Source organism: Eurytemora carolleeae, unplaced genomic scaffold, assembly GCF_000591075.1.
Source record: "Eurytemora carolleeae unplaced genomic scaffold, Eaff_2.0 scaffold69, whole genome shotgun sequence".
Taxonomy (NCBI): Eukaryota; Metazoa; Arthropoda; class Copepoda; order Calanoida; family Temoridae; genus Eurytemora; species Eurytemora carolleeae.
Genome location: NW_019396021.1, coordinates 1 through 66,634, shown reverse-complemented (window position 1 = coordinate 66,634; position 66,634 = coordinate 1). Strand labels below are relative to the sequence as shown.

General features: G+C 32.3%; 2 protein-coding genes across 2 annotated transcripts; both read left to right on the top strand.

Moving 5' to 3' along the window:
* Nucleotides 1-1,444: 1,444 nt before the first annotated feature.
* On the top strand, nucleotides 1,445-21,711 carry LOC111697067 (uncharacterized protein PB18E9.04c). The gene is made up of 21 exons (XM_023466975.1): nucleotides 1,445-1,470; nucleotides 5,595-5,631; nucleotides 8,726-8,860; nucleotides 9,537-9,680; nucleotides 10,153-10,287; nucleotides 10,531-10,665; nucleotides 12,090-12,224; nucleotides 13,156-13,290; nucleotides 13,591-13,725; nucleotides 13,912-14,046; nucleotides 14,436-14,588; nucleotides 15,018-15,178; nucleotides 15,800-15,905; nucleotides 16,038-16,098; nucleotides 16,346-16,387; nucleotides 17,632-17,704; nucleotides 18,428-18,484; nucleotides 19,187-19,252; nucleotides 19,469-19,552; nucleotides 20,089-20,182; nucleotides 20,406-21,711. The coding sequence occupies exons 2-21, from the start codon at nucleotides 5,601-5,603 to the stop codon at nucleotides 20,495-20,497; spliced, it is 2,109 nt and encodes a 702-aa protein (XP_023322743.1). The 5' UTR covers nucleotides 1,445-1,470; nucleotides 5,595-5,600; the 3' UTR covers nucleotides 20,498-21,711.
* A 17,595-nt stretch (nucleotides 21,712-39,306) lies between these two features.
* On the top strand, nucleotides 39,307-64,649 carry LOC111696871 (uncharacterized). Its single transcript, XM_023466667.1, has 12 exons — nucleotides 39,307-39,362; nucleotides 44,415-44,464; nucleotides 46,409-46,611; nucleotides 51,873-52,021; nucleotides 52,348-52,378; nucleotides 52,711-52,767; nucleotides 53,562-53,651; nucleotides 55,956-56,047; nucleotides 56,396-56,479; nucleotides 63,140-63,176; nucleotides 63,878-63,907; nucleotides 64,512-64,649. The coding sequence occupies exons 3-12, from the start codon at nucleotides 46,576-46,578 to the stop codon at nucleotides 64,551-64,553; spliced, it is 648 nt and encodes a 215-aa protein (XP_023322435.1). The 5' UTR covers nucleotides 39,307-39,362; nucleotides 44,415-44,464; nucleotides 46,409-46,575; the 3' UTR covers nucleotides 64,554-64,649.
* The last annotated feature ends 1,985 nt before the right edge of the window (nucleotides 64,650-66,634 follow it).

The following is a 66,634-nucleotide window of genomic DNA, read 5'->3' as shown; positions in this document are numbered from 1 at the left end:
GGGGGGGGGGGGGGTGAAAATATCCGCAAATCGCAAATGTTTTTGCCCCCCTCCCCCTGAGAACTTAAAGGGAAAATTAGAATACGGCACTTCAATAATTCCTTTTTTGTTTTCCCTAATTCCCTAATTCTGAACAGCAATCTAATTCTTTTTTTATGATCTTCCCTCTCCAGTTTAAGATTTGAAAATTGTGATAGCTCTGAATTCTAGGGGGAGGCACTGCCCCTCCCCCCTGTATACGCCCTTAGACACATGGATGTCCTGGACACAATACACAGAGAACATTATTCTTAAATTGGAAAATACAAAGATAACTTCTATTCTCTGTAACCAAGCGTAAATGTTAAGGGGTTTCAGGGGTTTCAAGGGTTTTAGGGGTTGAGGGTAGGGAGGGGGCATTAATTTAGAAGACAACATTTGTTTAATCACACATAGGACTAGAGAGAATCGATGGTAATGCACAGATATTATTAAGTTATAATATTTCATGATTCGTTTTAATTACACTTTGTATCGTTAGGTCACTAAATTCGAACAATGATAGGTTCTATCATAATTTTATGCTTTGTGGATAACACTGTATTATAAAATTGGAATGTGAAAATCGGGTGGTGATGGAAGGGGGAGGGCCGGGAGGATGGGGTGGGAGGGGATGTAATTCAGGAGTTTCTGGTCCATTCTGGGGCAAATTGTATGGTGGGAATAAAACTGTGAAGAAAAGAAATTATAATGCAACGGCTATGGTTATAGGAAGAACAAATATAGAAAATTAGGGGGTAATATCAAAATTACAATGATAATGTTGATATTTCAAAAGGTTTGGGAATCACAATTGGGTCATGAATTCTTTAGAAAAATATGTATATTGTATACCCATATATTTATACAATAATATATGCCCCACTTCAATAAAGTTGGGGTTTTTATAAGCCAGGAGAGAGGAGGGGGGAGGGGGGGGGGTGCGCAGGGCTTCAATCTGATAGTTATAGGAAATCCATTAGTAAAAGAAATCTGGACTAGACACCCGTCACTCCTCCCCTTCACAATGTGTGGATGTACGCACAGAAGATTCAAAGCAAAGTATAGTTAAGATAATTAGATAAAATCAACGAGGTTGCTCATTTGAAAAGCGAAGTATCGAGGAGTGAATAGGCGGGATAGCGGTATTAATTATTAAACAAAGCATTTTGATACCATCAATCTATTATTTTGCACTGATACATATAATAAAAAAATATAAGAATCCTAATGCTAAGTTATTTTCTAATTCGAAGGTAGGAAACGTGGGACCGGGGGCCGGGTGAAAATTAAGTATTGAGTAAAATGGGACTGTCTACACTGCACCTTTTCTATTTAAAGTGATAACTTGAGTCGTCTTCCTATTCCACAGTATTATAGGTATCACCGTATCCTATAATCTTAATTTATATTGATATATAGTGTGCTGGATCAGTGTGTACTGCACTTCAGGTAAATGGAAATGAATATATTAATATCAATTTATACATCTTGAATGATAAACTGTGATAAGAATTTGTTCTTAAATTGTATGCATCGTGGCATCGATGAAAAAACTCCCCAGTTGGCTTTTTGGAGTATTTACATTTATATACATATATTGCTTGGATGTCTGGGTGTATGTTAGTATCCAATAAACGTCAAAACGGCTGAACCGATCGGGCTCAAATTTTTTGTGGGACCTCGTGTGACCCAAGGGAAGGTTTATAGATGATCAAAATTTTAAATATTTGCCTCCAACAAAATTCGATTTTTAAACCGCGAACTTAACAAAGAGAAAATGTTCACAATTAAAATAGAAGATGGGCACGAAGCGACCTGAAAGCCTAGTATGTGTTGATTTTAGTTAAAGAAATAGGGCTGTGGAAGCTCCAGCATATAGCATGTTAAACATCACATATGCAATAAATATAAGTAACAGTATACTTAGAGATGTCAACGTTTTGATTTTTCTAGATTTTAGCTTTCGTTACGATAGTGTTCATCAAAAGTATAAACGTTTAAAACGCGCGTTACGTTGCACATTATGAAATTTTATGGCATAGAGTAACGTTACGTTATGAATTCTCTGCACTTGAATACCTTATACAACGTTAAGCTTTAGAAAATGTTAGTGAAAAACAGTAAGCTCCGTTACGCTTTTGATTTTCCCGTTTTAAAAAACTTTCCCAACGTTGCGTTAAAGCTGATGTATTATAACTACAATTTTTTAACGTTCCACTTTCATGCAAGGTAAATATTTTCAGAGACCTTACGTTACATTTTCACTTGGTTTAAGATCTAGAAGATAACAAACGTTTTGCTTTCATAAAACGTCAATTGGGGCATAGTTCTGTACGTTACAATGCATTTCAGTGCAAAGAATATTTTTTGATAACGTTACGTTTTATCTTAACTTTTCCAATAAAAACTCTTTTAATTACGTTTAGAAATTTTACTAAAATGCACCTTTTCTTACGTTACGATTTATCTAAACGTTATTGTGAAAACTTTTTTGTTACACTTTTTTACAACAGACAATCAAAACTGTTTATTCGTTTCGTTTTTAAGAATGATTTGAAAAAAAATTCAATACGTTGCGTTGTATTAAAATGTTCAAGCCTTAATGTTTCTTACGTTACACTTTATTAAAATAAAATTGTTTTTAAATGAAAGCATTGCAAGATTTTTTTCGTGATTATTACATTTTTTTACTCACCCTGTATGTTGCTGTTGTATTTTTAACCTTTTTAGAGATTGTGTAGAAGAATATGCATTATGCAATATAAAGATGTTATAAAATTATTATTTTTAACGATTTTTAAAATTTGTGAATGAAAGTTTTACCATTAGACTTTCAACTCAAAGTGTTTCTTAAAGGGACTAGAGACGTAATTTCAAGTGACCTTCCATTTAAAAAAAAATTTTAAAATCGTCTATAGGGTTGCGATTTGACGATTTAATATTAGAGAATTCGCCGTAAGGCCACAAAAAATTTTATTTTTTATTTTTATGTTATACATCATTTTCTTGGAAATTCAGTGCTGAATTCAAATCTAAAAAGAGTTTTAAAACATTGAAAATTGAGTGAGTAAGAGCTAAAAAACTCATCAAAAACATTAAAAAGTTACAAAACCGGAATTTAGTACCGTTATTGGGCCATAACTTCTTCAGATTTTAATATATTTAAAAATGGTTTTCGAATCTGAATTTAGCATGAAATTTTCAAGAAAATAATGTATCATATTTATTTTTGAAAATATTTTTTTTTTGCTTTCGGTTGTTTTTTCTTTTTTTAATTTTTCATTTGGCACCCTTTTGGCGGTTTTTGATTTTTTTTTTATTACAATATTTTTTTTTATTTAAAACGCAGCAACCTCAGGTGGGCGGCTAGCTGATTTCTAAAAAAAGTCACAAATCAATTACCCTCAATGTCCAGCATACATTTACAAGATAGGAAAACACTCCTAATTTTCAAATCATCAATCAGATAAAGGTATACACGTTATCATGGCCCTCTTTAAATGGGACACTTCATAAAATGAGTTAAAATTCGGCAAGGCAAACCACTTTTGTAGGTGGAACAGTAATTCTAAATTATTTTAGATTAGTTTAGGGTTAATTTTTTCTTTTTTTACGCAATGCAGACTGACCCTTTTCTTCTATCTAATAGAATTCATAGTTTGAAATATCTAAGGTCTACAACATTAGGTAGCAAAGATATAGGGATTAGAAATATAAGTTTGTGAACAACTCAATTCCTTTAGACATTCTTATCTAACAGAAGTCATAGCTTGAAATATCAAAAGTCTACAACACCAGCTTGCAAAGATGTAGAGATTAGAAAATTATAATTTGTGGCAAATTTTTAGTTCTTTTTGTGCTTTTTTATGTTACTTACAAAGTAAGTAAAAAAGCGGCATTAGCTTTAGTTTACAAACCACAATGAAAATGTTTTCAGAGTTCATGTTTGGGGTTAAAAAATAAAAAAAAATATAGTAAGACAAGTGCTAAATATTTTTAACACAAACAACGCAAAATAAAATTATTTAACAATTTTTTCTTTAAAAAAATCGATTAAAAAATCAGTTTTTTTCTATTCTAAAGTTTTATAAATATTTATTGATGAATAAAACATAGCACGCATTTTCCATTTACTAAAATATTGTTGCATTTTAGTAAGTATCTACATTTCTAAATTTTTCAACTTAAAACATGAACCATGCCAACTGAATTTATGATTTCAAGTAGTCAAATAAACCTGAACTGAAACCCAGCAATTATGTTTGTTCACAGACCCATTCCACTTAATAAGTTGATTTTTTTTTGCAATTAGGAAATCATTTGCTTTATAACAGAAAATGCATATGTAAAATTTCTTAATGTCGTCTTCCTTTTCTAGAGTTTTAGTGGGTTTCTTCAAACAATGGCAAATCAAAAACCTTTAATGTCCAAGAAACATTTATAAGATTTGAATTTTCACTAATAGCATGTTACAAAAAAACTCGTTTACCTTTTAGAAAGGAACTAAGTTTTTTTTTCAAATTTACTTATCCCTATATCTTTCCAACCCGATGGTTTAAACCTTGTATATTTCAATATTAATGGTCTACGATATCGGGTTGCAAAGATATATTAAATGAAAATTAGAGTTTGTGGCATTAACTCATTTTCTTTAAACTTGAAATGAAAAACCATTAGTCTTTGCTGTCATAATCATCAGTCGAATCTCTAACATTGATATATTAGAGACGTTTTTAAATGTTTTGATTGGCAGAATTATTGTTAAACTTTTGAATTTAAAACTCAGCCCTCATAGTCTAACGTTTATTGAACAATATTTTCATCAGACATATATCTAACGTTAGACTAATCAATTTAGTATTCAGAGAAAAGTTATGAAACGTTTCGATTTACAGAATACCATTTTTTTAATGTTATTCGTTACATTATTGAAATTTTGCTCTGTAAAAAAAAAACTTTCGTTTCCTGATTATAAAAATAATAACATATTTCTGCAACGTTGAATTTTTCATTATATTATAAGGGAAAACGTTTTAAAACGTTTTCATAAACAGTAATGCATTTTTCAGTTACACAACGTTACACTTTTTATAATTTGAACTTTGAAATAGAAATCCTTTCGTTACGATATTCAATCAAATCACAATTAATGTTTCAAACGTTAGACTTTCAAGTTCCCCATGGAAACAAAACATTTCTTAACGTTATGGTCTAAAAAGTTGTAGATATTAGAAAAATAACGTTACATTTCCACAAAACGCTAACGTTAGGGGTATGTTCCTCTAACGTTAACGTTTAACGTTAACATTAGGTATGAGCTTCTCTAACGTTAACGTTTAACGTTCACGTTATATAGAATATATACAAACGTTACACATTATTGTAACGTAACGTACAAAAACGTACATTTTACGTTACGTTACACTATCGTTGATATCTCTACTATGTACAATGAATTTTCCGTATATTGGAGCGCATCGAGAGTTACGGCAACCTTATTGTACAACCTTGACATACACACTGTAAATTGTACACTATATAATTACTCCTCTGAGAAAAACTAAATATTTTAGAGCTGTATGACAAATCCTACTTCTGCAGCATGTACAGGTTAGCGTCATATGTATGTACAAATCTTTTTATTGTGTTAATAACAAGGAGCGAAATTTATTGAAATATTATTCAGACGACTTTACTATTGTTTCAGATCTTTGAAGCAGATTAATGAAGTCATAACCACAAAATAGCCCTAGTCATTAAATTAAATGAAATAAAAACAAAGTTTTTCAAATCTCTGCTGAATTTAAAAGCACAAAAAGGCACATTATGTAAATGGCAGGTTTAGGGTTATTTTGGGATTATTTTTTGTATAATCATACTTTTTGAAATAGGTTATAAATAAATGACACAAACTATTTTAAAGATCATAGACTATCTTGTATTCGTCTCTCAATAGTTGATGAATTTCACTTCTTTTCTGAACATCACTGCAAATAATACAATAATTTTAAAGCTTCTTTAATTTGTACCTTCTTTAATTTGTACCTTCAGGAATATGAAAATTAGCTTTATGTTTTCCACCTAAAAATAAGTTTTTAAAATTTAAAAACTCTGAGAGTTTACATACTTTACACAATGCAAGTAAAGAGTAAATGCCAGTGATGAGTGGTAAGAACAGTTGTATCTAAATTGATCACACCACACGTTAAAAAAAAATTATTTTTTGACATCTTTGAACGTAAAAACAGTTTCATTTGCACGTTTTGAGCACATCCACCAGAGTTCAATGCACTCTAATTGAACGTTTCAAGTACACTTTTTGCATGACGTTATTAGAACAATGATACTTAATGCACGTTATTTATAAACAACCATTATTTCTTGCACTTTTTGCACGTTATTGTTACATCAACCATAGTTGAATGCATTCTTGTTAAACGACCAGATATAGCACGTTAGAAAAAAAAACAATGAAATTATGCTGCACGTTTAATACATCTGGTTGATATTGAAATTATGATCAGATTTGTTCATTTTACAATAATCCACGATTAAACAGTCAGTAATAAATCCAAACAACGCAAAAATAAAAAAGGTCCAAAATTTGTAACAATTTGTTTGTGTATATTTTTATTCAATTAACCTAGACTTGAACACGGTTAAACAGTTTTCAAGTTATACAGATACATTAAACACAGAAGAGAGACTTTATTTCTCGCCTTAAATATTGAATAAAAGTGATTTCTGCTGAACCTGTAAATCTAAGTTAATTTTAAATCACATTTTTTATAAAAAGATATATTATATTTGCATTTATCTAGGATTACAAATCTTGATACATTATTTCTGCATTTATCTAGGATTACGAACCCTAGATACATTATATCTACATTTATCTAGGATTACAAACCTAGATACATTATATCTATATTTATCTAGGATTACAAACCTAGATACATTATATCTGCATTTATCTAGGATTACAAACCTAGATACATTATATCTGCATTTATCTAGGATTACAAACCTAGATATATTATATTTGCATTTATCTAGGATTATAAACCTAGATAAATTATATCTACATTTATCTAGGATTACAAACCTAGATACATTATCTACATTTATCTAGGATTGCAAACCTAGATATATTATATCTACATTTATCTAGGATTACAAACCGAGATAAATTATATCTATATTTATCTAGGATTACTAACCCAAATACATCATATCTACATTTATCTAGGATTACAAACCTAGAAAATTTTATATACATTTATCTAGGATTACAAACCTAGAAACATTATATCTACATTTATCTAGGATAATAAACCTAGATACCTTATATTTACATTTATCTAGGATTACAAACGTAGAAACATTATATTTACATTTGGAATACTTACCCAGATACATTGTATCTATATTTATCAAAGATTACAAAGGATAGACTAAACGTTTCATAATTTGAAAACGGGACCAGGGCTGATAAATGCACAGATTTTTCTTGAAATTGGCCGTATACGAAACAAATTACGATGAGTTTGATGATTTAATGCACAGTTTCCCCCCTGTGGAACCCTCAGATGTAAATTGTTAAACCATTTAAATTTTAGCGGGGCCCAGGGGGGGGGGGGGGGAGGGGGGAGGGAAGGAGGAGGGGCTATTTGCACAGACCACCTTTCAAAATAAGAGAAAAGAGAATCAGGTCACGGAACATATCTGGCAAATCGTGGATGCAATTTTTAGCAAGGATCCTGTATCTATAATTTAGATGAGAAACTCGACAGCATAATTGTGATTTCCACCCCATAAATTATTTCTACTATATTTTATAGAGACTTTATATCTAAGCCCTGATTTCTTCATCATGGATTGTTTGATTTATGTAATAATGAGATAACACTCGACTAACGGGTTGCACTGCTCATTCTGCGGCCGCAGTTTGCTAAAGAATAATCAACGTAATTTGAAAGAAATCATCAACTTTTTGCATTCATTAAATATCCCCAAGGTTTTTATTTTAGAAATTTTATGGGAAAGCCAATAATGCTTTCTTGACTGCGTTGTTCTTTGCATAAAGGGTAAGAAAGCGGCTTAGGATGATACTGTAATGAGGACCTGAAAACACGAGCAAGAGGTTTTATTTGGTTTTCTGTATTATGGATTGTTGTTGGTGTAAGTGGGTGGGGGAGGGGAGGGTGAAGGGGCGGATTATTTACCTATTTTAGTGCAAATGTTTTCATGTATTCTTATCGCATTACAGTCAAGCGATCTTAAAAATTAGAATGTTCATCATCAAATAATTTGACGATTTTATGCATCCAGAATTTTTCATTATTAGATGACAAGTCCTGTCAGGGGATACTCCTCACTCCACCCTGTACTAGATGACAGGTCCTGTCAGGGGATACTCCACCCTGTACTAGATGACAGGTCCTGTCAGGGGATACTCCACCCTGTACTATATGACAGGGGATGATGCAATTCAAAATCTGAGGATTTACATTTCCAAGAACAGATTGACATTTCTTTTTCATCGTTCAGATAATATTTGACTATTTACTATAATGTATTGTGTAACATGAAACCAGCAAAAGATACAGCAAATATTTTATGGCAATCCATGAAAAATATAACTAATATGCAAGGTCTTATATAATATTTATTAATGCCTTTTAGGCTAAATTTTCGTACATAGGAACATACAGTGCTAGTACATCCATTCCATCTGTATTGGCGGCTAAATGTGACAGTACAACATGTACAGCAACAGCTACTGACGTCAATACTCTGAAAAACTGTTTTACCAACCCTTCATCATCAGCATGTACCGGTACAGTATGGAACAATTAGATCCTATATAATTTTTGTTTTAAAATGTGCAGTACGCTGTGAAATTTTGTTTATTTTGACTACATTAAATATATATATATATAATATATATAAAAAATAGTAAGTTGATACCAATAAGCGTAATTTCAAGTGATTCTCCATGCAAAGATGGCAATGACCATATAATTTTAAAATAATTCAATAAAATGCTAAAACCAGTTATAAAAGTAAGAATAATATCAGGAACCTACGGAAGTGCCGTCGTAATTTTGCGAAAATTACGACGTAATTTCGCGAAATTAAAGTTTCGCTAATTGCGCATAATTAATACAAAATTTCGCGAAATTACGCCGTAACTATGCGTAATTATAGTTTCGCGTATTACATGTAATCATTACAAAATTTCGCAAAATCATGTTGTAGAAATTACGCAAAATTATGCCGTAATTACTTGTAATTATTTTGTGTAATTATTACTAAATTTCGCAAAATTATGTTGTAGAAATTACGCGTAATCCTGCGAAGTTACAGGAAATGAAAATTATTACGCGTAATTACATGTAAGAGAATAATCTATTACGTTGGAAACCCTATAATATAAATAAGATGTAACCATACAATTTTAAAATTATTCAATAAAATGCTAAAACCAGTTATAAAAGTAAGAATAATATCAGGAACCTACGGAAGTGCCGCCTCCTTACCTACTGTACTGGCTGGAAAATGTGAAGGTTCTACATGCTCTGCTCTAACTACAATAAATGCGGACATTTTAACCATCAAGAAATGTTTTGATAACCCCTCAGCTTCTGATTGTACAGGCAAGATTTCATTTATTATTTAATTTCTTTTACTTTTTTGTGCATGACAAATTATGATACTGTATCCCAATAAACATTAAACATGAGAGTTGATTGACAATTTCAAAATCGTCTTTGTAAATGATTTTTTATTTTAGCATGTTGATGCTCATTATAATCCGTAATATGTTGATTTTGATTGCACTCTGTTGTTCTTTAGTAAAATGAGAAAAAATGTTGTATGTAAACACTAAACAACATACAATTTTATGTAAACAACGTACAACCTTATGTAAACATTGTTCAATTTTGTAAGTAAACAACGTACAATTTGTAAAAACAACAAAACGGCCATTTTATCGTTTACATAAAATAAATGCTAACAGTCTAACCTTTTGAAATTAGGTATTGCTAAGTCTAGACATAGACTGTCTCGAAGTCGTCACTCTATTTCCACGTTTATTGGAACCACTGTAGATTTGGAAATGTTCAGGGGCTTACAGTAGCACAACATCTTTACCCAGTGTACTGGCAGGGAAGTGTGCGGGTACAACTTGTACAACACTAACTACAGAAATGGCGACAGTTAAAAGTTGTCTCTCTAACCCATCTGCGGCAGCCTGTACAGGTCAAATAAATTCCTCGCCTAAAGCTCATTTAACTCTTATATAACAATTTTCTGAATTATTTTCTTTTTTGTGAAGGACAAGTTAAAAGTCCTTAAGTTTAGAATACCTTTTTGCTATTTTGATGAACTATTAAAAAGAAATAATATTGTATTGAGTTCAAGATGATACAAACGAAGAAATGAAAAACTGGAAAATTAAAAGTTTTGAAAAACTAAAACAAATCAATATTTAGCATTTTTCAGGAACATACGGTGGTACAACAGCTCTGCCTGCCGTCATTGCTGGAAAATGTGATGGTACAACATGTACAACTTTAAATTCAGAAGTTACAATAATAAAGAGTTGTTTAACAGATCCAAAAGCTGCAGCTTGTACAGGTTTAAACAGATTATTCAGGGATTGTAAGTATAGTAATTACGCTTTGGGTGACTAGCATCTATAACAAAACCTCGCTAATAATCTAAGTTCGAGCTGAGTCAGAAATTTAAGAGGAGTCTTCACATTTGTGTAGATTTTAAATTAATAATGAAAAAAAGGAAGAAAGACAAAATTAAATTATTTCAGTCAGCCAACTTGTCTTTTTCTTAATCTTACCCCAATCACAAGGCCGGGTTCAGATATTGGGGACCTGATTTAATGAATAGGGAGGCATAGTTGAACCAGGTATTATTATACTAAGTTGAAACCACATCCTCTTGAGCTTAGCCTTTCACAATTTCACAAATGAGAAGTGTTATTACCACACTTAACCTACATGGTTTAAATTTGTCTCACTATTTATATAAAAATCTGGCCCCTGGTTTTATCACAATAATTTTCTTAAGTTTTGGACTTTGGCCTTCATGTGCAGCGTACACTGTACAATGGCTGATTTTGGTAAAATAACAAATGACGTCTAGAGTCCAAAAACTAGATTTGTATTTAGCAAGTTCGCTACATATGCTTTTCGCTTGCTTACTAAACATAAGAACCTTGATCACATTGCATAAGCTTGAATTTATGAAAAAATTGAACTTAAAGTGTTTTTAAAGTTTTCTCTAAATCAAAATGTCATCTACGCTTTGCTTCAATTGGACAATGTACATACACAGATTTGACTGGAATGTAATTTTCTGTACCCTAAAGCTGTACATGCAGGGTGTCCCCATAAACATGGCCCGGCAATTGAGTGAAGACTTCGAGATTGTCTTTAACTTGTAAGTGTTTTTTATCTATTTTTCTGTACAGTGTACGCGACAACGATTAAACTTTTTGTTGGTTATAATTGTATTCTTATTAATATTATTATTCTAGATTACAATAACCGAAGAAATCTGATTGTCAAATGGATACATTAGGATCAAAAATATCAAAGTTTAAATTCTACGATTAAAATTTTTTGCTGACATTTACAGTAATTAGGAAGATTTTTGGTGACACCAAATAAAAGACATTTTTTCAATTTTTAAAAATTGGCTTTTTAACAATCTGACTGCATGCAGTTTGCTTAAATTGTAAATTTTGAATATTGATACACCCTAATCAATCAATAATCACGATTTATTCAATTCATATTTGTCCAAACATGCTTATTTTGATATGTTATATATAACATGCTGTCAAACATAGCATCAGGTAAATTATTAAAATGCATCAGCTAGCAACTTTTGTTTTATAAAAATTACAAAATTTACTTGTGATGATAAGCTTGCATGTGGTATGTGCATGTTGCATGATTATTTGTGAAAACTGAAATATTAAGATTTATTTTAGTGTAGAAAGTTTAGCAGATAGTAAATAATTAACAAAGACACTTGTTTAGGTACATATAGTGCTAGTACATCCATTCCATCTGTACTGGCGGCTAAATGTGACAGTACAACATGTGTAGCAACAACTACTGACGTCACTACTCTGAAGAACTGTTTCACAAATCCTACAGCCGCAGCTTGTACAGGTATTTTGTTGATGGTAAACCTAATTTCACAAGGTGGAGTACTTTTAAATGGTGCCATCAATAATTACAAATAAAAACTCATTAGGCTCAATCTCTCGAAATACGAACTGTGAGTAAGACAACCTCCTGAAATACAAACTCCTGAAATACAAACTTCTGAAATACAAACTCCTGAAATACAACCCCCTTAAATACAACCTCCTTAAATATAAACTCCTGAAATACAAACTCCTGTAATACAAACTCCTGAAATACAACCTCCTGAAATACAACCTCCTGAAATACAAACTTCTGAAATACAAACTCCTGAAATACAAACTCCTGAAATACAACCTCCTGAAATACAAACTCCTGAAATACTAACTCCTGAAATACAAACTCCTGAAATACTAACTCCTGAAATACAAACTCCTGAAATACAAACTACTGAAATACAAATTCCTGAAATACAAACTTCTGAAATACAAACTCCTGAAATACAAACTCCTGAAATACAAACTTCTGAAATACAAATTGCAGAGAACATTTCTTCCTTGAATACAAACTCCTGAAATACAGACTAGAAAGAAGACTATGTTCAGAAAAACAAACTTTTTTACTACAAAGTCGTAAAATATAGACTACGCGAATAAGACTATCTTCTGAAAGATAGACTTTGGAAAAACAAACTCGTGAAATACAAGCTCCAAAATAGACAAACAATTGAAATACTAACTGTGGAGATTAATCATCTCTTGAAGTCAATCTTAGCTCCGGCCATACTGCAATGTGTCGAGAGATTTGTTTGGGGGGAGGGGGGGGGGGCTGAGGCTAGAATATGCTACCTGTAAATTATCACTGCGAAAACAATGTTCTTGTCAGGAGTTTCTCTTTCAGGAGTTTTTCTTTCGGGAATAATTGTGATGGCGCCTGTTTAATTATAACTATTTAGGTACTTATACTGGTTCTACATCTCTACCCAGTGTACTGGCAGGGAAGTGCGATGGTACAACATGTACAACATTAACTACAGAATTGGCAACTGTAAAAAGTTGTCTCACAAACCCTTCTGATGCTGCTTGCACAGGTAAAGTGTTCTTACATATTAAACATATTAAAGGGACAGTCGTTTTTATTTCAAGTGACCTTTCATTTAACGAGAATTCACACCCTTTAACCTTTTATTTGCAGAATATATCATCGTCTTTTTTACTTGAAAGATGTTAAATTCTTCAACTTTTTCCATTGTTTTTAAATCAAAACTTTGCAAGTTAATTTATAGATAAACCCCATTCGAAAATGATGAATTTTTCATTTAATTTTCGTCTACAGTCCCTTTATGTCAGAAAATGTATTTAAAAAAAAATTTTAAGTTATATATTTCAAGGAACATATGGTGGTGCAACAGCTCTGCCTGCTGTACTGGCCGGAAAGTGTTCTGGTACAACTTGTACAACACTCAATACTGATGTTACTTCAATAAAAAGCTGCTTTACAGATCCTACAGCTGCAGCCTGTACAGGTTCGTACAACCATATACTTCTATGATTTGCTTTTGTGCGTCCCCCAATTGAGCCTCATCAATATTGTGTGATTCCTCAAGTAAATCCTAACGTTGTGTCCTTATAAGCTAATTTTAGGAACGCACACATATATAGTCTTCTATTTCTATTGCTTGAAACATTTGTAAATCATGTGTTTGAATCAGGTACATACAGTGCTAGTACCTCCTTGCCCTCTGTACTGGCTGGAAAATGTAATGGTGCAACATGTACAACCCTTACAGGAGAAATGGCAACAGTTAAAAGGTGTTTAACAAATCCAGCTGATGCATCCTGTACAGGTAAATAACATTAACCCCATAGATACATTTTAGTATTTTACACAATGAGCCCAATTTTATTTTTAAAAGGCAGAAACCAATTAAATTTTATTCCGGGTGTTGTCCCGGTTTGCCTTGAATAGTCTGTAATTGTACTGTACAGCTTTCTCTAGCCTGGTACTTGAAATGAACCAGAGAAAGGCTTCTTTGCTTTTCCTAAACTTGAACATATGGAGCTGAAACTTCTCTACCTGGTCTACTGTCCGGAAAAATCGACGGTACAACTTGTACAACACTTACTAATGACGTAAAACCATTAAAAACTGCTCTACAGATTCAACAGCTGCAGCCTGTACTTGACTGTACAAATATTATAAGTATTCATTGATGTTCATATTGTGTTGATTCAGGTACATACAGTGGTAGTACATCTTTGCCTACTGTACTAGCTGGTAAATGTGACGGTACAACATGTACAACTTTAATAACTGATGTAACTGCACTGAAGGCTTGTATGTCTACTCCAACCAATGCTGCATGTACGGCTACCTATGGTTCTGCAGGTAAATCTTTTTTTTTTAATTTGATAACATAGCAGTTGTTTTTGTACAGTGCCAACCATAAAACTGTGGGATGATTGTATTCTTTGTTCTTTTCTTATACAATTTTGAAGTTTATAATTGTTACAACCGATATATTTCTAAATATGTTCATGGACCGAATTTAATATGAGCTTGAGCTAGGTCCTTAGATTACCTACCACCGTTAAAATCCTGAATCCCAATTCTTATCCTAATGAAACTTTAACTTTGAATCGTTGATTTAGGAATTTAAACCGAGTGTAGGTAGTTCAGCGACCTAGCTCAAATTCATTTAATTCGGCCCCATGGTACATTGTCGTGTCTTATGTTAATCACTGTATTTGAAAGCTAATTCTTATTTTCTCTAAAACATTACTTCCTTACCTGTACTGTACATGTAAAACTGTACAGGTACTATTCCTACTGCACTGGCTGCTAAATGTGAGTCATCAACCTGTACAACACTTACAACCGACCTAACAACAGCCAAAGCATGTCTAACTGACTACACAGCAGCAACATGTACAGGATCATACGGAGCTGCTACAACAATACCAACCAAGCTAAACCAGGTACAGATAGGGGTCTGAGGATACAGGGAGAGCATACAAACATAGAACTTTCAGACAAAGATTAGAGTTTGGAGTTCCTGTCACGGGATGGTTATTGCGGGAACTTTAAAATACGAATACATTATCAAGTTGAAAGAATGTTAATATTATTTAAAATATTTAATGTTTCCAAGTACTGGACTCCTTCTTTTTAAATTTGAAATACAACAATTGTAGTCGAAGATTGGGCATATATATTACGATTGGTTGAGCAATATTTGAATACGGAAATACACAAATTAATTTTTAAACCAACAGGGATAAAGGGTAAAAGCTCTCTCGCTTTTAGAGGATATCAAGGGTTTAGAAGTAAATTGTAGAGAAATAATCAGAAATTTTATGGAAACTCCTACAAAAAAGGATAATGCAATGCCTAAATAAAAAAACAGGCCCATGTCATGTCATTTTTTCCCATTTCCAATGAAGAAAGATTACAGAATCTCGGAATGTTTCCGGAACGATTTTTCTTCCGTAAACCGTTTCCCGGAATTCCAATTCTGGATCATTTCATTTCAAGCATAAATTCTATTCCTAAATAATGGTAGTTCTAGTTAACATGTATATGTGTTGTATTATGTACAGATGGACAAGTGCATGACAAGTATAGATGACGCTACATGTACTGCTGGGTACGGTACAAGGGTCAACTCAGGAGGAACTGGTTTAGTGGCCTGGGCTCAACAATTAAGTAAGTATTTTTATCAAAATGATTAATTTTATCGAAAATTTTAATAATGAAATATTTATAATTAATGTAAATTATATCTTATATTTATATTTTCAAAAATTGCAGATTTTCAGTTAAATGCAATATTTTTAGAGAAACCAAGTGTTGTACAGTGTGGATTTGGAGTTAAAACTGGAGCATTACCGTTTATCAGGTGATAACAAAAACCTGCACTTTTTCTGAAATTTCAAGCTTTCCTTTAAACAGATTCAAGATATTTCCTACAGTTTTAATCAGAAATAACCAAATGACATAATCTTAATTAGATAATTAGATTAGTTTCATTTTTTAATCAAGCTCATTTTAATTTTATGAGAATACAAATAATTTGAAACAAAAGTGTTAACTAAATCAGACCAAAAAACCAAAATTAAGAAAATTTTAAAACTTTTAATTTTCAGGACAACTGATACAGCTGAACCAAACAGTTGCAGTGTCTTCCCGTAAGTTTTTTTCCAAAAAATTTGGGATAACATTGTGCTCATTTTTACCTATAGGAGACCAGGTAATAACTACAAACATAAGAGCGAGCATGAACTCTTTCTCTTCGGCTCACCTCTATTTGCACTGTATTTTCAGTTAAATGCAATATTTTTAGAGAAACCAAGTGTTGTACAGTGTGGATTTGGAGTTAAAACTGGAGCATTGCCGTTTATCAGGTGACAACAAAAACCTGCACTTTTTCTGAAATTTCAAGCTTTCCTTTAAACAGATTCAAGATATTTCCTATCAGAAATAGCCAAATGACATAATCTTAATTAGATAATTAGATTAGTTTCATTTTTTAATCAAGCTCATTTTAATTTTATGAGATTACAAATAATTTGAAACAAAAGTGTTAACTACATCAGACCAAAAAATCAAAATTAAGAAAATTTTAAAACTTTTAATTTTCAGGACAACTGATACAGCTGAACCAAACAGTTGCAGTGTCTTCCCGTAAGTTTTTTTCCCAAAAATTTGGAATAACATCATAATTGAGGTCAGAATTAATAAAAAGTAAGTCGTAGTTAAACTAACTACGACTAGTTGAAGTACTTATATATGTGTGGCCAAGATATAGATAAAGTATTTAGTTATACATAGATTTATCGCTCTTTTTATTAATCATGCATTATTTCAAGCTCGACCTTCAGTCATAAATTAGCATGTTCGATTCACAACAGTACCTTCAAACCTTGGCTGAGTAACAATAAGGAAGATATTGTCTTTTTTATTTCTTGAAAAGTGTTGAATTCTTACAATCGCTTTCATTGGCTTTGCATGCATAATTCGCAAGTCCCTGTTACAGTTGAAAGTAATCAATTTTCATCTAGAAGAAGGACAATGATTAGAAAAAGTAGTAAAACCATTGTGAATCTAACATGCAACTTGAATTGAGCGCGGTTCATTCATATGATTTTGTTTTCAGTCCCTTAGAATACGACTTCGAGGTGTTTTATTTAAATATTTGTATCTACAGGACAGTTTTGTCTTTTCCTAACCCTATCTCTGCTAGAACACCAAGACGATTTTCTTTTGATTCCCATGTTGTGACGATGAGACTTTTTAATTATTTGTGTACAATTATCGAAAAAAATCTCTAACTCTTTATTTAAGTTTTGTTCCATTCCACGTTTCCGTCATCAGGGTAGCAGAGACAAATTTAATGACTCATTTTAAAAATGTTTTAACATTTTATATTTAGGAGTTATTATCGAGTTGTGTTTAAGTCTTGCGTTCAGTCCGAGCCAGATAATACAGATAAATATCATATGCAGGTATACAATATCCTGATAATACAGATAAATATCATATGCAGGTATACAATATCCTGATAATACAGATAAATACCATATACAGGTATACAATATCCTGATAATACAGATAAATATCATATGCAGGTATACAATATCCTGATAATACAGATAAATATCATATGCAGGTATACAATATCCTGATAATACAGATAAATATCATATGCAGGTATACAATTTCCTGATAATACAGATAAATATCATATGCAGGTATACAATATCCTGATAATACAGATAAATATCATATGTAGGTATACAATATCCTGATAATACAGATAAATATCACATGCAGGTATACAATAGCCTGATAATACAGATAAATATCATATGCAGGTATACAATATCCTGATAATACAGATAAATATCATATGTAGGTATACAATATCCTGATTATGCAGATAAATACCATATACAGGTATACAATATCCTGATTATACAGATGAATACCTTATTAGGTACAAATAGAATGTGAAGACGACAATATAATATTACAGTATAATTCCATGTGATAATTTTACAAACAATAGACAACACATGGTGAGACATAGCTGGAGATTACTGACAGCAGGATATTTAAATTCAAATGTGAGCAAATTAGTCGAAGCTAGAATACAAGAATACGACCTTTTAGCATCGTCTTCTATATTGTCAGCCATCAGAGAATCTGATAATATCATTTTATTACAGCCCGATGCCGCGACGGATTCACAGGAAGTGCAAATAAAACAAGATGGATGGTATCAGGTAGATAAATTTATAAATTTAGAAAGCAAAAAAAATTAATCCGAGTTCAAAGGTTTGGTATTTTTTATCGCATGTCTAGTTCCTTTTACCCGGCAGGGTGTAGTTAAGCCACACCTTTCATTTATTCCCTATTTATCTCAGGATGGGTTTTCCTTAAATCATATATTTGAACTTAAATCCTTCAATTTAAAACTTAAGGCTGCTAATCATAAGTTTCAGCGTCAGATATTACCGTTGTAAGTTTGTCGTTGCAGAAAGGAAACACTCGCCACAAACTCTAATTTTCTAAATACCCTGATGGTCTTAATTTGGATACTTCATGGTTTGAAATATCGAAGGTCCAACAATGGTTGCAGAGATGAAAAGATTAGAAAATTATAGCTTTTTTGTAGTGTTCAGTTCCGTTACTACCAAATCCCACTTAGAAATTATAAATTTATCTTTTAATCTTTTTTTTTTTTTTTTCTTTTTTTTAAATGTATCCGTAACTTAAATGCTCTATTCTCAATCTCGTGTCTCAAAAATGAATTTACACGATATTGTTGTAAAATATTTTTATTTTTTGTTACATGTAAACAATTTTGTAAAATTAACATAATCTCAACACGGAGATTATAAATATTTAGATTTTAAAAAAATTATAAATTTATGGAATGGATTTTAATCAATCGTAACTGATTTATTTATTCAATTGATTTTTAGATCGAAATGTCCACATTTATGACGCTGAAAGCAGCTTCTCTTCGGGCCAAACTACAAATTCTGAAGGTAAAACTTTAAACTTATCAAACGAAAAATTAAAAAGTTAACATAGCACCAATACTATAATTTACAGTTTTTCTACTGAAGCACCAATTAAAATGTCAATATGAAGATGACATTTAAGCAACACAATATTTTTAGTAAATGGTTGTAAAATTAATTGTTTAATTAGTCATCACATTGCTCTAATTTATAGAGCACTATATTTAATATATAATTAAGATCTCGAGTAAAAACCCAACAGCTGCATGTTCTGCAGCTGCTACTGCCTGCACGGAGCTACTCACACAAGAAGCTAAAAATGATGTATGTCAAATTCTTGAGTTTGAATTTAAATGAAATGTAGTTTAATTTTCTTTATTTATAGAGTGACTTGTCTAATTCCCTTCGGTATCCTTTCCAGCTTTCTCTTTAGTTGTATATCCTTATTGTTCTAGCTTTAAATGGAATATTTTCAATTATGATATCTCTGCTAAAGTAACTCATCTATTTCTGCCGCACAGCAATTGAAGGAAATTATCAAATCAAAGACCTTTCAAGAAAAAACGACGAAATATTCCACATTATCAATCAGATAAAGGTTTAAAAACTACCCTTTTAAATTGGACATTTCACTCTGTAAATGAGTAACCTATTAAAATCACGTCCTAAAGTTTCTTAACATTGAGAACAAATTATAAAGAAGTTTTCCTGGAAAATCGTGAATTTCGCCCAATTTTCGTTGATTGTATAGACAATAAAGCGAAATTTATGTGCTTTATTTTTGTTATTTATCAGTTTTTAACTTGTGATTATCCTTTTATTGGTCAAAAACTTGTCTGGATAAAAAAAAATATTTTTAGGTGACTGGTACATCTCTCGATGCTCCATTCAATAGTGAAGGAGCATTCCAATTGTGCAGCGGAGATAAAATAATTGCAATATTCAGCAAAAATGGTTTGTATCCAATCTTTTCTAATAATGTAATAGGATAATGATTATATTTTAATGATACCTTCCAGAGGCAGAGCAACACAATTTTCATTCAATTTCTAGAATTTTACATGAAAAAATTGATAATAAAACATTTAAGACTCGGTATCACTTTAGTATTAAAACAACAAAAATAAAAATAAAAAAGTTTTTTTTTCATCGAACTTAATGTTTTATTTTTGTTTAGGAGGAGCAACTGCTCAGACAGAAACTACTATATCAGATACTGCTAAACTAGATCAAACCATTCTGACTGTCACTAAAATCTGGTATTCCTAGGTCCTAGATTTTAGATTCTAGATTTTAGATCCTAGATCTTAGATCCTAGATCTTAGATCCTAGATCTTAGATCCTAGATCTTAGATCCTACATCCTAGATCTGAGATCCTGAACCTTAGATCATAGATATATCCCAAAATTCTTTTATTGTTTAATCTGTTATTTGTAAACTTGAATCTCGATGTCTTGCTAAAGTTAAAGATGGCAGCTAAAACAGGAAAGGACGAACATTTTAAAATTAAATGTCGTTTTCAACGCTAATAGAGCAACCTCCTGGTTATGAAACAATTCTCAATTTATGTAATTTTGATTTCAGAATTTCTTAATTTGATTTAGCCACTTTCATTATTTTCTAAAATCGTTATTTTGAGAGGTATCTTCTGTATATTAAATGATAATAGTCTGACAAAGTGAAAAAAAATACTTCCAATATTTTTTAAAGAATCAGTATTAAAAATTAGGGTTAAAAAATTTATCATTAAATTGTGTACCTTAATTAGTTACAACCCATTCAGAGTTTAATATTTAAGATATCATGTTTTTTTAACGTTTTGCATAAATTTAATATCTTAATTTAATGGTATTAATTTATTCTAACTGCCATATTTGTTTTTACCCGGTGTTGGTGCTTTGTAATATATTTGCTTTTTAATATTTGTATTTTTTTAATTTGGAGGTGTGTACATTGCAGAACTGAAGAACAACAAGTTAGATATCCCCCCTCCTCTCTTTTAACATGGGTTATATATCTCCCCTCCTCTCTTTTAACATGGGTTAGATATCTCCCCTCCTCTCTTTTAACATGGGTTAGATATCTCCCCTCCTCTCTTTTAACATAGGGTTTGGGAAAAGGAAATATAATTTATATTGATCTCTGTACACACCCAATTGTTTATTTACTCTTTTATTTTGAAATTATATTTATAACTTAAAATTGAATAAAAATATCAATTTAATAAACTTAACATTTTTTGTACAACTGCAACTTGGAAACACAACGTTACCCTAAAAAGCTTTGTTTGATAGAGATGCATGAGCTGTCCAGGTTTCTATTTTTTAATTATGAATTTTTTTCCACTGTGGTTTCTCTTTAAAATTATTTTGCAGATGTCAACGTACAGAAACAATAGAGTTTATTGTCAACGAATTTTGTGCAACTTCCTGAATGTAATAAATAAACAATTTATAAACAAATAAATAAACAGCTGAAAAATTGTTGTATCCGCCTTTTCTTTCAATCAGAAATATCGATTTTACAACACTTATTTTTTTAGCATGATTCATATTTCAGAAAAAAATTGAATAAAATCAAATTGCACATAACATATTTTTCTAAATGATTATAAGCCAAGTTAAAACGTATATACAGTGAAACCCTTAATAACGAATACTTTGGAATAATTTATCAAATGTCGTCTTGACAGTTTTTTACTATATTACGTAAATTTCAGTATTTGCGAAAATAAATAAATAGCCATGAATATGCGGGAACAGTTTTAAAGAGTTCCATATAATCATTTAATTAAAAAACTAAATATCTGCACCATTCCATTATCAGAAATTGAAGACATTTGATGAATTCTTTCGATGTATTCGTTATTAAGGGTGTCACTGTTTTAAAGCACAAATTCCGTAAGTGAACAGCTGACTTAAGTAAAATTGAGAGTTAGTCCATTCGACTATTAGTCCAATTGATTTAGCATTAGATAATTGCATCTCATGCTTCAGTGAATTAAATGATACTTGAACAAAGTCAAGATTTAACATTATTGTAATAAAGTACATTTGTACTTGTAAATTTTTGACACTTTGCGTTCAAATGTACAATTTGTAAAATTATTTGCTTCAAAAAATATTTTTCTAAATCATATAACAAAAAGCTAAATTACTTTGAAGAAGTTAATCTTAAATGTCGTCTTTTATCTTTCAACATCATCCTTCAACAGTAGGAATTCGTCTACGACAGAAACGCAATGTGGGAAAACACTATTTAAAGAATTTTGGATATTTATTGAAAGCGTAGCTTTCTTATAATTTTACATTTTACACATTTCTACAGGGTGAACTGTATATAATGCATGGAGGGAAACGTAACACAATATACTTTTAAGAAGACACCCTGTGTAAGTATCTAAAACCATCAACATAATTAAAATTATATATACAGGGTGTCCCAATAAACATGGGAATTCAATGACGAATTCGCTATCGTCATTTTAAATAATTCTATGATTTAGTATAGTGATACCTAGACGAAGGAGGAAGGCCAACCACATCAATCTCTAGTCCGAACCACATTCTCATCATTTTCTCGTCCGAACCACATCGCAATCCTCGTCCTTTCAATATTATTTTTTTTTAAGTGTCCGATCCTTGAAAATAAATCCATTTTTTAAAAATATGGCGACGTTAGGGCATAGATGAATTATTAAATTTTCCCAATTAAATTTTAGATTTGTGTAAAAATGAATATGCTCCATAAACGATGTTCTACAAAAAAGCGTCTGTTTAAGAGCCCTTTCTTTTGCGGAAAATGCCGCAAAACATTCTCAAACTCGATGTAAACAACTTTTTGTAATATTCAAGCTGAATTTGGGTTAGAGATATATGACTTACAATTTTTATATGATTAAATACTGTTTGAATTCATTGGGTTGTGACCAATTAATTGTAGCAAATGATTTGAATAATATAAATTGAACATTATTTTTTCTATAATTTTAAGCATGTGGCAGGAAGTAGTGATCTCTTAGTGGGGACAAGAAATCTACCTTATTTGTAAATAAATCAGAAATCAATGATTATTTTGTATGGGTTGAAATGGAAAGATTAAAGACCATGTTCACGCGAATTCTTTGGTATAAATTTTTATTTGTGAAAGTTATCCATTTTGGTCTAATTTTAGTAATAATAACAAAATATTTCAATTTAATAGATTTAAGGAGAAAGGCGAGAAAAATGTTATCACATGTAATTTTTACTTTGTATATTTTAAGATGGGTTAGGATTTTCTGAGAACCAATCCAAGACCTTCTTCCAAAAAAGGCCAAAATTGACGAGTTGCATCGTTTATATACAGTGTGTCTCACGAAACATGACAGATGAATAGTTTTTTTAATGTCTTCTTCCATATATTATATTGGATATTAAAGACTTTTTGCATATCATTTTGTTAAAACCATCTTTTTCTCAAATAATTTTTCTTTGAAATCAATTTTACAATAATATTTACAATAATTATTATCATTTACAAAATAAACGGCATGAAACGCTTATTTAATTTCTTAAGTTTTTAAAGTTTGAAAAAGATTGATTAAAGATATACCAAGATGAATTGATATTTTTGAGATAGTTGAGATTTGTGAAAAATTTTCTCTTTTACAGTGAGAACCAGAAAACAGTTTTACTAATAACTCATCTAATCACTTCTGTACTGACTTATGTTCAATGGACTATTTAAAGTCATAACTTGAGTCTAAAAATCGTCTTGCTATTACAGAGTTTCATGCTTATCTTTGTAGATATAATTTGAGGGTACATACAGGGTGTTTCATGTTTATCTTTGTAGATATAATTTGAGTGTACATACAGGGTGTTTCATGCTTATCTTTGTAGATATAATTTGAGTGTACATACAGGGTGTTTCCTCTTAAAAGGTGTATTCATGATTGCACAATCACAGGTCGAAATAGGCCAATTCAAGCCTCACGTGCTTTCACTAGCCCTGTAATTAAAAAAACAAGAACAGAATTTTTGTTATACAATACGAAAATTACGGTGACACCGTCGTGTGAGTTTTACAGAAACATTTGCTCAGTTTGACACAAACTGAGCATCAGGAATATAAAAAATATGCAAATATTTTCTGCACAGTTTGGGAAAGCTTTATAGAGAAAGTAATGAAACTTTTATGCTAAAAGTTTGAAATGTCAAAACCTCTATTCATATAGCTAGAGGTGATTTAAAGTTCTTTCAAATAAGGTTAAGTTAAAAAATAATGGAGAAATTGAAATTTAAAAAAATGGGATGGAATAAATTGTAAAAACATGAATATCCAGAAAGGAAAAGACTGAAATGTAAAATGTTTACCTAAAAATGATTTAAATGTAGATTTATAGTTTTTCAGGATAATTTATACTGAAGTTTGAAAAACAACATGAATAGTTTGACAACTAATGTATATATAGTGGGGAGATTATAGATAGATGGATAGTAGATTAAAGGTTGAATAGTAGGTAGACTAAATTATAGATATAGTGGGTAGAGTGTAGATAGATGGATAGTCGACTAAAGGTTGAATAGTAGGTAGACTAAATTATAGATATAGTGGGTAGAGTATAGATAGATGAGGTAGACTAAATTATAGATATAGTAGGGAGAGTATAGATAGATGGATAGTAGATTAAAGGTTGAATAGGAGGTAGACTAAAGGTTGAATAGCAGGTAGACTAAACTATAGATATAGTGGGTAGATTAAATTATAGATATAGTGGGGAGAGTGTAGATAGATGGATAGTAGACTAAAGGTTGAATAGCAGGTAGACTAAACTATAGATATAGTGGGTAGATTAAATTATAGATATAGTAGGTAGAGTGTAGATAGATGGATTGTAGACTAAAGGTTGAATAACAGGTAGATTAAATTATAGATATAGTAGGGAGAGTATAGATAGATGGATAGTAGACTAAAGGTTGAATAGCAGGTAGACTAAACTATAGATATAGTGGGTAGATTAAATTATAGATATAGTGGGGAGAGTGTAGATAGATGGATAGTAGACTAAAGGTTGAATAGCAGGTAGACTAAACTATAGATATAGTGGGTAGATTAAATTATAGATATAGTGGGGAGAGTGTAGATAGATGGATAGTAGACTAAAGGTTGAATAGCAGGTAGACTAAATTATAGATATAGTGGGTAGAGTGTAGATAGATGGATAGTAGATTAAAGGTTGAATAGGAGGTAGACTAAATTATAGATATAGTGGGTAGAGTGTAGATAGATGGATTGTAGATTAAAGGTTGGAAAGCAGGTAGATTAAATTATAGATATAGTAGGGAGAGTATAGATAGATGGATAGTAGATTAGATGCCTGATGCTAAAGACCAAAATTTCATTTTTTAGAGTGTGAGTATCTGGGAAATTTCCCAAATGCCTGGGTATCTGGGAAATTTCACAAATACCGGCAGATATTTGAAGGTGGTATATTTTAAGATTTTGGAAATTTCTCAAATGACTGGAAATTTTTAAGATACCCAACATTTGGGGAATTTCCCAAATGCCTTGGTGTCTGGGAAATTCCCCAAATATCCAGTCATTTGAGAAACTTCCAAAATCTTAAAAATAAACCACCCTCAAATACCTATAGGAATTTGGGGAATTTCCAAAATGCCTGGGTATCTTGGAATTTTCCCAACTGCCTGGGTATCTGGTAAATTTCCAAAATACCTGGGTATATGGGAAATTTCCCAAATGCCTGGGTATCTGGGAAATTTCCCAAATGGCTGGGTATCTGGGAAATTTCCCAAATGCATGGGTTTCTGGGAAATTTCCCAATTGCCTAGGTTTTTGGGAAATTCCCCAAATATCCAGACATTTGAGAAATTTCAAAATCTTTAAAATATACCACCCTCAAATACCTACAGGAATTTGGGGAATTTCCCAAAATGCCTGGGTATCTGGGAAAGTTCTAAAATGGCTAGGTTTTTGGGAAATTCCCCAAATATCCAGATATTTGAGAAATTTCCAAAATCTTAAAAATATACCACTCTCAAATACCTACAGGAATTTGGAGATTCCCAAATACCTGGGTATCTCGGAAATTTCCCAAATGCCTATAAAATGTAAATGCTGTCGTGTCATGCCCTCTCCCCCTTTTTTTCCTATTAAACTTATGGGATATACAATATACATATTTGTGTATTACCCCTTTCTTTTATTTTAATTTGATGCTTTCACAAACACTGAATATTGCCTTCCCCTTTCCCCACTTTCCCCCTGTAAATATTACAGTTGCTATTATTTTAAATACTGTAATTATTTAAACTTCTTTTCAGAAATTTTATCATTTCTTTACATTTGAAACCACTGCAGTTATCTGTCATAATATACTTAACGGGGCCAAGCCATGCATGCCTATAAGGAAATTATGTAAACAGGAAATAACAAGTTTTTTTTTTCGATGGTAACAAGTACACGGATATCTTGAAAATACACCAATAATTGTGAATAAAAAAGGCATTTTTACTGAGACATTTTCTATAAAATCCATTTGGACAACTGAATTATTTTTGTCAAATTTAAGAATTTCCTTTTATTTGTTTATCTGCTATGCTTTTATACTTTGTACATGACATTCATGAATCACAAATTTTAAATATTACATTTTTAAATAAGACAGTTTTAAAAAGTGAAAAATATTTCTGCATGCTATTTCAAGTTCTTTTTTTTTCCCACGTGTAAAGAAAGAAAATGTCCTCTGAAAACAGCATGGACATATAAATATGATGGCAAAATTGGTTTTGAATTGAAATGTTTTACTCCATTTTTCCCTCGAAATCATCTAAATTTTCAAGAGATTGATATTTTATGTTTTTCTTCCTTTCTAGATGTTACCTGAATAGTTTTCTCGTTTCTTAAGTAGAGAATTACTAATTATTTTGGAACACTCAGTATCATTTATGCTTAAGTAAAGCTTATTTAAATCGTTCATGCCATTTTTTTCCTCACTAAACGAGATCATATTTTAGTTTTCCTCGCAAAATTTTGCTATATCATTCCAGGAAAAACTACCCGGCAGACTTTTTAGTTTATTATCGTTTATTTTGACAGGAGTCGCGCTCCTTAAAAAAAATTGTTCTCCTTTTCCTAATCTCGATAAGCAATCACTAAAATTTTGTTTACACCTTACGTTGAAAATTCTTACATGATTGCTGTACTTTTCCACTAAATAAGGCTACTTTTGAATCAGTTACTAAAATTCACAAAGGTTATCTTAGAATATCCAATTTAAATTGATCTAAATCATATAGTAGTGCATTTCCTTCCAGTTGAAATATAGGTTTATATGTTTATCTGATTCCGCAAAACTTTTTGAGAATTGATCAATTAATCGAATTGATTTAGGAGCATTTTCAGATTAAATTTCTTCGCTGAAAAGTTGAAATATTTCTTTTGGTTTCTTTGTACACAATGCAAATTTATTATTTGTTTTTGAAATGTTTTCATCTAGATTAAAATCTTCTAAAATTTAAAACAAGTCAAACTTGTTTTTAATGCAGTTAATGCCAACTAGAATGTCAAGATTGAACTCTTCATGAATTGAAAAAAATGTTTTTTTTACTATTTTCTTCAATACAAATACAAATTTTGTATTGCTCTAAGCAATAAATCCAAACATTCGTAAAATTTCTTGGAAATGAGCAAAAAAATATATTCATCCGTTATTTTTTCAAATACTACTTAGTATTTAGATGACCTCCTTTTGAAAAACACCTAGTGTTTCCGGTGGAAATATTAGACTAATGTTAAAAGTTTTCAGTATATCCAAACCAAATAGTATACCTTGGATAATTGGAGAAATGCTTAGAGGTACTAAATTTATAAAGAGTTTGGTAGCAGCAATTTCAAAATTCTTTCCATTTACCCCCCTCCCTTTTTCTGGAACATTTACTAAATCCTCGTGTTTTTTCCATTCTGACAAGTATTTATTAATGTAAAGGAATCGAGTCTTTGCCACAAACTCTGATTTTTTAATCCCAATATCTTTGCAAACCAACGTTGTAGACCTAAGATATTTCAAACTATACATTTTGTTATATAGAATAATCTAAGTTTGAAATAATAAAGGTTTACGCCATCAGATTGCAAAGATATAGGGATTAGAAAATTTGAGTTTGTGGCAAAGACTCAATTCCTTTCGAAAATGAGAGAAGCTTCGCTTCCAGAATCAAACAGAGCCAAGAACTTCAAATCGCTATTTCTCACCTCAATCATTATTTCATCTAGATAAGCCCTTACATATTCTGCAACTTAAGTTTAAAATTCGATTAGGTTTATCTATATTTGATTTACGATTATTCAAACTAGTTTTTCTTTCATATTCAGATGAATTACTATCATGAGTCAAGGATTTTAGTTTTTTTGGAGAATTTACACATTGTGAACTGGGATGGTACAATTTCAAAGAGTTTTTTTTCATGCAGTTTGAGCAATATGATTTATTTGGTTCTTGTCCAGGGTAGACAGGACAGATTACAGAGATATGATCTAAATTGTTACACAAACTATACATCTAGATGTTTAGTTTTCTATTGAGTGACCTTGCCTTCCGCACTTACTACAATTCATGTAATTCTTACATAATTTTTCCGTGTGACCTATCTTTGAGCATTTTGTGCACGTGTACGTCTAATCTAAAGCAAGAATCAGCATTGTGTTCTGGTTTGTTACATTCTGTACAAACTAGTTTCTCTTTTTCCTGTCTATCAAATCTTACTGGTTCTGTCGTTTCAAACATATTGTTAGATCTCTCTTTTCCCGTCTTTAACAGTTCCTGATCAATATAACTTCTGTTGGCTTTCTTGTTCTTTGCTTTTTCCACTTAAACCTATCAAACGTAGTATTTCTTCTAGATAAGTTTAAGAGAACTGAACTTATTCTTTGTGCGTTTCATAATTTTAGATAAAGATTATAAGATTTGCGTATAGACTCTGAAGGGAGTCTGTACGATGTAAGTTCATAACTGATCTTATATTTGGAGCTAACCTTCCTAACAAGAGGATCTCAAACTCTTTAAAACTAATCTGAAAATCTAGTGATTCTATCAAAGAATTCATACTTTGTAAGAATATGCATATACATTTGTAAAAGTCGGAACAGTGGAAAAAATCCTCTGTAATTTCTGAAACCTATCAGGATCCGTCCTTTTGCTAGTCTTCGAGAGACAGTTTACTGGCGGAGTAATTCCATGATTGACTGTGCAATCAAACAGAACTTGAGTTTGATCAAACTTATCCTTATCTTTCTATTGGCTGTATTTAGCTAACAAAGTTGTTATTGCCTGATCCAATACTTCTCCACTTACTTCTCTCTTGTCCGAATGAGAAGTAACTTCTCCTAAAGTCCTAAAGCTCTAAGTCTAATGCAGCGATCCTCTGCCTCACCAAATGTGTCTGCATTAAATTACTGGCTACTTGTTCTACTTAGTCCACTTTTCCTAGAATCTGTTGAATTTCTTCTTATCTTACCCAACATTATAAATTCGTTAAATATTTACTATTGGATATTATATGTTTGATGAAACAACCAAGAATCCTGTAATATCTCATTAACACAGCACAGCGGGTTTAGTGAAAACCAAATAGACTAAACCCACGCGCTGAGCCAAGGTCGACAACACAGCTCTCACAAACACCACATCAACTTTTTATTTATACTATAGTTATCTATATTTTTAACATTATACATTTTTACCCTGAAACCCAAGCTTTTCTCTGTTCACACAAATAACAGAATCAGTGAATCAAACACACTAATTCTTTCTTCTGTTTGGAAAACCCAGATTTCAATATACAAAACTAAACAGAATCTTCCCCGGGTATGCAAAAAAATTTCTTTGAAAAACGACAACGCTTGCCAACTGAATAGACTTAAATTTTTTTTCAAAAGTCTAGACTACTAATAAATTAACACCATTAAATTGTACCTTTTTTATCTCTAACTCTTTAAAGCTCTCTGAATCTTTTTCTGATATTAAATAAAATAAACCTCAATACCTTATAATCTCTATTTTGAGAGTTGGATTTTAAAGAGTTCAGAACAGACTAATGCATAAACGGGTTGAGAACCCTTTTATACCCAGGCGCGCCTGCCGCGCTTATCACTAAAAAAGGATTCTCAACAAAAAGTACTTTATGTATTATATACATATATATATATATATATATATATATATATATAAAAAGAAACGTTGCACCTGCCTGCAGTTGACTAACAAGCTAATTTGATCAGCGATTTGACTATTCAGACTTTTCATGGGCTATTATTTTTTCAATAATATTATTCTTGATATTATCATTATTACTAATATTAGCTGAAGTGCCGGGCGTTCAAGAAAAATAAAAAATCGAATAAAAAAATCTATGAAATAAAGCTCTTCACTCTATATATATATTTATGTACCGTATCCGTGAGGATGTTCGAATCTGTTTCAGAAAAAAATTTACTCTTGATGTTACTTCTGTGTTTATTGCTACACCCTGTGTTCTATAGAATATTTATAGTAAATGTAAAATAATTGATATAAGGCTGATATAGAAACCCGCAAGAAACCATAAGATTATTCTAGAACCAGTGAATATAAGTGATTACAATGAATTGTGCAAAAAACAGAAGTTCTTGGCGTAAAGAAGCAAAAACAATTAATCAGCCTTAAATGGAGTGTCCGGCTATGTAAGGTGGTTGAACTGAGTATGCAGTGTTGTGGAAAGCTTCTTTAGGATTTATTTGAGACATATTAAACTTTTTAAAGATCTGTAAATCCTGAGTTTAAGATCAAATTCGACGTTCAAAACTGCTACTTTGGGGGTGGATATGTTTTCAAAATTAGTTTTTTTTAATTATTAAATAATGACAACGAAAAATAAAGTAAAAATTATACAGTAATTTAAATAGATAGTTAGGAACATATTTCTCAATAGAAATTTGTCAATAAATCAACGTTCAAATCGATTATTTCGTTTTAATTTTTATATTGAAATTCTAATTTTCTTTAAATTTATTTGCAGATTTCTTCAAATTCTTCAAATGTCGTCTTTTCAATAATAATTCTAGAAAATCTGCGAAAATCTTTGTGAATAAGGAGGAACCAGAATAATGAGATAATAGAAACTAATCATTGAGCAAGATTACTTATTTTCGATGATAAGATTAATTTTTATTTTCTTAATCGGTTCCTAAACATGACGTCTGTAGTTTATTGTAGAACTTTTTTACATTTTATGTCGACGTTAGTTAATAATAAAAAAAAAACTAATTCTGAAAACGTATCCACTCCCAAAGTAGTGGTTTTTAGCATCGAATTTGCGCTCAAACTCAGGATTTACAGATCTTTAAAACGTTTAATATGTCTCAAATGAATCCGAAAGAAGCTTTCAACAACACTGCATACTCAGTTCAACTAACTTACATAGCCGGTCACTCCCTTTAAACCAACAAACGAATTGTCTGGATTTTCTCTTTGGTCATACATTATGCGCTGAGGTCATTGCTTTGATCGATTAAAATAGGTATATTTCTATTTTCTAATCGATATATCCTTGCAACCTGATTTCATTTTAGACCTTTCATAATTCAAAAAATAAATTCGATTAGAACTAAAAGCCAAAGTTTGAAATATCAGACGGTCACATCATTAGTTACCAAAGGTACAATATTAAAAAATCAGTACTTGTGGCAAGTGTTTAGTTCCAATTAAATCATGTAAATACGGCTTTTTGAGGACTTGCATTTAAACCTTCAATCACATACATGCATCTGTACATAGAGTGTCTCACTGAACATGAGTATTCAGAAAGAATGTTGCGACAGTTTGTAGACAGAAGTTAGATGTTGCATTTTCAGACACAACTGGAACTTTTTTTTTTACATTTTTAGACAACTCCCAAAATATTTCTGTTTTTTAGGCAACCCCCAGAAAATTTCTCCTGTTTTTTTCAAAGAATATAATGTCTCTTTTGCATTTTCAGACAATCCCAAAATTGTCTCTTGCATTTGAGAAACCCCCTGGATTTGTGTGATGCATTGTCAGAAACCCCAATTTGTATAGATCTGTCACTATTTTGAGACACGCCACACAATCGGGTATCAGGGGGGGGGCAGCAATATTGAGTTTACACCATAAACCTTTAATTAAGTCAAATAAGGCTTGGGCGCTTAAAAAATTTTTTAGAGCAGTTTCTAAGTCGTTGTAATGTTGAGTTTAAGTTCTAAAATCTAATGGAAAATTTGTTAACTTATATAAAAAATGCTTGTTTTTTTACAATTGTGTCGAAAACTGAAAGATCAGCGACCGTTATTAATTTAGCCCTGTAAAATTTTGCATGGATAAATAGAAAAAAATTAAATAAAACATAACACAGAAAAACAAAAACATATAAAAATAAATGGACATTGGCGCTGAAGTAACAAAAGCAAACAAAGTGATTCCCAGAATACAGGGCGAATACTAAACAAATTTTAAAGATTGATAAATGAATAGTAATGCAATTACAGAAACATTTTAAAACAACGTTTAAACTTTTAATAGCATTTAGGATATATAACTCTTTTAACATTTTTTGGGTTTATAAAAATAGGTATTAGAAAACATTTCAAGTGCCAGTTTTTTAAAGACGTTTTTAGATTTAACTGTTTTTGGTTCAATGAAACAGGAGTTCCATTTAATAGGTAAATAAAAAGAGAGAATCTATTAACATATATACATATACTATCCTGAATTTGTTTTAATTTTGTGTAAAAAAGCTATAAAGTACAGGGTGAGTCAAAAAAAAGTGTGATTAGTTGCGTCTGGCGCATAATTGTATTTTTTTGTGCAATTCTCCTGTATAGCATTTTTTTCAATATTTTTTTGGAATTTTTTTTGTACTCTAATGGCCACAAAAATTAAAACTGCGAAACTTTTTTTACTCTCAAAATTCAAAGTTCAGGAAAGCAAAAATGTGTATGCATATTATTTCTGTCAATTTCTAAAACTTTATAAATATTGAATCACAGGATCATAGAAAATTCGCAATTTTCAGTTTTGATTCATTTTTAAGGAAAAGTTGTTTTTCAATGGCTCCTCAGTTTTCAACTGAGTGGTGTATTTTTTTAACTTTAGAATATACTAAAAAGAAAGTATCTGGAGAATTTAAATAACTTTTCCTAAAGAATTATACCAGAAGTGTAAATTGTGAATTTTTTATTAAAATTTTGTGAATTTTTGTGTTTGTAATTCAATCTTTATAAATATATACACTTTTTTGCTTTTCTAAACTTTTGATTTTGAGACCAAAAATTTTGCGGATATTTTTTGGGCTATTAGAGTAATAAAACATTCCAAAAAAAATTCAAACAATATAAAAAAAAATTACCTTATAGGAGAGTTGCACAAAAAATTACAACTTTGCACCAGCCGCCGCTAATCACCCTGTATAGGTTTTTGCAATCTTTACGTCTCCTATACGAAACCTATGTACACTGGTATGTTTTAAATGTACGCAATATTTCAGGGATTACAAGATCCATTCAAGGATAAATATATGAATATTATAAATAATTATAATTATAATTATATTATATTATAAATAAATGCAAGCTACAATTGTTACAATGTTTGTAAATGAAAAGATTATCCGAACATTGGGTTTGTTTGAAGCAAAAGACAAATGCATTTTAAGAGGAATATTGTGAAAAAAAACAGTCACCCCCCCCTGACCCACTAAAATACCCCACTCTGTGTCATATCAACTTGCATGCGTGTGTACGTCGTTTACCGTTTAATTCTACATCGATGGTATCGACCTAGGTTACACAATACACAAATATGGATTTAAACACTATAGAAACCGAACAAAGCAACAAGGCGTATTTTGCGGGAGAATATTTTTTATATTTTTAGAAATTAAATAATCAGTGTAGAGTAGATATCATTTTCATAAAATCCTTTTATTCAAATGGTAACACCGGATTTTATGAAATCATATTAGCAATATCAGAGAACTTTTTTTTATATTTTTGAGAAATTATTTTTTTTTGTAAAAATAAACTGTAGATATAATTTTTATAAAATATTTTTTTTAATAGTAACACACAATTTTATGTAATCATGTAAGCATTCATTTATGTCTGTACATAACAAAATCTGGGGGGGGACCTTAAACACAATAGAGAGCAGTACAAATGCACATATTAATCTAGTTAGTTGAATAGTCAAGGGTATGTTAAAAATTAAGATAATGATATCGATAATGATAGGCTACAATGTTTTACAAAAAAGTTAATTTCTCAAAAATATAAAAAAATATTCTCCCGCAATATACGCCTTGTTGCTATACCTAGCGGTTTCTATACGTTCGGTTTCTATAATGTTTGACTTACACAAATATTCAGACGTAACGGTTTCAAGACGGAGAAATATAAAAATCCCCCGGGTTTTAAATAAAGATTAGTCGCATCTAGTCCGTTCCGCGCTCCGCTAGAATTAGCGCTCCACGGAGCAAGCAAACTTCTTTACATTAAACATGATTTTACGCTCCATGTTTTTCTATTAATGGTTGACATCATAGAACTGCAAAAATTTAATTAAATAGGAATATTGAAAAAGGGAGGGGGTAACGGATACTATACGTTGGGGCAGGGTTGGGGCTGTAATCCTAGGAAGATAAATGCAAGAAATCTGTAAATTTGAAGATAGAGTATCATCTTATTCTTGTCAAATTGCAGAAACTGTTGTGGTTGATTTTAATATTCAAGGACGCTACATAAAGAAATTGCGTCTTTGGCATAAACTCTGGTTTTCTAATCAAATTCATTTTATCTTTGCAACCCAATACCGTATACATTAGATATCTTAAACTATATGAATTATATATTTGAAGCAACATTACCAACTGAACCTATGATTCCCCGAACAGAGGAATGTTAAGTTAGTTAACGTCCCTTGGGAAAGTTATAAAAAATAACCACCCGCTCTGCAATGTTTAAAAATTCGAGCATTTTCATTTTTTCATTTTTTGGGAAATTAAAAATTTTACTTTACCACAGGTTCCCTGGAACAATTGTTGATGTTGAAAGGTAGATATCTGGGTTGTTGAGGTTGAAAGGTAGATATCTGGGTTGTTGATGTTGAAAGGTAGATATCTGGGTTGTTGAGATTAAGGTAGACATCTGGGTTGTTGAGGTTAAATGGTAGATATCTGGGTTGTTGATGTTGAAAAGTAGATATCTGGGTTGTTGATGTTGAGATGTAGATATCTGGATTGTTGATTTTGAAAGGTAGATATCTGGGTTGTTGATGTTGAGATGTAGATATCTGGATTGTTGATTTTGAAAGGTAGATATCTGGGTTGTTGATGTTGAAAATTAGATATCTGGGTTGTTGATGTTGAAAGGTATATATCTGGGTTGTTGATGTTGAAAAGTAGATATCTGGGTTGTTGATGTTGAAAGGTAGATAACTGGGTTGATGATGTTGAAAAGTAGATATCTGGGTTGTTGATGTTGAAAGCTAGATATCTGGGTTGTTGATGTTGAAAGGTAGATATCTTGGATGTTGATGTTGAAAGGTAGATATCTGGATTGATATTGTTGAAAGAAAGATATCTGGGTTGTTGAGGTTAAATGGTAGATATCTGGGTTGTTGATGTTGAAAGGTAGATATCTGGGTTGATGATGTTGAAAGGTAGATATCTGGATTGTTGAGGTTAAATGGTAGATATCTGGGTTGTTGATGTTGAAAGGTAGATATCTGGGTTGTTAATGTTAAAAGGTAGACATCTGGGTTGTTGAGTTTAAATGGTAGATATCAGGGTTGTTGATGTTGAAAGGTAGATATCTGGGTTGTTGATGTTGAAAGGTAGATATCTGGGTTGTTGATGTTGAAAGGTAGATATATGGGTTGCTAATGTTAAAAGGTAGACATCTGGATTTTTGAGGTTAAATGGTAGATATCTGGGTTGTTGATGTTGAAAGGTAGATATCCGGGTAGTTGATGTTGAAAGGTAGATATCTGGGTTGTTGATGTTGAAAGGTAGAAATGTGGGTTGTTAATGTTGAAAGGTAGATATCTGGGTTCTTGATGTTGAAAAGTAGATATCTGGGTTGTTGATGTTGGAAGGTAGATATCTGGATTGTTTGTGTTGAAAGGTAGCTATCTGGGTTGTTGATGTTGAAAGGTAGATATCTGATTTTCTAATTCCTATAACTTAGCAACCGTTTTCCTAGACCTTTGATTTTTCAATCTATTAATTGATAATTCTGGTAGATCAAAGAGTCTAAGTTTGAAATATCAAAGGATTACTCCATCTGGTTGCAAAGATATAGGGGTTATAAAATGTAAGTTTGTTACAAAAACTCAATTCCTTTGCCCCTTTATTCAACATTTGTAACCCTTTTTTTTAGAATGCCACCAAAGATTTTTAATTTGCACCTGAATTTAATTTTTTATCCCCAAACGTTTTATAAATACAACTAACTTTAAAACTTAAGACCTATCTAAAAAATGCCCCTTATTTTATTTAGCTAATGCTAAAATAATTTAAAAGTTTTGCCCCAAGCAAAAAAAAACCCTTAGTTTAAAAAAATTCCCCTTTATATTCTAAAGATGCCCTTAAACAAATAAATTTGACCCCAAATAAAGATTTAAGATTTCCCAAACACAAAATTGACCAAACAAGCCTCTCAAAAATAAAACTTGCTCTAAAAATGAACATTTCAAATTTCCCCCAATTAAAAAAATTGCAAACCCAAAAAAATTTTGCCCCTAAAATATAGTTGGAATTTTTTACACACAAATTTGCCCCCAACTGAATGTACGCTCCCGAATATGAAAATTTTCCCCCAAAAAATCCTGAGTTTGTAAGGTAGTTTTTTTCATGGTTGCGTATAATACACATTTTTCTTTCCCCCCACCCTAGAATTGTTTAGGGGGGGGGGGGGGTGCCAAAAATGATTGCCCTATGCCTCCAAATGACTTAAAGTGCAGTTTGGAAGCGAGATGATAACACATAAGTTCCCCGCAACTTTTGAATTTTAAGAAATCAACAATCATTTCTAAAACTAACTTCGTGCATTTAAAAGTACCAAGCTTAATAAAAATTTGAGTTTTTGACACTCCTTTAAGCATATTCCGAAATTGTTGCACTGAGTTGAACAAAAATGTCTTACAGGACCAAACCAAAAAAATCGTTAAAAATCCCCATTTTATAAATAGATATGATTATATTTTATTTCAATTAATTCTTTTATTATATATATATGAAGTAGTTATCTCTGATTGTCTGTGTGTATGTCCGATCATAACTCATGAACCTCATGACCGATTTGCCTACAATTTTGATCGTGAAACTCGGGAGAACCACATTATTGTTTTTAGCTTGGTTAAACAATTCTAAAATTAAGTGGGTTAGCTCTGGTAGGAAAAAATCCAGACAATGCTGGGGTTCCAAGCTAGTATACATATCTGCATTTTCAGATTTCAATTAGACTCTTTAAAATGAAATTGAAAGTGAGTTTCAAGATTCCTTTTACTTTTTAAATAGATTTATTGTTACAGATTATGTATAGACAACTTTATATTAAATTTTACCTTACAATCCTGAATAAAAAGCTAAACAATTTGGATATTATCATCAAGCATGGTGTAACTCTATGTAAGTTATATCCTTATATCATAATGTCCTTGCATTCTTATATCTTTGTATCCTTGTATCCTTGTATCCTTGCATTCTTATATCCTTGTATCCTTGTATCGTTGTATCCTTATATCCTTATCCTTATATTCTTATATCCATAAATACTTTTATATCCTTACATCTTTTAATACTTATTTCCTTATAGTATCTTTGTATCCTTGTATCCTTGTATCCTTGTATCCTTGTATCCTTGTATCCTTGTATCCTTGTATCCTTGTATCCTTGTATAGGTATCCTTGTATCCTTGTATCCTTGTATCTTTCTACCTTTGCATCCTTGTATCCTTGTATCCTTGTATCCTTGTATATCTTTGTATCCTAGTGTATCCTTGTATCCTTGTATCCTTGAATCCTTGTATCCTTGTATCCTTGTATCCTTGTATCCTTGTATCCTTGTATCCTTGTCCTCGTACCCTTGTATCTGTGTATCCTTTAAGCCTTGTATCCTTGTATCCTTGTATCCTTGTATCCTTGTATCCTTGTATCCTTGTACCCTTGTATCCTCGTACCCTTGTATCTGTGTATCCTTTAAGCCTTGTATCCTTCTACCCTTGCATCCTTGTATCCTTGTATCCTTGTATCCTTGTATCCTTGTACCCTTGTATCCTTGTATCCTTGTATCCTTGTTTCCTTGTATCCTTGTATCCTTGTATCCTTGCATCCTTGTATCCTTGTATCCTTGTATCCGTCTACCCTTGCATCCTTGTATCCTTGTATATCCTTGTATTCTTGTATATCCTTGTATCCTTGTATCCTTGTATATCCTTGTATTCTTGTACATCCTTGTATCCTTGTTTCCTTGTATCTTTGTATCCTTGTATCCTTGTATCCTTGTATCCTTGTATCCTTGTATAGGTATCCTTGTATCCTTGTATCCTTGTATCCTTCTACCCTAGCATCCTTGTATCCTTGTATATCCTTGTATCCTAGTGTATCCTTGTATCCTAGTTTATCCTTGTATCCTTGTATCCTTGTATTGGTATCCTTGTATCCTTGTATCCTTGCATCCTTGCATCCTTGTATCCTTGTACCCTTGTATTCTTGTATCCTTGTATCCTTGTATCCTTGTATCCTTGTATCCTTGTACCCTTGTATCCTTATGTCCTTGTATACTTGTATAATCCTTGTACCCTTGTACCATTGTATAGGTATATCTTTGTACCCTTGTACCTTTGTATAAGAATATCCTTGTACCCTTGTATAGGTATACCCTTGTACCCTTGTTAGGTATACTTCTGAACCCTTGTTTTTGTGTATCGTTGTTTCCTTGGTTTTTTTGTGAGTAAATCTAAGACTCACACAGAAAAAAATGCGAATTTTAAAGTTTTTACATATTTTATGATATTCTAGAATACTGGTAGTTTGACAGTTTTTCTTCTGGTTCAACTCAGCCTCTGTACAGGACTTAATGTGTAAGTTTTGCATGGTTATTTTCCTGAGAAAACCAGACTTTATTTGATCAGCTGTTTTATCTTTATTTTGGATCCCCATCTATATATAAATTTGGCTTGTCTGGCTGTTTGTCTGTTTGTCACGTGACCACAGGAAAGGTTTATGAATGATAAAAATTTAAAAAAAAATGTGTTTTAAAGGTTTTAATTTTGTAAAAAAAATTAAATTCTTGAAAATCCGCGAATTTTTATTTTAAATCCGCAAAATTTTTTTCTTCTTTGTTTTAAAATGTAAACAAAAAGAACATGTTCACAATTTAAATAGAAGATGGGCGCGAAGCGCCCTTAAAGCCTAGTATAGAATATTTCACAGAAACAAAAGTTTGGAATTGCAGATTGATTTGATATTTTCAAACTTTATCTATTAAAAGAAGAATTTGCATTATACAGTGCATGGAATCCAAACAAACAGACAGACAGACAAACATAGATGTCTACTTTAAATATAGATATATTAGGAAAACAGGAAGGTAACGAAAACAGGAAATTAGAGAAATTATGAAAAATAAAGAAAACAGGAGAATTAAGATTAAAGTACATGAAACAAGTGAGATTTGTAAGATTCTTTTCCCTCTCCTCTGCTCCCAATCTATTCCCTCTCCTCTGCTCCCAATCTATTCTCTCTCCTCTGCTCCCATCTATTATCTCCTCTGCTACCATCCATTCTCTCTCCTCTGCTCCCAATCTATTTCCTCTCCTCTGCTCCCTTCTATTCACTCTTCTCTGCTCCCATCTATTCTCTCTTCTCTGCTCCAATCTATTCTCTATTCTCTGCTCCCATCTATTCCCTCTCCTCTGTTCCCATCTATTCTCTCTTCTCTGCTCCCATCTATACTCTCTCCTCTGCTCCCATCTATTCTCTATTCTCAGCTCCCATCTATTCCCTCTCCTCTGATCCCATTTATTCTCTCTCCTCTACTCCCATCTATTCTCAATTCTCTGCTCCAATCTATTCCCTCTCCTCTGCTTCAATCTATTCTCTCTTCTCTCTTCCCATCTATCGCTCTTCTCTGCTCCGAATCTATTCTCTCTTCTCTGTTCCATCTATACTCTCTCCTCTGCTCCCAATCTATTCTCTCTCCTCTGCTCCCATCTGTTCTGTCTCCTTTGCTCCCAATCTATTCTCTCTTCTCTGCTCCCATCTATTATCTCCTCTGCTACCATCCATTCTCTCCTCTGCTCCCATCTGTCGTTTTTTAAAAAGCGTTGTTTCGTGAACGATCGTTAACGACAACCCTTCGTTAACGATCGTTTTAAAAAACAATTGATTTTTAAAACGATCGTTATTTGTTTTCTAAAAGCTCAAAACGAGGGGGTCATTTTTAAAAACTATCGTTTCTCTCATCTGTCTTGTGTAACTGTTAGACTAGAACAGATTGATTAGAGGTTTAGAGGAAGATGAATCACACAACCTTATAAACCTTAAGCAAGCTCTTTCATTTTATATATATTATTTATCATTTATATTTGTCTAAAGCAAAATTACATTAAACAATATAAAAGTTTACAAACTAATACTCTTTTCTCTGGATATCGCATTGTATATTTGACAGGGTTTGCCAAAAAAAAAACAGCATGCAATATAAGACTTTTAGCATGAGTATAGTTTAGCTATTCAGAGGTGGTTTTCAGAGAAGGGGTTTCTTGGTCCCAGTCTAGTGTTTTTTGCTTTCTAGCAAAATCATGTTTTCTTGCGCCGCGTAAAAAAACATGAAAATCACACTTGAAAAAAAATTCAACAATGCATGTTTTTTCCTTGCGCTTGTTCGTTTTCATTCCAATCTTTCAACTTTGTTAAAAACTTTGATTTCATTTCATGAATATGATTTTATTTAGCAAAATCATGTTTTCTTGCGACGCGCAAAAAACATGAAAATCACACTTGAAAAAAATATAACAATGCATGTTTTTTCCTTGCGCTTGTGCGTTTTCATTCCAATCTTTCAACTTTGTTAAAAACTTTGATTTAATTTCATGAATATGATTTTATTTAGTAAAATCAAGTTTTCTTGCGCCGCGCAAAAAAACATGAAAATCACACTTGAAAAAAAATTTAACAATGCATGTTTTTTCCTTGTGCTTGTGTCTTTTTATTCCAATCTTTCAACTTTGTTAAAAACTTTGATTTCATTTCATGAATATGATTTTATTTAGCAAAATCATGTTTTCTTGCGCCGCGCAAAAAAACATGAAAATCACACTTGGAAAAAAATTCAACAATGCATGTTTTTTCCTTGCACTTGTGTTTTTTCATTGCAATTTTTCAACTTAGTTAAAAACTTTGATTTCATTTGATAAATATGATTTTATTTAGCAAAAACATTTTTTCTTGCGCCGCGCAAAAAACATGAAAATCACACTTGAAAAAAAATTCAACAATGCATGTTTTTTCCTTTCGCCTGTGCGTTTTCATTGCAATCTTTCAATTTTGTTAAAAACTTTTATTTCATTTCATGAATATGATTTTATTTAGCAAAATCATGATTTCTTGCGCCGCGCAAAAAAAACATGAAAATCATATTTGAAAAAAAATTCAACAATGCATGTTTTTTCCCTTTCGCTTGTGTGTTTTCATTCCAAACTTTCAACTTTTTTAAAAACTTTGATTTCATTTCATGAATATGATTTTATTTAGCAAAATCATGTTTTCTTGCGCCGCGCAAAAAAAACATGAAAATCACACTTGAAAAAAAAAATCAACAATGCATGTTTTTTCCTTGCGCTTGTGTGTTTTCATTCCAATCTTTCAACTTTGTTAAAAACTTCGATTTCACTTCATGAATATGATTTTATTTAAGAAAATCATGTTTTCTTGCGCCGCGCAAAAAAAATGAAAATCACACTGTAAGCGTAATAAGTTATATTTATTGTTAAAGGGACTGTAAGCGTAATAAGTTATATTTATTGTTAAAGGGATTGTAAGCGTAATAAGTTATATTTACTGGTAAAGGGACTGGAAGTGAAACAAGTTATAATATTTATTGTTAAAAGGATTGTAAGTGCCCATCCGACCTACGAAAAATGCCCATCCGATCTGCGAAAAATGCCCATACTTCCTACGAAAAGTGCCCATCCGACCTACGAAAAATGCCCATCCGACCTACGAAAAATGCCCATCCGACCTACGAAAAATGCCCATCCGACCTACGAAAAAGGCCCATCAGACCTACTAACGTGTCCAAGCGACAGCTTAAAGTAGGTCGGATGCACCAACATACTGTTTTTAATGTGCACCCATCCGACCTACAGTGCATCGGACCTACCACATCTGTTAAAACCACGTGTTTGTAGGTCTGATGGGAAGTAGAGGGGATGGACGTAGTTCCAAAAATACACCACCAAATTTCGAAGTTCTAACTGAAGACGACGTTTACATGGGTCTTTAGTCTATTTTTTCTAGTCTTTACTTTCCAAAAGAAATCTTTTCGTTTAATTATTTCCAAACCAAATAAAACCTTATGGCCCAACCTGTCGTCATTGCCTTAGTCTGTTCCACTTTAGTATTTATTCATTTTGATTGTAAGGCAGAGTTAACTGTTTCATCACCCAGTATTCTTATTCTAGTGTATGCTTGCGTCATAGTTGTTTTGTGCAGGGTGGATATTGAAGTGATGTCTAGGCCAGGTTTCAAGTGTAGAGCAGCATTTGTTGCGCAGGGTGGTAATCCAGTCATTTTTTTCCACAAATTTATCAGTGAATGTGTCTAGTTTCTTCAGATGACTCTGTGATATTGTATGAACAGTGAGCAGAAATCGAATAGAAGGAATGAAATAATGTTTGTAGATCCAGACTTTATATTCATCCCGAATAAGAAGTGCATTAATGTTTATTAGGTTTTTTTTTCAAATTCACTCTTGATGTAATCGAAAGCATCACTAAGGTTACCAGTAGGAAATAGAAGTTTGCCAAGGAATTTCTGCTCTTCTTGAAATACTGGGTGTCCCACGAAACATGACAGTATGCAAGACGAGTTGATTTTTTATATAATTTGCTGCGTTTATTTGTCAACCTAATTTTAGAAGTAAATTTCTAGAGATAATAATCACAAAATTCCCCAAGTCCTGCCATTTCCAAAATGTGGTCTGCCTTTTTTGTGCTGATATAAAGCTGAATTTCGGCAGGAACATTAAACCTTTTGAGGGTATGTATGATGAGAGGGTGCGGCACTGAACCAAATGCATCTTCTAAATCGAAAAATGTTACATGGACAAATTATTAATAAGAAAAAATGTGGATTTCCCCTTTTTTGCTCCTCTCACCCCTTAGATCCATCTCACCGCTACCGGCCGCCAGTAAATATGATTTCGGAGTTTTCTTCATAATTTGTAAATTCGTTAAAACTCAAATTAATTTGCGAAAATGAATTTGAAATTTGTCTAAAATTTCTAGAAATAAATTTATAAAAGCAACAGATCCGAACACTTTGCATTTTTATTATTCTAAACTGTAGGATCGAACAAGGCTTGCAGATAAATCATCAACAAAAACATATAATTATTACTTTGAAATGATCCCCTAAAAGTTTGTAAAACAAGTGACTTCAATAAAACATAACACACCATCGTATCTAATTTCAAAAAGTTGTCTTTTTATTAGTAGAGAGTGCTGTTGTCAAGTTGTAGGCATTAGTGAGAACATTTGTGTTTTGAATCTCTGTATTAACATTGAAAATCGGGCAAATTTTAACATTCTAATTACGACATTTTACATTATTAAGAGAAAATAATCAGTCAAATGGGTTGTATGAAGCAAAACTATAGTACAGTCGTCGTTATATATATATCAATACGATGAAGACAACTTTCGATTTCAAATTTTGATTTTTACCAAGCTTTTAAACAGTATGGATTCACACATACATGGAAACAAAGAGAGCTTATCAAATAAAAGCTTCTGTAAACTTGGAATTTGAAAAAAGCTTGTTATAAATCAAAACTTAAACAGAAAAGTCGTCTTCATAGTATTGATATAATCGCCTATATACCAATGTATTTTATATTTTCTTCATTTTAGTATTCCCGAGGATGGATATGAAGAACTTCGGAATCTGCTAAATCGTTTAGGTATTTTTTCTTAATTAAAGTTCATATTTTCCATACTGGAAAAATCCAAGATGACTAGAGGCTTATATTGTGTGTATATGTTATGGGAAAGGATATGATGGGAGGGGGATATGGCCGGAGGCAATCTATACATATATATATATATGTATATATATATATATATATATGCAAACTATACGTATATATCTACATAAATATAGTAGTTTCAAGGCTAATCTGAGTAATCGATTTTTGTTTTGTTTGATTTATTACATTCCAAACCAGAGAAGTGCAATGGCTCTAATAAAATATTCCCCTTTGTTTCGTCAATTATCTCTTCAACAACTTTCATATTTTGGTTAATTTACAATACATATTTATACCCTTGTAACAAAGTTTTAAAATGAAGAAGAAAATTGTTTACAATCATAATATACATGGATGAAAAATTAAATGTTCAATAGTTGATATTAGGGTTTTCAAGCTCTGTGTACTTGTAGCATCTAAAGATTAGATTTATTAAAGAAACGGTTAAGAATGGTTCCGGTCTTGATTTCAATAAGTTTAAATTGTTTGCTTCAGGAAAGGTTAATTCCGTAAGGTCTTTCCGGATTCAAATGAATCCGGAAGAAATAAAAAAAGTTTTAACAACTAATAAGCTTCCCAGAACATGATTTAACCTCTTTGTAACTTTAAAAATAAAGAAAAGTTTTTTGTTTGAGCAATCTTTTTTCTTTTTTCTGAAAAATCGAAATCTCATGGTAATTCGTAATATCTAATGTAATAAAGAGAGCAAAAAAAGCAGACCACATTTGGAAATACACGGGGAAGGATTTTTTTTATCATTATTAATGTTCCAAGAAACAAACTAGTAAAACTATGATCTCATGTGAAAGCCGCCATTTCCCCTTTTCATTATGTTTATTTGGATCCCCCATTCTTCTTTTAAAACCACTATTTCTTCCGTCACTAAAGTTAGTTTAGGGTGCCCCTTGTATCCAAACTGCAGTTTAGGGTGCACCTTGTATCCAAACAGTTTAGGGTGCACCTTTTATCCAAACAGTTTAGGGTGCACCTTGTATCCAAACAGTTTAGGGTGCACCTTGTATCCAAACAGTTTAGGGTGCACCTTGTATCCAAACAGTTCAGGGTGCACCTTGTATCATAACAGTTTAGGGTGCACCTTGTATCCAAACAGTTTTGGGTGCACCTTGTATCCAAACAGTTTAGGGTGCACCTTGTATCCAAACAGCTTAGGGTGCACCTTGTATCCAAACAGTTTAGGGTGCACCTTGTATCCAAACAGTTTAGGGTGCACCTCGTATCCAAACAGCTTAGGGTGCACCTTGAATCCAAACAGTTTAGGGTGCACCTTGTATCCAAACAGTTTAGGGTGCACCTTGTATCCAAACAGTTTAGGGTGCACCTTGTATCCAAACAGCTTAGGGTGCACCTTGTTTCCAAACAGTTTAGGGTGCACCTTGTATCCAAACAGTTTAGGGACACCTTGTTTATATATGGTTGATAAGATTAGTACCAAACGTATTATAAAAAGATGGTGATGAACAAAATGGTGTGCAAGTTGTAGAATCGAACGATTTTTTTTGCGAGGCCTGAGATTCAAACTTAAGTACTTTTTTTTATAAAAAATGGAAGAACATTTTTTCTTTAGATTGTGTCTCGATCTGCTGTTTCAACAAAAGTGTGCATTGTACAATGCAGGGAACCAGAATAAATGGAATTTGTGTCGTTTTTCTACCATTAAATATCAATAAGTTTTTAAATTTGCTCAGAACATTTTTAAAGAAAAATATCTGTTGCAACAACTACAAATTTCTTAGCGACATTTTGAGTAAATTAAACATCAAATACGACATTTATTCCTCATATTTCTGATTCCTTCTCTACATGTAAACACTTTTTTGGTATTCATGATTCATAAAGTTTATTCGATCTAAATATTAGAATCAAGAACCAGAACTCTGGAGGCTAGAGTAGAGTATCTAGAACAGGAGTTGAACTCAATCGATCAAATAACAAGGGAACAGAATTCCAGCGTTAAGATCACTAGGACGGATTCCCAGGTCGTTGAAATCTCTAGGCTTGAGAGGTTGGAGCAGAGGTTTGAGATTATGGAGGAGATCTTGGCTCAACCTGATGGGAAAGAGGTTAGATCAATTAAGGACATATACAGAAATATTTTTTATATCAGACGCCTTCCCCCCCCCCATAGAAGGTTCTATGTTTTGGAGGGGGTGGGAAAAATTTGAACTGTAAATTCAAAACATTTGACTTCTTGGATATCAGACATCTTCAGACATCTATATACATATACATTTTTTGCTTGTCTTGGTGTTTGTTTGTTTGTATCCAATAAACGTCAAAACGGCTGAACCGATCAGGCCCAACATTTTTGGGGACCTCGCATGACCCCAGGAAAGATTTAAGGATGTTCAAAATTTTAAAAATTTGCCTCTAACAAAATTAGATATCTGAAAATTTTGAAAATCCAGGTTTTTTTATTTATTCGCGAATTTTTTTTTCTTTACAATGTATACAAGGAGAACATGTTTACAATTAAAATATAAGATGAGCGCGAAGCACTCTAAAATCCTAGCAAATATAAACTACTTTAAAGGTACTTCATTCCAATTACCTTGCAAGTATTACTCAATCAGAAATTAACGAATTTGGCAGAATCTTGACTGCTCATAACTGGTATGAAATATTGAGCACTGATGATATAGATGAGAAAACTCGGAACTTTCACAATACTATCAGATCTAAATATGAAGAATTTTTTCCTGAAAAAAGTATCACTGTTAGTCCTCTAGATAAACCATGGATGACACCAGAGCTAAAAAGAATTAACAGAAAAATGAAGCAAGAATTTTGGAGCAATCGCAAAAGTCCTCTTTGGAAAACCCTACAGAAAAAATTTCTAACTGTAAAGAAAGCAAATTGTAAAAGATTTTACACCAGAATTTTTGATGAAGCCTTAAACTCCAGCCCCTCCCGTTGGTACAGTCTGGTTAAAAAGATAGACTCGCAAGATGTCAAATCTGAGTCTATCAATGTAGAATGTCTTAATGATATTCTTGACGAAGATGCAGCAGACTGTGTTGCTGAACACTTTGCCAGGATATCTCAAGAATATGAACCATTAAATAGAAATATTCTCCCATCCTTCCTTCCTTCTCTCCCCCCGCCAACTCTACATGAGCATGAAATATACAACGAACTGAGAATGATGAAAAGAACCAAATCCGTCCTTCCTATTGATCTTCCATATAAACTTAGAACCAAATTCGCAGCTGAGCTTGCCTAACCCTTGACTAACATTTTTAATACTTGTTTGCAGCAAGGAACATATCCAAAAATGTGGAAATTTGAATGGATAACACTGGTGCCTAAGTTGAAAAACCCAATTACAATAAAAGACCTTCGTAAGATTTCATGCACAAGTGATTTTAGTAAACTTTTTGAAAGGTTTCTGAGAAATTGGATTTTAGAAGATATAGAACCCAACCTTGATCCTGCACAGTATGGAAATCAAAAAGGAACAGGAGCTGATCATATGTTAATATCCTTAGTAGATAAAATCCTATCTCATCTAGACAACAACCTAGGATCCCCTGGAGTACTAGCAACTATGTTGGATTGGTCAGCTGCTTTTGATCGACAATGTCCCACTCTAGGGATCATAAAATTTATGAATCTAGGAGTTCATCCTGCTCTTCTCAGTGTAATATCAAGTTACTTGTCTAATAGATCAATGTCAGTAAAATTTAATGGAAGTACCTCTAAAACATACCAAATGCCGGGAGGTGGTCCACAGGGTACACTTCTTGGAGTACTGGAGTACCTAGTTCAATGCAATGATAATGCAGATTGTGTTAATACTGACTGCAGATTTAAATATGTTGACGATCTAACTATGCTTGAACTTCTCTATTTATCCAACCTTTCAACTGGAATATCCTCATATAACCATAAGCTGCATGTTGCATCAGATATTGGTATTGATAATATTTTTATCCCTCTGACCAACCTTCACACTCAGATATGCATTAACACAATATCAGACTGGACTAAACAGAATAAAATGATGCTTAATTGTGAGAAATCCAACTATATGCTATTCACCAGATATAAATCCAAGTTTAGTACCAGACTGAAACTAAATAGCTCTAACCTCCAAAGAGTCGAATCAATGAAGTTACTTGGAGTCTGGATAACTGAAAACCTAGATTGGGAGACTAATACAAGAGAAATATGCAAAAAGAGTTATGCCCGATTATCCCTACTCTGTAAACTCAAGTTTATTGGTATGAACCTGAAAGACCTGGTTAGAGTTTACATTGCGTATTTACGTAGTATTCTTGAGTACTGTTGTGTAGTATGGAGTTCCTCTTTAACCATAGCACAGGGTGAGGCCCTAGAAAGGGTTCAGAAGGTGTCCCTAAAAGTTATTCTAGGAGCAGTATATGTTAATTATCAATATGCTCTATCAGTTCTGGAACTAGAAACCTTAAGGATTAGGAGAGAGAAACTTTGTTTATCCTTTGCTAAAAAATGTCTAAAATCTCAAAGGCATTCTGCCCTATTCCCGGTAGAACCAGTCACTCACAACCACCAGCTACGGAACGTTGAACTATTTACTGTCAACTATGCTAGAATGGAGAAATACAGAAAATCTGCTATTCCCTATATGCAGAGAAAATTAAACTTCCTATGATATAACCTTATCTTAATCTGTGATAAAACCCATGATATATTCAATTATATTCTTATGAGAATGTTAATCATATTATAATATGTATTATGATCTTGATTTATCTCTAATAAATCTTACTTACTTACTTACTTACTTACTTACTTTATCTCTCCTTCAAAAAAAACTTTGTAAACTTAAAAGGGAGAATTAGGATACGGCACTGCAATAATTTATATTTTTTTGTGTGGTGGCGGGGGGGGGAGGACTCCCCTTAAAGCCTCCAATTCTGAACAGCAAGCTAATTCTTTTTATGATCTTCCCTCTTCAGTTTAAGATTTGAAAAATGAGCCATGAGCCACCACTATTTCCTCTTCGGGGCCACATATTAGCTTTTTTCTCTTCCGACATCCATAAGCCACCACTATTTCCCTTTCCGACCACCACATTTGACTCTTGCAGGCAAAACTAAATGGTACATTTATGGCCTTTACAGTGTTATTTTAAAAAATCAATAAATATATCATTCAGAAAAGTAATTTTGACCGGAAGAGTTAAATGTGGTGGTACGGAAGAGGAAATAGTGGTGGCTCATGGCTGCTGGAAGAAATAGGCTAATATGTGGCCCGGAAGAGGAANAATTATTTCAGAATTTAATCCAGAGATGGGATTTTAAAAGCTTAAACCCAAGTAAAACCCGGTCTTTTCGTCTGCTTAGACACAAGTAAAGCTCAAGTCAAGACCCGGGTTTTGGATGTCTTGAGTTTAATAAGAACCAACCATCTTGGGTTTTTCTATCTTTAAGGCTCGAGTCTTCAGCAGCTGATGATCGTAAATTTTGTAAAATCTTTTATATTTGTACATTTTAAATCTCGGGAATTATTTGTGGTGTAAAATTTTATTAATTACTAGCCTTATAGGGCGCTTCTTGCCCATATTCTAAATTAATTGTGAACATGTTCTCTTTGTGTACATCGTAAAACAAAACAAAAATAATTCGGGGATTTTCACAAAAAATTTCGTGGATTTTCAAAATTTTCAAAAATTTAATGAAGATCGAATTTTGATGGAGACAAATGTTTGAAATTTTGATCATAAAAAAACTTCCCTGTGGTCATGTAATGTCCCACAAAAAATTTGGGCCCGATCGATTCGGCCATTTTGACGTTTATTGGATACAAACAAACAAACAGACATACAGACACCCAAGCCAAATTTATATTTAGATGTAAAATAAACAATAAACATACAACTGTGTCTACATAAAGTTTTAACTTTCAAAATTTACATCTCCTTGTCACAGTTGATCTGACGGCATTATGTCTGCTATAGAGAGAAAGCTTGCAAAACAGTCTCTCATTGGTTGAATCAGAACCAATCCTGACTTGGGTTCTATCTAAGCCCGAGTTTGGGTTTTAGTCGGGTTTAAACAAAGATGATATATATATAGATATGCAGGCAGGTATAAATTTTGAGGTCTTGAGAAAAGGTGCAAACAGCACCATCTCTGTCGTATGCATGGCATTTTATCCTCTGGATTGTTGCTAATTTATCACTTTGTTTATGCGTGATAGCACTAAATGCGTACTTGTGTGTCTGTACCAGAAGAGTGTTTGTAAGTTTACTGTACTGGTCTGCAAAGCAGTGAGACTGGCTTTCTCTTGCCGGACAAGTGCCATTTCCTTTCCCTTTATTCCTGTTCCCTGTTCAAAAATTAGTTGTCTGCTACAAGCAATTTAGGAAGGAGGTTTCTACCTGCCTGCATATCTATATATATTATCTTTGGGTTTAAAGCTTTTAAAATCTCATCTCTGGATACAATACAACATTATTCTTAAATTGGGAATTACAAAGATGAGGCGTTGATAACTTTTATTCTCTGTAAACAAGTGTAAACGTTGTTGAGGGGTTTCAGGGGTTTCGGGTGTTTTAGGGGTTGAGGGTAGGGTGGGGGCATTAATTTAGAAGAAAACATTTGTTTAATCACAAATAGGACTAGAGAGAATCGATGGTAATGCACAGATATTATTAAGTTATAAATATTTCATGATTCGTTTCAATTACATTTTGTATCTTCAGGTCACTAAATTCGAACACTGATAAGATCTATCATAATTTTATGCACAACAGGGTTGAGAACCCTTTTATACCCTAGTGCGCCAGGCGTGTCTATCGGTATATAGACCTATATATGTATATGTTGTATATGTATAACATATAAATCAGAGTTGTTGCACTCCTCCCTCTTCACAATGTGTAGATGTACGCACAGAAGATTCAAAGCAAAGTATAGTTAAGATAATTAGATAAAATCAATGAGGTTGCTCATCTAAAAAGCAGAGTATCGAGGAGGAAGTAGCGGGACAGCGGTACTAAATTGATAAATAAAACTACCAATCAACTGTATTAAACAAAGTATTTTGATAACATTAATCTAATATTTTGCACTAATACACATAATAAAAAAAATATAAGAATCCTAATGCTAAGTTATTTTCTAATTCGAAGGTAGGGAACGTAGGAAACGGGGCCGGGTGAGGAGGAGAAAGTGGGGGGGGGGGTGTTAGGTGGTAATGCATAGATTAAATATTTAATCTTTGTGAAAATAATAATTAATGATAGAGCCCAGAAAGATCATTTGAGAAGGATTTTCTAGACTTAAGTTATAAAAATTAATATCTCTGATAGATGAATTAAAAAGACACTTAAATTAAGGATGTTAAGTACGATGAACTACAACAAGGATATGGAACCGGGAAACAATTTCTCTTTCCCTTCATCCCTGCATCCAGTTCAACTGCAGCATCATCTTCGACATCATGCTCATGCACATCAGAGATACAGGAGCTTAATGACGTTATCAAGTAAAATATTATTATTATTCTGGTTTTGAATTGGGTGATGATATTATTATTGGTGATGATGCTGTATTTGCTTTTGATGTTGTTGTTGTTGTTGATCGGCAATGATTTTGTTGTTGGCAATGATGATGTAGGATTTTATTAACTTGATGATGGTATTGATGTTGGTGATGATGTGGTATTTGTTGATGATGTTGTTGATAATGATGGTATGAATGCTGACATTGTTATTGTCGATTATCTATTCTTTTTTAATGTGAATGGTTTTGTTTTTTATTGATATTCTTTGGATTAGTTCGAAATTTTCAATTCAACAAGTTTTATTTCAGTTTTGTATCAGCTAGGTCTAAACCAGTACAGGTCCTAATTTTATAACATATTTCTTTTCATTATTTATTAAATTTCTATATTACATATCATTTGCTAAACTATATTTTGAATATACATTACATACACGATGTAAAAGTAAAAATGAATTATTTAGAAATTGTAAAATCGGAACAAAAAGCTTTACATTAATTGACTTTTAATTTCAAAAAAGAAATATATCTTTTTACTCTTTTAAAGCGGTATCGTGTATGTACTTTGTGACACCATTTAACTGTTTTTGGTAAAATCTTTCATTTTTATACTTTATGAACAAACAATTCTATAAAGCCTAAAATCTAATTCATGAAAACTTTTCTTTGAAGGGAGGTGTAACCGGAGGTTATGAAATATTTGATGAGGCTCAATTTCAATATAGTGAGGTAAGATTCATAGTTATGATATTCCAAATGGTTTTATCAAAAGTATTAAAAAGGATCAATATTGTATAAATATTTCAGACTTTTCTAGAAATCATAATTTGGAACATATTTAAAAGTTCTTAATTAAAAGCATTTACATTTAGCCTTATTTTTGGTTTAAATTGCACGGTATTCATAGTGTTATTACATATTATTAATTTGGTATTGATTTTAAAACTAAGTTGGTATTATTATTAGCCGTTATTGAAATTGGTATTGGTATTAATATTGATATTGGTATTGATATTGATATTGGTATTAATATTGATATTGATATAAAAAATCACAATTTACTATGTAGTTTGGACCCGCCTAACCAGAGTAGGTTGTTTTAATTGGTTGACCCACTATAAACGAATGAGAATTGCAGATAAAAACAATGTACATTGTACATTTTAAACATAAGAATGATAATAAATCAGGTAAAAGGTAAGGAGGAGGTGAGGTATTGGTATTAGTATTGGTATTAGTATTGGTATTGGTATTGGTATTGGTATTGGTATTGGTATTGGTATTAGTATTGGTATTGATATTGGTATTTCTATTGGTATTGTTATTGGTATTAATATTGGTATTGGTATTGGTATTGATATTGGTATTAGTATTAGTATTGGTATTGGTATTGGTATTGGTAATGATATTGGTATTGATATTGGTATTGATATTAGTATTAGTATTAATATTGGTATAAGAATTAATTTGAAATTAATAATAGAATAGAAAATGTTTAACAAACTATGAATCGAACTATTTAGATATTTGCGAATATAACGAACCTATACAGTAAGGTTCAGGCCAACAGAGCGGATATAGATACTAAATGCAGCAAGAAGAAATGTGATATGGTGAGCTAGAACTGTAAAATAATTAACATAAATTGATCTTCATCAATTTGACCACTAATCAATGTTAAAATGTCTTCTCAAGCCCAATCTCATTTTCACGAACACTGGTTTTAAAGGGACTGCTTTAATAATCCTCCGATTAAAGGGACTGTTTTAATATTCCTCCAATTAAAGGGACTGCTTTAATATTCCTCCAATTAAAGGGACTGCTTTAATAATCCTCCAATTAAAGGGACTGTTTTAATATTCCTCCAATTAAAGGGACTGCTTTAATAATCCTTCAATTAAAGGGACTGCAATAATATTTCTCCAATTAAAGGGACTGCTTTAATATTCTTCCAATTAAAGGGACTGCTTTAATATTCCTCCAATTAAAGGGACTGCTTTAATATTCCTTCGATTAAAGGAACTGCTTTAATATTCTTCCAATTAAAGGGACTGCTTTAATATTCCTCCAATTAAAGGGACTGCTTTAATAATCCTGTAATTAAAGGGACTGCTTTTATATTACTCCAATTAAAGGGACTGCTTTAATAATCCTCCAATTAAAGGGACTGCTTTAATAATCCCCCAATTAAAGGGACTGCTTTAATATTCCTCCAATTAAAGAGAGACATGCCCTATACACAACGATGAAGCCTGGATCTTTTCAATAATTCGGAAGCTAAATTCTTCATGGTTTCTGCTGTAAAAAAAGTTCAAGATAATTCTGCAGATAAACTACAGTTAAAGGGAACATTTAAAATAATACTTGAGGCCGAATTTAAAGAATTTGAGCCGCGGCTCAAATATGGTTGGTTCCACTTAAATTCGTATCAAATCTTTCAAGATTCAAACCGGTTTCAATTGAAACCGGTTTTTGGGGGATTTGAGACGTGGTTCATATTAATTAAATTCGGACTTTATTCAGACAAAGTATACCGTTGTGAATCGGAAATGCCACTCTATCGATGAAGGGTCACTTTAAATTACGTTTACAGTCCCTTTTGTGGTATCTATGAGCACCTATTTTGTAAATTGTATATTGTTTAACAAACGTGTATTTTTCTAAGATTTATGAGCATAAAAAGTAGTATTTAAATACCTATTAAATCTCAAATCCGAACCAGAGGCAATTTTTAGAAAAAGTAAACACATGTGTGTATTAGATACTTGACTTAATCAACCGCAATTGTGGTAGTTTCTTCTCATTATTTAAAAATAAGTATCTATGCATGAAACAATTAACAGTTATGTATATAAGTCTGTATAATGTATCTACCCAAACACATGCGATAAAATTGCAGGGTGTCTCAAAGAATGCCTTATTATACAATAAGACTCAACAAACTGTGGAATAGGAAGACTTATTAATTTAATCAGTTTAATTTTTTTGAAAAACGATCGCTTCGTTCTGAAAACGACGACGAAAAATCGAAAACAAAACGATCTTTTTTAAAATTGATCGTATTTTTTAAAAGCTCGTTTTTTAAAAAGGTCGTTTTTCAAAACGATCGTTTTTTAAAAAGGTGGTTTTTCAAAACGATCGTTTTTTATCAAAATCATCGTTTTGTTAATGACTACCCTTCGTTAACGATTGTTAACGAAGAGAGGAAACCAACCTTGAGGGCATCTATACTTATCACTGAGTAGTTTTTATGAAAATATCAAGAAGTTTTAGCTCCCCCACAACTTTTAAACTTCAATAAAGTTGCATATAATTTTTTTTTCAAAAACGACAGTTTTTCCCAAAACGACCGTTTTTAAAATTCGTCGTTTCGTTAACGATCGTTAATGACAACCCTTCGTTAACGATTGGTAACAAGGACCATTCGTTAACGATTCTTAACATAATTGTTAATAAAATTTATATTTAAAAAAAACGATAGTTTTTTAAAAAAACAATCGTATAAAAAATGGTCGCAAATAGTTTTTATAAAAGCAATCGTTATTCGTTTTCTAAAATTTCAAAAGGAGTGGGTCGTCTTTAAAAACGATAGTATTTTTCCGAAAACGAAATGATCGTTTTTGAAAACGATTGAAAAAAGAAACAAAAAACGATCGTTTAACGTTTTAACAACCCTACCCCCATGCCATATTCATGTTAACCTACCCTTTACGCCAAATTATTTTACCCACAATAAAGAAGATATTGCCGTTGTTCTGCCCAAAACAAATCTATTTTGATTCTTTATGTCGCTGCTGCATAAATCTGCTGGATGAAACCAAAATTTGAAGATGTCGGAAATTCAAGTCTTTAAATGAGGGACAATGTCACTTAAAATAAAGTTGACAGTGCTTTTCTGAAGAAAATAATTTGTTTAGATATTGAACAAGGCAAAGAAGGTGAACCAAATGGTAAAGTTCCTCTCCACCATGAACATCACTTACTTAGAGACCGTCGTGAACATGCTCAGGAACACAAACTTTAATCTATATTTTATTTCTAATTTAGAAAGTAAAACCTGGAAGCAAATAAATCTAAAATTTCTCTAAAACGATCAATTAAGTAAAGAAAATTGCGAAAAGGGAAATGCCCCCCTTCCCCCTAATGTTGTGTAATATCAATCTTATTTCTAAAATATGACTATGACATTTTAATTTCAAAGGAATAGTGATTTTTAAGGATTTTTGTAATTCTTTTGTTAAAAGCTTTTGATATCTAATAACTTTCAAATTCTAGCAGATTAATTTAAAATCTTTCTGTCATACGAATTTTAATTGTAATTATATTACTAATTGTTTATTGTTTGTGCGTACTGCAGTACAAGTACTGCCACTGCTACATTAACCAACCTGGACGCATGTTTGAAGGATCCCACCTCTGCTACATGTACTGCTGCTTATGGGTGAGTAAAACCAAGAATGATATATTTCTTTATATTATTGGTGTACTGTAGTTTCTGGGACAAATGTAAACAAAACTAAGCTAGATCCGGGCTGGGATTATTTACATTCCTACCAGATATTGTTTATTGACTGCTCCTATGCTCATAGGTTAAGCAGGCATAACATAAGACATAAGACATAAGATACAATTAGGGTGACTGGCAAAAATTCTCCCAAATAAAGATTTAATTTATTCGAAAAAATAATGGCTTGTTCAACGAACTACTCAGGTAGTTCGATGTGAGTGGGTACACAATAGCAGTACTATGCACACCACCAACCTCGTTATATAACGCCTAGTTGGCCTTTTTGGGTTTAACCTAGATTAATATGAAATGGAAATGAAGTATAGAATATTAGAAAGATTAATTTGAAGTTGAGGTGTAAACTTATAAATTTATACTTACCTAAAGTGTTGTTAGGTATAATTTGAATTTAAGGGGTAAACAATAAACATGTATTAAAAAATAGTTATAGGGATTATCAGTATTCTAGCCAGCATTTCGTAAATCATAAACTTAATTGCTTAAATTAATCTTACTTTTAGTTCAGCCTGATATGGATTTTAGAGAAGAATTGGTCCCTTAGTTCAATCAGTATATATCCTCGTGTCACATAATCTTGCAAGGGTAGGTTTTTTTGGCCTCCAAGGAATTTCCTTACAATGTTGACTGGTTGTTCTCCCAGTTGCCTGTTAGTGTCAATCCAAGACTGTAGAGAGACTTCTTCTGATACATCAAGTGACTTTCTAACATCTACCATAGCAGTACATTGTACAAGGAGATGAATTTCATTATTTCCCAGTCCTTGACCGCCAGCTTTGCCTTCTTCTTTGGGGGAGATGCTATGAGTGAAGGCGCCATAATCAAACCAATCTTCTCAATTGTTTTCCCCTCTGGCGTCAACTTCATGATACTTGTTCTGCTCTGCTTAGCATACAAAGTTTTAACCTCTTTGTACAGAGTTTCGTATTTTCTGGCCTCTTTTTTAGCTTCATCAATTTCCTCCTTTGCTCCTGACAACTTTATTGTGAGCTTTTTGATCTTACTTTCATTTTGAGCAATGTTGGCCGAACTTACTGCTCCATAAGCCGAATGCTTAAGCAGTTTTCCCTCTGCTGTTTGTAATTGTTTTCTTAGGGACTTAATATCCCTTTCTAAGGATACATTTGTTAGCTTCAGAGCAGACTCAGACTCCGATGATTCATCAATTTTCCTTTGCTGATCAAGACACTTCTCTCGCAGCCTGACTAACTCTGATTTCGAGGCATTATTCTGCAAAATATAAAAATAACAAATCCAAAATACAATTCCTAGGTTTTAAAGTTCTTTATTTTGCCACAAAACTGGGCTTTTTAGGTGTGATATTTTTTACTAGAAATGAAGCTTATCTTATATAATTAGAAAAAATCCAAATTCTAGAGTGATGTAAATATGAATGTTTTAGGTTAAAATGTCTTATATGTTGTTACTCTGAAACTTTTCCCAAAAACTGTCTTAGTAAAGACAATAGCAACGCAAAGCTTAAGCAATGCGGAGAGCTAAAAAACTCTGATTTTTCGCTAATATTCCCAGGGTATGTTTCTAGAGATTTGATTTGCAATGCTGTAACATTCCTTTTTACAACACTCCCAAAGATGGACAATTTCCGACTATAGACTCTATAAGGAAAAACTATATTAAATGACTTACTTTTATCTGTCAGAATATATTTCACAAAGGTAGAGAATAGAGTGACAATATACAAAGTTTACAAAGCTTTTATTCCAAAGAAATCACAAGGGGTTGCACTTGCGCACAAATATATAAAGGATAACATACTATAGATAATGAAATTCCTTGACATACATTATTTCATTGGATACATAAACGATTGTACATCAAATATTGGTCTGTTATTGGTCGATAAAAAAAGTTTCGTGATTCTATTGGATGTTTTAGAATAAACTAGTAAAGGATTGGTCTGGCGCGCAGCCTAGTTTACTAAGTTGAACTTTAGATAGAAAGTAGGTTACAAAGATATAGACATCTGGGTCTGGGAGTATGTTGAAATGCATGATAAAACCCAAACTGTATTTTTCGTTGCTATGCCAAGACAGTAATTTAAACATCTAGATGTAAAAGTTTGAAGGTGTTTAACAATTTTTAGAGAAACATACATTTTAGTTTATCTAAATGTGACAAAAAATGTCACAAAATATACTCAATAAAATCTTTTAAGACATAAGACGTAAGACATAACTTCATAAAACACTACAAATCTTAGCCTGCTTCTTTATCTGAAGCCAACAGGCTATTGACCGTGTACCTAACTTCTTCATCCATTTCTTCCAAAGACCTTGTCTGTCATGAAACTTTTCAGATTTGATTCCCAGTCCTCATTTGAACGCTGAAGATGAGAGGGGCTTGCCTGGTTTACAACCCCAGAATCATCCAGGTCATCCATAAAGTGTACCCTTTTCACTGATTGTGAAGTGGAGCCATAACCAAAACTGCCCAGCGTTTCGGCAAGAGAGTTTGAGTCCAGGATCTCCTGGATCTCTATGCTGTGGTGCTTCTTGTCCCCCTTGAAGCCTGCCACATCAAAAAACGTTTTTTAGGGACTGTTGGTCCTTTGCCCAGCTAACACAAACCGAGAACGGTAAATAGTTGTGTTTAACAAGATAGCACAGAACTTGATTTAATTTTGGCTCATCATTTTGTATCTCTGCGTTTACATCAACACAGCCATGATCTCAGCCATGCCAGTCTTTCAGGCTGGCTAACACTCGCTGTCTGTTTTTGGCTGCCTCCTGCTTGCTGGGATTTGGTAGCCCTGTGGGGGTCAGCTTGGCTGCACTGAGCATGTTAGCCCAGTGTGGGAAAGCCCCTGCAATATCATCTTTGATGAAGGAGCAAATAAATATCCCCTTATGTACCATTAGGCCACCTTTTCTAGTGGATGGCAGGTCTGAGCTTTTATACACTGTTGACGTGTAAATTTTGTCCAGGGTCGACATTTTTCTGTAAAAGAAGTTCGGTAAAATTCTCCCATTTCTGTCATACTGGATTTATCTCCTGATATTGCACACCAATAACTCCTTCAAATTATACATCCCTCTCCTTCACCTAGATTAGTAAATTTTATTACAAGCAAAGATAAACATTTAAAATACTAACATATACCACCTGTGATGTTATGGATAATATGAAGTATAATATATAATATGAAGGATAATATAATATTAGGGATAAAGTGAAGGGTATTTTATTATAACCCCAAATTTAATTATCTCAAAGCTGTAAGACATAAAGTACATTAAGAAAGAGCAGGATTTTTTAGCCCATCAAATATGTTGAAACTTTTAGTTTTTCATACACCCACGGATTTAATTATACTAAAACTGCAATAATTCAAGAGAAGTTAAATTACTTATATTTTAAACCCCCCCCCCCCCATCATACCCAGCAGCCCCTTCCTCTCAGCAACCTGCTGGGAACATAACAAAAATAATCACAGATGTGAGTTTATGTTATGCTCCAAACTGAAAATCTGAATTATTCAACCAAACTCAACGCCAATCATTATTCCATCCATTCAAAGTTCAAGATTTAGAAACATAACAGGGTTCACATTAAAGTATAAATATATTTTAATTCCGGCCTTTTAAAGATATTGAGTTACAAACATAACAGTTTTAACATCATTCAATAAAAATAATTTGTTAAAGAAAAGTAGCCTGTGTCCCAAGGGTTGGTGGAATACAGCAAAGAAAATTGCAACATACGACCTCGGAACCTAGAGATGCAACCTTTCTCTGTCTCCTGGTATGGTCGACTGGTGTGTGGCCGAGCTTACCCTAACATCTCTGTATTTAATTCCTGTGCACACCCCGTTTTAATTTTCTCCGCCTCGAGTCTATAGCCTTTTCCATTCGCAGAAGAGCTGTGAAAAGTATCCTGTATTCTGTTGATATCCTCCTGGTGTAGCTGGGGGTGGATATCCTCCTGAGGAACTAGGTGGATATCCAGGGTAGGATGGTTGTGCTGGACTAGGGTAGGGTGGATATCCTGAAGTAGGGGGGTAACCAGGACGGTATGGTTGAGGAGGATAAGGAGTTCCTTGGTTTCCTTGCGGATAAGGGAATCCTTGTCCTGGAGACTGTGGGTAAGGTAATCCTACTTCCTTTGGTCTGCTGTAGACTGGTGGCTGTTCACTTGTATCCTATGAAAGCTTTATCGTCCGTAGCCCCCAAAGGCGAACTGTTTGGTAGGTTCAGGAATGCTAAGAAGTAAGCAACCATACTGAGGATAAACCCTAGAAGTACTATAGGATCCCGACCTCGTTTTACCGTCAAGCTACCAAATATACCGAACAAGGCCCCGCCTAGAACCTCGCCGAGGGCGACAAATATCCCGCTCATCGCAGTCAAATCCTTGGCCTCCTTGCCAAACGCGTTGGTATACCCGATAGATGTTCCGTAAACTGAGGACCAAATATTCTGCTGAACTCCAGTATAGTAGAAGGTCACACTTAGTAGAAGCATATCCTTGGTTACGAACAGCTTGGCAGAGTCCTTCAGGGCCTCAAGCGGACCCTTAGCAGAGGTTGTAGATTCCGCCCAGGGAGTAGGACGGAGAAAAAACATTAAACATGTTCCAGCCACGGTTACACAGAGAAGAACAATTCCAACAGTATTTCTTGTCGCCTCGTCGATATATTCCGTCCCGCTTCTGCTGAACATGAAGAACACGAAGATGTTTCCAATGAAGCTGGAGGAGATGGACATTGCCCAGAATATTCCAGAGTTTCGGGCCATTGTTGAGTCATCCGAGTTCAAGGAGAGAAAATTACCCTGAGCTGTCCAGATTATCGCTGCTCCTACTCCAAGTAGAGCAGAAGAAACGTAGAGAAGAATATCATTTAAGATTAGGAGCTGAGCAATAAATAATCCATAGGCGACTGCTCCAACTATCATTGTCACTCTTGGTAAAAAAGCGTTTTCAGGATTCAACTTTCTCTTTGAAACCCAGTATTGCATATATTGTTCCATGAAAGATTTTTTGACTGCCATCTAACGGCCACTTTTTGCATATAATACACATTCAGGGGTTAAGTTTTACAACTTCTAAAGAAATACTCCAATTTTTTAATATGAATTATAAAATTTTTGAATTTAGTCTATTTTTGAAGATTCTGTATTTCATATTCAGAGGATCCTTAAATATCCCTGAATACAAAGATGTCTGCTGGTCGTGTACAGTGCTTGTACACAATAGCACATGCTGTGGAAAATCTCTGAGTGAAAACAACAATAGTATTTGTCCATCAGAGACAATTATTTGACAAAGATTTAATCGGAAAATTAGGAAATTATGCGTTTTTGTTTCACTGCCAAAAAAAAGATCGTTCATTTGGTTCTATTTTTAGTTCGGTCATGCAAATATCTTCTCTCAGCGCTAAAATTTTATATAGTGGAAGAAGATATTAGAATAAATAGTTTTGAAAGTAAAACTTCTCAAAATTTTGTGGAAACTTTATAATTCCAAAAACGAAAGGAACGAATGAACGAAGCGAAATAGTTTCATTTTATCCTAAAATTTTCATATCATTGAACTGATTTTATGTTATTTTTAGCTACCTGACTGTGTATATTCAGGGGGGCTGGATCTTAGCAAATATGCATTACGCTTTTTGAGTACAAATGATAGGAAGGTTTTGTATCTTGAATTTTACTCGGTTTTCTCAGAACCGTTGATTAAGGATGAAGCTCTGTAAAAGACTGTAATAGAACGTTTTCCTGTAAAAATGTAATCCTGCACACGAAAAAGGTCTTGTGGATTTTAATAGTTAAATGGAAATAAATTCTCCAAAATAAATATTTTCAGAAATCACCCTGGAGTACTGTAATATAAAGATTGATCTTTGGAAGTTAATTGCATGGCCTGAACAATTAGTAAAGATTAACGTGCATTATCACTCTATATACTTTAACCTCGTTTGTTGAAGTGTTTATAAAACCACGATTTGGAATTGCCGGATAAAATATTGATAATCAAATTTACTCCAATATTATCAGTACTATAGCTATGGTATTTTCGTGACAAAATAAAACGGACACTTTTCACTATTCAATAAAGTTCGATATTTTAAACTGGTTTGATGTGAATAGAAATTATGATTTCTCAGACCTGACCAGACACTGAAATCTACGAAACTTTGTGGATAATTTTTAATTTAGGTGTTTACGGATGATTAACTTATATTACGTTATAATTTTGTTTGTATTAAAGAGACTGTACATGAATACAATTTCAAGTGACCCTCATACGCAGGTAGCAATGGTCACCTTTGTCTGTTTAAGTATGAATTAGTTATCAATGTTTATAATTTTGAAAAATAATTATTTTCAATTGTTGGTTCTCAGCAAAGTTACTTGCGAATTTCTTCTTCTGGAAAACATACAAGAATAACCTAGAAAGACGACAATTTATCTTCCAAATAATTGATTAGATAATTGGTTTCAAAGGTATTGCTCTTAAGAAAGCATTACCATGTTTACAAGGCGGGTCACTTGAAATTACGTTTACAGTCCCTTTGATAATAATTTTTTAACCGTTGGTGAAACTGTCTTGTTACAGGGACGCTGCAGCACTTCCTACTATTCTTGCATCCAAGGAATATTAAATCAAGATTATACAAAAGTTTTAGATCAAAATATTAATGCTTAAGATTAATTCTAAGCCAAGGGACATTCAAATACAGGGTGTCCTACAAAAATGGGCTGTTCTGAGTTTATTTTTCTCACTTAAACTACACGCATTCATGCAAAATAATGTTTACTGCATTCGGTAAATATTATTTTTTTTTTAACAAATTGACCCAAGAAACTTTATGGTTTCAAGACGATTTAAATTTGACAGTTGCAAAACGACTGAAAGATCGTCTTTGATTTTTGGAATAATTTGCGACATTTATTCGTAAACCAAATTTTAGAAGTAGAATTCTAGCCTTAATATTCTCAAAACACCCCTAGTCCAACATAATGTGTGCCTTTTTTGTGCTTTTAATATTACCGGAGATATGAAGAGTTTCCTCAAGATTTCGAAAATGTTGGTTTTATTTAATAAAATGGAATAATATAAACTTACAACTTAAATAAGTGTTCGTGCACTGCAGTGGCTCCTTAACACTGTTGAATAGGAAGACGACATTTAAGCAATATTATCGGTTTTCAGTTTGAAAATTAAGTATTGAGTAAAATGGGACTGTCTACACTGCACCTTTTCTATTTAAAGTGATAACTTAAGTCGTCTTCCTATTCCACAGTATTATAGGTATCACCGTATCCTATAATCTTAATTTATATTGATATATAGTGTGCTGGATCAGTGTGTACTGCACTTCAGGTAAATGGAAATGAATATATTAATATCAATTTATACATCTTGAATGATAAACTGTGATAAGAATTTGTTCTTAAATTGTATGCATCGTGGCATCGATGAAAAAACTCCCCAGTTGGCTTTTTGGAGTATTTACATTTATATACATACATTGCTTGGATGTCTGGGTGTATGTTAGTATCCAATAAACGTCAAAACGGCTGAACCGATCGGGCTCAATTTTTTTGTGAGACCTCGTGTGACCCCAGGGAAGGTTTATAGATGATCAAAATTTTAAATATTTGCCTCCAACAAAATTCGATTTTTAAACCACGAACTTAACAAAGAGAAAATGTTAACAATTAAAATAGAAGATGGGCACGAAGCGACCTGAAAGCCTAGTATGTGTTGATTTTACTTAAAGAAATAGGGCTGTGGAAGCTCCAGCATATAGCATGTTAAACATCACATATGCAATAAATATAAGTAACAGTATACTATGTACAATGAATTTTCCGTATATTGGAGCGCATCGAGAGTAACGACAACCTTATTGTACAACCTTGACATACACACTGTAAATTGTACACTATATAATTACTCCTCTGAGAAAAACTAAATATTTTAGAGCTGTATGACGAATCCTACTTCTGCAGCATGTACAGGTTAGCGTCATATGTATGTACAATTCTTTTTATTGTGTTAATAACAAGGAGCGAAATTTATTGAAATATTATTCAGACGACTTTACTATTGTTTCAGATCTTTGAAGCAGATTAATGAAGTCATAACCACAAAATAGCCCTAGTCATTAAATTAAATGAAATAAAAACAAAGTTTTTCAAATCTCTGCTGAATTTAAAAGCACAAAAAGGCACATTATGTAAATGGCAGGTTTAGGGTTATTTTGGGATTATTTTTTGTATAATCATACTTTTTGAAATAGGTTATAAATAAATGACACAAACTATTTTAAAGATCATAGACTATCTTGTATTCGTCTCTCAATAGTTGATGAATTTCACTCCTTTTCTGAACATCACTGCATCACTGCAAATAATACTATAATTTTAAAGCTTCTTTAATTTGTACCTTCAGGAATATGAAAATTAGCTTTATGTTTTCCACCTAAAAATAAGTTTTTAAAATTCAAAAACTCTGAGAGTTAAGATTCTTTACACAATGCAAGTAAAGAGGAAATGCCAGTGATGAGTGGTAAGAACAGTTGTATCTAAATTGATCACACCACACGTTAAAAAAAATATTTTTTGACATCTTTGAACGTAAAAACAGTTTCATTTGCACGTTTTGAGCACATCCACCAGAGTTCAATGCACTCTAATTGAACGTTTCAAGTACACTTTTTGCATGACGTTATTAGAACAATGATACTTAATGCACGTTATTTATAAACAACCATTATTTCTTTCACTTTTTGCACGTTATTGTTACATCAACCATAGTTGAATGCATTCTTTTTTGAACGACCAGATATAGCACGCTAGAAAAAAAACAATGAAATTATGCTGCACGTTTAATACATTTGGTTGATATTGAAATTATGATCAGATTTTTTCATTTTACAATAATCCACGATTAAAGGGCCAGTAATAAATCCAAACAACGCAAAAATAAAAAAGGTCCAACATTTGTAACAATTTTTTGTATCTATTTTTATTCAATTGCACCAGACTTGAACACGGTTAAACAGTTTTCAAGTTATACAGATACATTAAACGCAGAAGAGAGACTTTATTTCTCGCCTTAAATATTAAATAAAAGTGTTTTCTGCTGAAGATAAAAACACGTGTAAAACTAAGTCAATTTTAAATCATATTTTTATAAAAAAAGTTTGCTCTTTCGAATAAAATTTATTAAATAGATATTATATTATTTCTACATTTATCTAGGATTACAAACCTTGATATATTATATTTGCATTTATCTAGGATTACAAACCTTGATATATTATATTTGCATTTATCTAGGATTACAAACCTTGATATATTATAATTGCATTTATCTAGGATTACAAACCTAGAAACATTATATCTACATTTATCTAGGATTACAAACCGAGATACATTATCTACATTTATCTAGGATTACAAACCTAGAAACACTATATCTACATTTATCTAGGATTACAAACCTAGATACATTATATCTAGGATTACAAACCTAGATACATATTATCTAAATTTATCTAGAATTACAAACCTAGAAACATTTTATCTACATTTATCTAGGATTACAAACTGAAATACCTTTTATCTACATTTATCTAGGATTACAAACGTAGAAACATTATATTTACATTTATCTAGGAATACTAACCCAGATACATTATATCTACATTTATCTAGGATTACTAACCCAGATACATTATCTACATTTATCTAGGATTACAAACCGAGATACATTATATCTAGGATTACAAACCTAGATACATTATATCTACATTTATCTAGGATTACAAACTGAGATACCTTTTATCTACATTTATCGAGGATTGCAAACGTAGAAACATTATATTTACATTTATCTAGGATTACAAAACTAGATACCTTCTATATATAAATATGGCTTGTCTGTCTGTTTGTTTGTATCTAATAAACGTCAAAACGGCTGAACCGATCGGGCCCAAATTTTTTGTTGGACATCTAGGGACCCCAGGGAAGGTTTATGAATGATCAAAATTTCAAATATTTGTCTCCATCAAAATTCGATTCTCATTAAATTTTTAAAAAT

Coding starts and splice junctions, on each gene's coding strand:
- LOC111697067 (XM_023466975.1), top strand. CDS start 5,601: ATGACAAATCCTACTTCTGCAGCATGTACAG. Junction 13,726..13,911: donor TACAGCTGCAGCCTGTACAG/GTTCGTACAACC, acceptor TGTTTGAATCAG/GTACATACAGTGCTAGTACC. Junction 14,047..14,435: donor AGCTGATGCATCCTGTACAG/GTAAATAACATT, acceptor GTGTTGATTCAG/GTACATACAGTGGTAGTACA.
- LOC111696871 (XM_023466667.1), top strand. CDS start 46,576: ATGGAGGAGATCTTGGCTCAACCTGATGGGAAAGAG. Junction 52,379..52,710: donor CTAGGTCTAAACCAGTACAG/GTCCTAATTTTA, acceptor TTTTCTTTGAAG/GGAGGTGTAACCGGAGGTTA. Junction 56,048..56,395: donor ACCGTCGTGAACATGCTCAG/GAACACAAACTT, acceptor TGCGTACTGCAG/TACAAGTACTGCCACTGCTA.